The 63,317-nt window shown below is 46.7% G+C and overlaps 3 protein-coding genes across 5 annotated transcripts; all 3 read left to right on the top strand.

Annotated features, from left to right (window-relative positions):
• The first annotated feature begins 1,207 nt into the window (after positions 1–1,207).
• On the top strand, positions 1,208–15,928 carry LOC119163407 (uncharacterized). 3 transcript variants are annotated; one of them, XM_075873044.1, is made up of 4 exons: positions 1,208–1,439; positions 14,350–14,465; positions 14,949–15,011; positions 15,620–15,928. In XM_075873044.1, the coding sequence occupies exons 3-4, from the start codon at positions 14,963–14,965 to the stop codon at positions 15,874–15,876; spliced, it is 306 nt and encodes a 101-aa protein (XP_075729159.1). In that variant the 5' UTR covers positions 1,208–1,439; positions 14,350–14,465; positions 14,949–14,962; the 3' UTR covers positions 15,877–15,928. The 3 variants fall into 3 exon arrangements, with proteins under 3 accessions (XP_075729159.1, XP_037271293.2, XP_075729158.1); XM_037415396.2 differs by lacking the exons at positions 1,208–1,439; positions 14,350–14,465; positions 14,949–15,011 and adding exons at positions 8,099–8,214; positions 8,714–8,772; XM_075873043.1 differs by lacking the exons at positions 1,208–1,439; positions 14,350–14,465; positions 14,949–15,011; positions 15,620–15,928 and adding exons at positions 8,099–8,214; positions 8,714–8,772; positions 9,320–9,631.
• Positions 15,929–26,731: 10,803 nt separating this feature from the next.
• On the top strand, positions 26,732–28,332 carry LOC142761688 (uncharacterized). Its single transcript, XM_075873039.1, has 3 exons — positions 26,732–26,867; positions 27,352–27,414; positions 28,021–28,332. The coding sequence occupies exons 2-3, from the start codon at positions 27,366–27,368 to the stop codon at positions 28,278–28,280; spliced, it is 309 nt and encodes a 102-aa protein (XP_075729154.1). The 5' UTR covers positions 26,732–26,867; positions 27,352–27,365; the 3' UTR covers positions 28,281–28,332.
• A 10,104-nt stretch (positions 28,333–38,436) lies between these two features.
• LOC119163406 (uncharacterized) lies at positions 38,437–40,023 on the top strand. Its single transcript, XM_037415394.2, has 3 exons — positions 38,437–38,552; positions 39,043–39,105; positions 39,714–40,023. The coding sequence occupies exons 2-3, from the start codon at positions 39,057–39,059 to the stop codon at positions 39,968–39,970; spliced, it is 306 nt and encodes a 101-aa protein (XP_037271291.2). The 5' UTR covers positions 38,437–38,552; positions 39,043–39,056; the 3' UTR covers positions 39,971–40,023.
• The last annotated feature ends 23,294 nt before the right edge of the window (positions 40,024–63,317 follow it).

Genomic DNA, 63,317 nt, shown 5'->3' on the forward strand with positions numbered 1-63,317 from the left:
GCGGATTGCGTATGGCAGACGCCGATGAGCGCTTCTTGCGCGTGCTCGATATGCCACTCGATATGAGTTCCGCGTTTCTGAACAGGCAAAGCTTCTATGCAGGTCCACTCGGACTGATGATATAATTAGCGCATGTGGCTGCCGTTGGTGCCGCATTGTCGTTGTAAAGCGACCATTTCACGACCCTTTTAGGATTACCCGTAGCTGTCCATCGATCAGATTCAAGCGATAACAACAGTGGCTAAAGTCTGAATAAGGAGAGATAAGACATTTTTTGTGTTATGTGCCAAAGTGAACTAGAAATTTATTTCACGATTTTTCTGACACTTGGCTAAAAAACGCCAGGCCTTCGCGGAACGTGCAGCACTGTCACAGCGAAAGCTTGAAAAGCGGCCTTTCAGAACCTTTTCTTAACACTCTTTGAGTAACTGCTACAAGCATGCACACTTGCTGGGTACCCAGTATGCCATTAGTAAACATGATTTTTGTGTAGCATGTCTGTAGCGTTGTATCTGCTACACACTTGCTAATATTTTTATGCTGTGCCTGACGACGATGAAGAGTTATACCTGAAGTGGGCATGCGCCCCAGCTAATAGGTGAACAAGAACAAGCTTTTGTAAAGGGTTCGACGATCGCACGACCCGCTCTTTACGCAATTCGCATTGCGTGACGCCTAGTTGCTCCTTAGATGTTCTAAAACGCTTATTACTCATATTAGCGCGATTGCTTTCCCGACGCCAAACCTTCCTAAGGCCAGTTATAAAACTAGGTGCAAGCACCGGAGTGGCTGTGTGGTACAATACTGGGCTAGCGCGAAGCGGACCCCGGCTTGAGTACCACTTTGCCTATGGTGTTTTTTTTGTTAACTGTTTTTTTCTCATTTCTTTCTTATTTATTGCGGTACTGGTTACGGGTGGCGGCGCACAACTACTGCGCCGCACGTGACCCGTGTTCTGATCTCATGACAGCTTTCGCTGATTGATTGATATGTGGGGTTTAACGTCCCAAACCCCCCATATGATTATGAGAGACGCCGTAGTGGAGGGCTCCGGAAATTTCGACCACCTGGGGACAGCTTTCGCTGTAATATTTGATTGCCTCGTTTTTTTTTATTCTGATTCTCACCGCTGTACATGGGGGGCGTAGGCAGTCTGCTAGTGTTTAGTTCGCCGCATTGTCGGGTCAACGAGGCATCGCTCACTTTCACGCAATGGATTCATGCTTATATGTCGCTCACTGGCGCGACGCTTCAAAGCTTAGCTAGCCCAGAGAACGTATATACTGTGACCGCAGGTTTTGGCTGTCCCAGGGCCGGCCTGCCCTTGCCTTTCGTGATGGCGAACGCGGCTCGCTAAGCGAGGACACGCTGTGCTCAAAGGCTGCCCAAGTGACATTGTCAAGCCTGCTGCCTCGCTACCGTGGGTACGATTGGGCAACGTGAGTTACGCTCGAAGTTACGCTCCCAGTTTATATGTGCTGTACCTTGGCGCTTCCACAGAAATGTTGCTTAGCCGATTGCCCTTTTGTCTATTGCCACGCTTGTCTACTTCACTTCTGCTGTATTTGGTTTTCGCCTACAAAGACTGCAAGTATAATGCCGAGCACAAATAGCCCCCGGCAGTGTTTTAGAAGCTTCGGGGCTGTTTAGTATATCACTTTGTTAAGATTGCGCGCATTACGCGAACGCTCGATCGAGCTTATTCCAGAACTTTCGCATTGATCAAATGCTGGAAAGTTCGACGCGTGATGATATGAAAAAGGGCGCGCTCTAACGATGATCAGTTGATTGACGGCCGACTCTCTGTTGGCCGCTATCAGTGCCACTTTGTATCGCTCTAATCTGAATTCCCGCTTATCGCCCACAAGTTCAACCAAATCAAGTTTCATCTTGGACATCGTCTGCTGCCTTCGGGAAGATCACGACCGCGTGACAGCATGAGAGTCTCGAGCAACGCAGTATAGTTGACAGAGCACCAAAGTGAAACATTATTCCGTTTAAGGTGATAAACCATGCATTATATTTGTGTAAGTTTAACGTCCCACAATCACGACTTGATTGAGAGATGCTGTAGTGGTGGGCTCGGGAAATTTAGACCGCCTTAGTCTCTTGAACATGCAGCTTAATCTAAGCACACGGGCCTCAAACATTTTCGCCTTTCTCGAAATTGCAACCACCGCAGCCGGGATTTGATCTTGCAACTTTCAGGATAGCAGTCGAGTGCCATAACTACCAGACCACCGCGGCAAAACTAGCATCGAAATATGCTACACGCTCTTTACTCTGCCAGCGAGCGACTTATGTTTCTAATCAGTGCACCGGTAGCAACCGGTAAATCTTCCACGCGCCTTTACTTCTGACCCAGCACAATGTTCCCCGATAAGCATGTCATCCGTGATCAATGGCCTGTGACTTGTTGCGAAAGACTGTTTGCATTCCACACATACACTTACGATAAATCAGCGAGCGGCGTACGATAAGACATCTAGGCCAACTCTATCAATTTACGTGCTTGCTTAGAAATATTGCAATTCGTATGAACAAACTAACGGGAAATTTAGGCACGGGCGAGTTTCTGCATGTACTGAATGCTTCTAATGAATTATATAAAATGCGCCGTAATTCTTCCAAGATTTACCGTAAATTTTTCTCGAAATGACAGGAAAATGCATGCTTATTCACAGCGTGTGCTAAGAAAAGATGTATTCCGGCGTTATGCAGGCGCCTAAAGTATCTGACAACGCTTTGTACCTTGCGTCATTGTTCTGCACGTTGGTTCAGGGGTTACGATGCACTGCTGTAGAACCAACGTCGCGGGATCTCTTTCGGCGGCGAAGGTCTTATTTCGGTAGAGACGAAATGCTTGAGACCCGTATACTGTGGGATGACGACGCACATTCAAGAGGATGGTTGAAATTTCTGAAGCCTACGGCGTCCCTTATAATCATATCGTGGTTTTGGGACGCAAAGTCTGAGACATCATCGTTATTATTATTAACAAAAACACTAACATAAATGACAATAATAAGTAGAAAAAGAAGATGAATAAGTAATATATCTTTGGATGTCATAATCACGTTACGATCATGAAAAACGCCGGGGTGGGGGACTGCGGAATACTTTCGACCACCTGGGGTTTTCTCATGACGTGCCACTGTGTTTCACAGATCGCAAATTCTCGTATTACGTACAGACTGTAAACAGATGTATTGTGGTTGCTGTATTTATTCCGTCTAATTCGTCATTGCAATATAATAAACGTCATACATAATTCTGGCCTTCGACAACTCAGCAAGCAATAAACGAAAGGAATGCAATTTTAAGGGCTCGCTTTTCTTTGTGAGACACGACATTTATTAGAACTAAGGGTTGTGTTAGTTTTCACGAACATCCAGCAAGCTCTGGGACTGCGCTAGAAATCCGCAAGGTGCTAAATCCGGAACCCTTCCGCCGCGGTTGGCCGCTGCCCTGTGCAGCCCCAGCCTCGGTGAATAACTCTGGGCCGTCCAGCAGGCCCGCGAGGCGGCGGTCAGGCAAGGTCTTGACGTCCCCGCCACGCGGGAGACCTAAGGTCCGGTCGGCGAAAGCTCTGCCGGACTTCCAATAAAGTTCTTACCAACCGATCCAGCAAGCAGTAGTCGCGCCTTTTTCGTCTCTGCAGGAACGCTCCAACGAACGCTGCTGATATGCGCAGAGCGCATTGCATGTTGTTATAGGACCGGGGCTCGAAGGCATCCCACCACTCCCACTAGTTGTTATGACCGGGGGCCCGACAGCATACCATCTCTGCTGCCAGTCGTTGCGGCTCGGGTCCGGTGGGTCTCGTCGTGGGTAGTTGGCCGCCGCCACCGGACCCGTCTAGCCCATCTTGCAGGTAGGAAGGCGCCTTCTAGGGGGAGAGGTATTTACAGATGTTTATTTACATCATTTACAAGCGAGCGTTTCTCGCCACAAGACAAACATCAGGACGAAGATGTCCTACATCGAGACGATCTCGTCGAAAGCTCTACATCGAGAAGACATCAGCATGAAAAGCACTGTCTCGAACTGCACTGCAGCGAAAAGGCACACGAAGCAGCCCGCGATGGCCGATTTTAAACAGTCCTGTTTCCCCAGATTCTCGGAAGAGGGAAAGGGCACCAAATTACACTGTCCAATCGCAAGACATTCACCACATTCGACGGGGCCACCCGCACTCGCCCATGTCAGTGTCCTTGGCTTGGGGAGGAGTCGGCACACTCATACTGTGGCTTGGAAGTGTGGCAGCTTGGGCTAGTTGGTATGGCATGACGATAGTTCTAGCGCGAGAACTCTGTGTCGTCGTTTTGTTCTCGCGCTATAACTATCGTCATACTGTGGAACCACGGTGTCCCCTTGCTGGCGTGGCAAGGTCGCTGGGGTGATCGGTCCAGCGCTCAAAACAGCATACATCAAAAAGGCCGCCGCAAACAACATCAAATAGGGTCCGAACTGCTCGCTCGATCAATTAGCGGGGCGATTCGCGACCGCCGTGGCTGTCTCTTCGAAGGCAGCTGCTGCACTCGTCGTCGCCTCCCGACGGCACGGCGCCTCGCTTGGACAACACACGGCGGACGTTGTCTGCCAGCAGTTCGGCTACTTGTTTGAGGACCAAAAGAACGCCGTTCCTCCGTAAGCTCAGGCGCCGTACTTAACAATGTGCACTTAGTTTCGATAAATCTGATCTTTGCGCTGTAGCGTGAGCACTAGAAAGCCTGACCTTTCTAGGTAATTTGAAATGTCAGTGTAATAGATACGCCTTGTGTGAGCTGACAACACTAGCGCCGCCAGTTTTTTTTTTTTTTTCTGGGAGGGATTTCGAGTACTTCGTACTCGAAATCGTTAAACATTTTTTCTAAACACATGCCATATTTTGGATGCTACAATAATCAGCCCTCAAGGATTAATTTACAGTGCTACTGCACGTTGTGGGTGGGGCCCGGGACGGCTTTTTGCTCTCCCATAGTAGAGTACCAGGTACTCTAAATCGTTAACAACTTTTACCAAACGCACATGTCATATTTTGTGTATGTTCGTGCTTGTACGGGTGCGTCTACATGTGTGTGAGAAAAATTGTCGAAAAATTCGTGGGTGTTTTTTTTTATCTACGTATATTAGAATATGGCTACAGTCGCCACACTTTAAACCGTTACCTAACAATGAGAGTCACACCTAATGACCCTTATTTCGTTTAAAGTATTATTCAACTAAATAAATTATTGTGTGCAAGCGAATGAATGTGAAGCACGACATACAATTCACTCAACGTGTTTGAAATGTAACAGTAAAGAGATAATTAATAAACAGTGGGTTTCAAAAAGTATTCAGCTCTCCGTGGATTGCATGTGTATGCTTAAGTACTGTCTGGGTCAAAGACATTAATCTACTCCAAAGCGATATCTCTTAATGTAAGCACTATCTTACTTTGTATCAATGTACCTGTCCCTGTTATAAGAAACACCATTTTTACTAATATACCACGTTGAATAGGATCAGAAACGTTCGACTTGATCCCTAGTATAAACATCCGGCATATTTACCGAACATCATAAAGCTGCCTTTGAGGTTCCCGGAGACAGAACCAAGACCACCGTCTTAATCGCCGACTAGATTGACACAGGTGATACTAGTCATTCCCATTTTCAGTATTTTGCAATGGCTGAGTAGCACGAAACGCTTTTGTGGACATCATGCCTAGGAAAATCGCTTTGTGTATGCAGAAAAAAAAATTGCTCTGTAGGTAGTGTACATATAACATCAATGTTATGTAACTCGTTTGTGTAATTTTATTTATTTATTTATTTATTTATTTATTTATTTATTTATTTATTTATTTCAACATACTGCTGCCTTGAAGGGCTATCGCAGAAGTAGAGGCAGAAATCGGGGGACCCTTAAGCTTCGCCCTTCACAGGTGAACGTGATGGCGATATCCTGTCCATATATAGTGCCTTCTGTGTGTGGGCAACATGCATGCTTTAAACCATGAGCAATTATTTGCGTGAAATTTATGCGAACTTTCTATCCGCCCACTACGTGGCGTCAAAGAAATGGGCGCAGTAACGTGTAAGCGTTTGTCGGTGGCCGACTTTAACCATGAAATCAATATGATAATCACATGTTCTGACGCCAGATGGCAATGTACGCTTCTGCTACGCATTATTACATCGATAATACACGAAGCGTGTGGTTGTAAATCACGAAAGTTACTCTCACTGTATTTCCAAGCAGAGCTGTGTGGCAGAACCGCGCTACGACCCGCGGTCGATGCTCACTCGCTCCCGCAAATTTTATTATTTATTTTATTTGCATCTTTCTCGATTGTTCGGTGACGCACAAGATGATTTTTCGCTTACAAGGAACGGCACCGACGCCTACGCCGGAATTTCAGCGAAACGCGCTCTTTAACGGTATCGTGATAAAGTACAAAAATGATAACACAAATTGTAAACAAAACAACACTGAGTCCAATGGATGTACAAAATCAATTGATCAAGTGGTAAAGATTTAACATAACCGGGTCAAGTATTCCGTATGCCAATAGTGCGGACAAAATAACTTTATTTATAGGCATATATACGGGGAAAGGAGACATGTTCAGGTCACGATAAGTTGTGGCGGGCGTTCGTGTAGAAAAGTGATGTTGCTGAGTGAAAAACAAATCGTGATCAGTGATCGGAAGCGTAACGAAAGATCAAATATTCAACGTGACAACGAGAAGGGAGTAAGCTGAAGGCTATGAAGATAAGAACTAGGTGAAAAATACTTGTCGTTGCTACGATAAATAAAGCATACTACTTTCTTCTTGACCGATTCTATTCTTTAAGTGTCGGATATTCTTTATGTCTTGCATCACAGAGGTGCTAGCCTTGCTTGCAGCGAGAATGTAAAATTTAAAAGCTACGAAAAGCTACCTACCTATTAGTTTCGTAAACGGAAAAAAATCTTTCCAGACCTCTGTATCGGATTCTACAAAAACGTTGGCTGGCTGAGTTTATACATCAAGTGGCCGCATTGGTTGCGTAACTTCAGAGATTTATTTTTGCTCGAGTTTCTACAGGGCATAATACCAAATTCTTCCCCACAGATTATTCGATACGTAGGCCTACGTCATCGTGGCTCTCCTACCTACCTACCTACCTACCTACCTACCTACCTACCTACCTACCTACCTACCTACCTACCTACCTACCTACCTACCTACCTACCTACCTACCTACCTACCTACCTACCTACCTACCTACCTACCTACCTACATACATACATACATACATACATACATACATACATACATACATACATACATACATACATACATACATACATACATACATACATACCTATCTACCTACGTACCTACGTACCTACCTACCTACTTCCCTCAAGGCGGCAACTGCCCATGGCGCACTGGACTGAGGTCAGCCAGCACTGCTAATTGGACTCGTGGAACAAGCTGGCTCCGCAACACAAACACCCTTTTGTGTATAAATATTTTTTTCCTACAAAATCTGAACGCCTACGTAAAAAGGCAGCATTGCGTCAAGAGAAACAAAAAGAAAGAGGGAAGAAACAAAATAAATATTGAAAGGAAGAAAGAAAAGGGGATATAGAACGTAATAAAAACGACATAAAGAAATAAAGATGGAAGCAAATAAAAAGGAAGCAAAAACAGGTAGCTTGAAAAAAAAAGAGCGATATGAAGAAATAAAGAGAGAAAGAAAGAAAGAAGGAAAGAAAGAAAGAAAGAAAGAAAGAAAGAAAGAAAGAAAGAAAGAAAGAAAGAAAGAAAGAAAGAAAGAAAGAAAGAAAGAAAGAAAGAAAGAAAGAAAGAAAGAAAGAAAGAAAGGAAACTAAGCAGTATGTCCGGCCAGCGCCTCCTCTGCTGGTCCGGCACGTCCACGTCATGCCTCACCGCCTCACTTAACCCAATTTAGCCCAATATATAGGTCGGGAGGGCGCGTTATTTTGCGTATCAATGAACTTCTTATGCTTCAGAAGAATGCATATTCACCGGCTATTGTTTAACGGTATCTTTTGCTGAATCCCATAAAAGGGTCAAAAACCGTCCATTCGCTCGCAGCTATAAAAATCCCGACCATTTCCTGTACTTCATTAAATCAGCCGCCGAGTTCTCAAGGTGAAGACAAAACCAACCCGATCGTTTTCGTCGTCATTTACCTTGTGACATACCCTTAGGTGAGCAAAATCTTTTCTGTCTATATTGTTACCTTGAGAGTAAGTAACATTGAAATGCCAGTGTAGGCAACAAGCCGGGAAAATCGCTTCATGCACTGACGAAAAAAAAAAAAAAATCAGCTGTTAAGCTCATTACAGTTGCTGTGTTATTGGCGCACACGTTCTAAACACTGTCATTCAAACCAATATTCGAATGTCATGTCGTTCTTGTCTTACGGAGTTGCTGCATTGCTTACATTAAGACCATCGAATGTAAAGCAAGGCTAGAAAAAGTGCAAAACATTTATGAATTAGAGATTTTGGTGTGGTTCATCGCGAAAAAACAGTTTTTACTAATCTAGAAAATAAACAATTAAAGAAACGGTGACCGATAAGTCTTTTTAGATGAATCACCAGACTAATTGAGTATGAACTACTGATTCCAAGAAAAAAAAACATCGGATAGTGTGACACACATCCTTTTCTTTTCACATGATTGACATGACATTCTTCATCACAGATAATTCGCCATGAAGTCCTGCGCCATCTTGGCTCTCCTCATTCTGGGGCATTTGTGTGGTAAGTAAAAACATTGATCTTGGCTCATATTCGTCTTCATTAGACTTATTAACGTCTTTGTTGCCCTTCATTTGATTGGCTGTTCTATATCCGCTGCAGGTTTCGACTTTTGCCTTTGTTTCCGCATAGCTTATTAAATGCATGCGCTAGTGTTAGATAAGCCCAAGTAGTAAGATAATATTTGGCGTCAAACTGAGTGGCTTATAATTCGATGCTTATAAAATTGTCGTATAAGTCCGGATAACTTTTTACTGCCACCTATTTCATCTCAGAAGTACCATTTTGTTGGTTATCTGCACTGATAATTAATCAGACTACCTAGCTCGAGCAAAGTACAGTGCGCTATTTTACGCCAGAATTTTCTGTAGCCGTGCATTAATTTTATTGATACAACGTCGTTATTCAGGCATAAAACGCGTGTCTGTAACAATAGCAGTTCAGACATGCTATTTATTTATGCAATACTACTTGACCACCTTCCACGCATTGATTTGAATGCAAGCCTAATTCATGCATTTTTCATTCTTTCTTTCACTTCGCGGAACAGAAATTCAAGCAGCCACGCTGAGCAAGCCAGCAATGAGCACGGACGATGCCAAGAAACTCCTCATCGAGAAACTTTCGCATTCCATCATGGAACACCGTGAAGAACTTATTCAGGCTCTTCAGGGAATCAACAGCACAGGCGACGGAACCGACGAGCAGATCCTTCCAGTCCTACTTGTGCCCTTAATTACGGCCATTGCCGGAGGCGTTGTATCCGGAGCTGTTGGAGCCGGTGTGGCCGTAGCAGTTCAGAAAGGCTGAATCTATCTTCTATGGCATTATTTTCAGAACAATAAATTATTATACAACTACAGTCTATAGAAGTGACCTACATAAATTACTACGAACCAAACTGTCACTTGCATACATAAAACGTTTTGCCACAGTCAATCATTTGTGATTTACAATGGGAAGCAAGGTTGACACCCAAAAGGATGCTCTCACTTTATCAACCAGACAAACAAGTACAAAAAAATGTTTCCCTGTTTGAAATTTAGAGTACGCGGATTTCACTGGACAGTGGTAGCATATGCTGCGAAGCATTTTATCGCACCGCACGGTGGCACATTCATTAGGGCTGCTGACACGAATGTTGCGGGGTCCAATCCGGCCACAGTGGTCTTATTTTGAAGGGGGCTATATAGGGGCCCTTGTACTTAAACTTAGGTGCACGTGAAAGAACCCCAGGCGGACAAAATTTTCCACAGTCCTCCTCTACGATGCGCCTCGTAATCAACATGTGGTTTTTGGCCAGTAAAACCCCAGCGATTATTATCATTAACGCTCTACGCCAGACCTATAGCCGGCAGCAGTTTTTTTTTATGAACTCCCAATATAAGTGCCGCAGTATTTTATATGATGTTTAGCAAATGGTGGCTCTTTTATACATCGCCAGGTACACATTGTAACAAATAATATTAGAAAAAGTGGCATTCATGGTAAAATATTTCGTAAAGTTGCATGTAGATACAGTTTGAATAATTCCACGTAGCGACACTGAAGGCGACACAAAATGATTTCCAGGCGCACAACAATGGAGTTCAAACAAATTTCAGTCAAATGGACACCGATTTTTCAACAAATGAGCCTACATGTAAAAACCGTCACACAACAAAAATAAAAATTGGCATGACCTTCCGATACGGGGACACAGAATAAATTTACACATGTACAAAGGTACGCTTAATGCAATATGGTCAAATTACATACACATTCAAGAGCGGTCGCTATATTAAATGGTTTACTCAATAATTTACGACAATATTGATCGCTTTGAGAAACTTGTTAAATGCAATTATATGTGTGTTTGATAATGTATTATTTGTGTACGCGGTACCTAGCCGGTGGTAATGTTACCATTGCGGTTTGAAAATCCGGTGACTCACTGAACTTTGCTGCACCAGCGTCACCTCCTCTCCCTTTGGGCCCTGAGTGATGCCCTGTGGGGGCAGTGCTTAATTTCCAATGTTCTGCCTTTCAAATCCAACTTCTCTCGCTCGGTTGGAAATGACGTCATGAATGAATGAATGAATGAATGAATGAATGTAAACAACTTGTAATAGGTCCAGCAGGACGCAACCAATTCGTGTTCCCGACTTAGCCGCCTAGTAGGGGCAAATAGGCTCAGCTTATCCGCAACATTTCAGTCGCAAGCGTGCGATTGATTATTTATCGTTGTTTTTGTTCGTAGTATAGAAGGCACACCAATAAAATAGGTCGTGGCCAAATCTACGTGGCCACAAACGCACTTTGGACTCTCCTTAGGAGAAACGTTGTGCAAAAAGTTGGCCCCGTATCTACATGTAGTCTGCAAATGTCGTCGAAAGACGATAGTCTTGCGTGTGGAGAGATCGAGTGAACAAAACATTTGTTTGATGTTCTTGGCAAGAAAATCGGCGAATGGTATTCCGGAGGCGCCCCCGCTAGAGTGCCTCGAACGTGCAGCGGAGGCGAACGAGTGCATCAAGTCACGTCACACGTGATACGTGAGCGCCATCTGGCAGTCTCTTTTGGAAAACAAAGCACGTGGCCGTGCGCGCCCGTCTCAGATGTGATAAGGTGTAGAACGCGAGGCGACGGGTAGGTGCCACCACCATCTCGTTTTAGCAAAGCGTTGGAAACACTCCCCGTTCCGTGCAAGCGTTGCATGGTAAGCGCAGCGTGATAAGCGCTAAGGTCCTTAAAATTACTTATGTATGCGTTTTCTAGTAACAGATGCATATTCAGAATACATACGTGTTGTTATTGTGCCGCAGACATGCGCAATATTTGTTTTTCATTGACAATTGCACAAGCATGAACGCTCGAACTTGAGCAACATAGGTGGTCGCTGCAGATGGGGTCGGCCGTTCCAAGTACCCGATGCCAGTAAGAGTGGACAAACAGACATATGTACAGACAGAGAGACGGACAGACCAAAATTTTTGCGTCGAAGGTCCCCAAGAAAGACTATCGTCTTTAAAAGTTATTTGTGTACGCGGTACCAGCCGGTGGCAATGTTACCATTATGATTTCAAAATCCGGCGACTCCCCCCGCCCTGGTGGTCTAGTGGCTAAGGTACTCGGCTGCTGACCCGCAGGTCACGAGATCGAACCCCTGCTGTGGCGGCTGCATTTCCGATGGAGGCGGAAATGTTGTAGGCCCGTGTGCTCAGATTTGGGTGCAAGTTAAAGAACCCCAGGTGGTGGAAATTTTCGGAGCCCTCTACTACGGCGTCTCTCAATCATATGGTAGTTTTGGGACGTTAAAACACACAAATCAATCAAATCCGGCGACTCACTGAACTTTTCTGCACCAGAGTCACCTCCTCTCCCTTTGGGCCCTGAGTGATGCCCTGTATAGGGGCAGTGCTAACTTTTCAATGCTCTGCCTTTCAAAGCCAACTGCTCTCACTTGGTTGGAAATGACGTCATGAATGTGAATGAATTCATGAATGAAAACAACTTGTCCATCAGGACGCAACAAATTCGTGTTCCCATCTTAGCCGCCTAGTCGGGGCAAATAGGCTCAGCTTATCCGCAACCGCATGGGCCCGCCGGCTGACCTGAGGTAGTTGTGGACCGCTTTCCCTGTCTACTTTTTCTGTGGCCTTCAAGTTCCTCATTGTGGGCTCGTAAAAGTCGACATCGAAGCCTCCTTCAAAGTCACAGCCCAACTACCACTCTCATCGTGCTGAGGTTGTCGAAAGCGCAAACACTGCTTTGAGCCCGCCTACACTCTTCAAGCCTATCTTGTGGAAGCACCGCATCTTTGGAATGAATGTTGCCGGCTACGCATAGGCACCTAACTGAGCCACTAAATGACGCCGGTTTCCAAGCGGAGTATTTTGTCTATCTACCTCTCTGACCAAGTAAATAATTCTACTATATGCACCTCACATCCGGAGTGAATGATGTGTGATGGTGCGAAAGACACTTGTAACTGGTAATGTCCATCGGTTTACATCAGCATTAGATAACGTATTTGGGTCAATCTTATCAGTTTTTCTGTTCGCTTCAATGCAAGCATTCTTCAAAATCAGCAACCATCTTGCGGCGCTCGTGTTCGTTTTGTGGTTCCCACGTGCATCCCACCAAATGGTACCATTGTGAAACTCCACGCGCAATAACAGATTACAAAGACGCGTCGGCGCAATCGCTGCCTTCTGTTAGGAATTCGGGTTTGTTGCGATGGTAGCGGTGGCGAAGAGCGGCGAGCAGTCGAACGGACTTCGCTGAAGCCTTCGCCCGGAGGCGAAATATGGAGGGAATCGGTTTGGAAAACAGCAACAAGAAGGAGCAGGTTGTCGTTTGTAAAGCAGAACGAATGACCCTCGCCTTACTTTTTTTTTCTCTTTTCCAATCTTTCCCTCCCTATATCTTTTATTCCCCATACCCCATTCCTGTGCTGACCTGTTAAGGTGTCCTTGTAAGGAGAGACAGTTACGGGTCGGCACTTTTCTTTTCTTTTCTTCTGTTATAACCACTTATATATACAGAGCCGGCCAGCACGACGATGTCGGCTGGGCCGAATCCCTCTAAACATGGGACCGGCACGGCCTTAATTAACGTTTTGAACTCTTCAGCGAGACCAGTTCCCCGGTGTCTGGCGGAGAAGGTGGAGCTTTCCCGGAACGGCACGGTGGCTCGGCGCCGTCTGCGTAGAAGGTGGCGCTGGGAGGGGGGGGGGGGGGAGACAGTTTGCCGGAACAGCGCTTGATCTCGTGAGAAGAAACGCTCCCGAACGAAGACCATGTCTGTGGCACAACACTTCAGAGAGCATCGATAACGAGCTCGAGCTGCCGGGTTGGCAAGTCCCGCACGTATGAGCGTGCGACTGATGATAAAAACTATGACCGAATGGTAAAAATGTAGATGGTTCCCAAGAGGCCGTATATCTATGCAGCAGTATATCCATAAAATGCACCAAACAGAAGGTCCCGCACAGTGGCCATGGTGCTTTGAGAAACTCACACTGATCCACACTAACATAAACCTTCCGTGTTATACCCCCCCTCCCTTTTCTTTGACTAAGACAGCGTGGAACAGCGCCAGAAGTTTCCTCCATCGTTAGCCTTGATCATACGATGTTCTTGACGACCGGGCACGCAGGGCGGCGATCGCCTATGGCGCCTTGAACGGAAGGCAGCCAGCACTGCTAGATGGGACTTGCGGGTGAAGCTGGTCCCGCACCACAAACATCTTTCTGTAAAAAAATCATTTTCTTTCCTGTAAAATCTGAACACCTGCGTCCAGATGGGAAATCTTGTTATGAGAAGGAAAAAAAAGAGGGGAAGAAAGGAAAGAGGGGAAGAAAGGAAAGAGGGAAGTAAATAAATAAAGGAGTGATTGAAAGAAGGAAAGAAAAGCAGCATGTCCTGCACGTCCACGCTATCTCCTGCTTGCCCCCATTTACCCGGTAGGTCGGGAGGGCACCTGAGATTTCGTATCATTGAACTTCTCACAATTAGAATGCATGCTCACCGGCTATTGTTTAAAGTTATCTTTTGCTGAATTGCAAAAAACAGCAAAAAAACTTCCATTTGCTCGCAGCTATAAAAATCCAGCCCATTCCCTGTACTTCATCAAAGCAGCTGTCGAGTTCTCAGGGTGAAGATCAAATCAAGCCGACGATTTTCGTCACCGATTTCCTTACGGCATACCTTTAGGTAAGCAAAGTTTTTTCTGTCTATATTGTTACCTTGCAACTAAGTCACACTTAAATGCTAATATAGAGACCTAGTCGGAATAATTGCTTTACGCTCTGACCAAAAAAAAAGTTTAGTGGTTAATATCAATGCTGTCGCTGTGTTGGTGGCATGCACGTTGTAAACACTGCCATTCAAATCAATAGTCGAATGTCATGTCGTTCTTGTTTTATGAAATTGCTCCATTGCTTACAATAGGACCATCGAATGTATAGCAAGGCTAGAGCGAAAAGCTTTTATGAATGAGAGATTTTGGTGCGGTACATCGCGAAACACAATGTATATTCTAATCTAGAAAAATACCTAAAGAAGGTGGGACCGATAAGTCTTTCTACGTGAATCACCAGACTGATTGAGCATGATTTACTGATTGCAAGAAAAAAAAACGTTGAAACGTGTGGCACATTTTTTTTCACCTGATTGCCATGACGTCCTTCATCACAGATCGTTAATTCGCCATGAAGTCCTACGTCATCTTGGCTCTCCTCATCCTGGGGCATTTGTGCCGTAAGTACAATAATTGATTTTGGCTCATCTTCGTTAGACATACCAACGTTTTTAGATACTGCCAATATCTAAAAACGTTGGACATATTAACGTCTTTGCTGCCTTTCACTTGATTTTCTGTTCTAAATCCGCGGCAGGTTTCGTAATTTGCCTTTGTTTCTGTATAGCTTATTAAAGCCATGCGGCAGTGTGAGGTAAGCCCAAGTGGTAAGACAATAATTGGCGTCAAATTGAGTGGCTTATAATTCGATGCTCATAAAATTGTAATATAGGTCCGGATAACGTTTGTACAGCCGTCTATTTCATTTCAGAAGTTTCGTTTTGTAGAAGCGCATCGTTTTCTTTGTTGGTCCTCTGCACTGATAATTAATCAGACTATCTAGCTCGAGCAAAGTACAGTGCGCTATTTTACGCCAGAATTTTGTATAGCCATGCATTAATTTTCTTGATACAACGTCGTTATTGAGGCATAAAACGCGTGTCTGTAACAATAGCCGTTCTGACATGCAATTTATTTATGAAATACTATTTGACCACCTTCCACGCATTGATTTGAATGCAAGCCTAATTCATGCGTTTTTCATTCTTTCTCTCACTTCGCGGAACAGAAATTCAAGCAGCCACGTTGAGCAAGCCAGCAATGAGCACGGACGATGCCAAGAAACTCCTCATCGAGAAACTTTCCCATTCCAATATGGAACACCGTGAAGAACTTATTCAGGCTCTTCAGGGAATCAACAGCACAGGCGACGGAACCGACGAGCAGATCCCTGGTGTCCTGCTGCCCTTACTTGTGGCCATTGCCGGAGGCGTTGTATCCGGAGCTGTTGAAGCTGGTGTAGCGGTAGCAGTTTCGAAAGGCTGAATCTATCTTCCATGGCATTATTTTCAGAACAATAAATTATTATACAACTACAGTCTATAGAAGTGACCTGCATAAATTACTATGAACCAAACTGTCACTTGCATACACAAAACGTTTTGCCACAGTCAATCATTTGTGATTTACAATGGGAAGCGAGGTTGACACCCAAAAGGATGCTTTCACTTTATCAACCAGACAAACAAGTACAAAAAAGTGTTTCCCTGTTTGAAATTTCGAGTATGCGGATTTCACTGGACAGTGGTAGCATATGCTGTGAAGCATTTTATCGCACCGCATGGTGGCACATTCATTAGGGCTGCTGACACGAATGTTGCGGGGTCCAAACCGGCCACAGTGGTCTTATTTTGAAGGGGGCTAAATAGGGGCCCTTGTACTTAAACTTAGGTGCACGTGAAAGAACCCCAGGCAGACAAAATTGTCCGCAGTCCTCCTCTACGATGCGCTTTGTAATCAAAATGTGTTTCTTGGCCAGTGAAACCCCAGCGATTATTATCATTAAAGAGCAAACCTCATAAGTGCGAAAATGCGCGCGACAGCGACGAGCGATGCGACGAAACAGGGCATTCGCACGACGTTTCGCGTGCTCGTTTTCGCGCGATCGCTTGGTTCTCCAGATTTGGAAACCGTCACTCATCGCCCGGAAGTGCTGGACTCAAGCAGCCACTAGAGAAATACCGGAAAAGACAAAGACTACGTAGGTGCACGTGACCCTGCCTGAGTCACGTATGTGCAACAAGAAATAACGCAAAGTGTACGGATGTGCATATAAAAAAAGTGCTGCAAGGAATTCATAAACACTTTCCGTTCCATTACACAATAATATATTTTATTTTTATATTGCATACCGTTCACTACGCGGTTTTCTTGGTGCGAGTAGACGGCCTCATGCCAGCAACAGTGGAGTTCGCTCGCCGAAGCCGTCGCGTGAATGAGGTTTGCCTGCGCTAGCGACTGATCGCGCGAAGACGATCTACGTCGCATCGCTCGTCGCTGTCGCGTGAATTTTCGCGCTTATGAAGTTTGGCCCTAACGCTCTACGCAAGTCCTATAGCCGGCAGTAGTTTTTTTTTTACGAACTCCCAATAAAAGTGTCGCAGTATTTTATATGATGTTTAGCAAATGGTGGCTCTCTTATGTATCGCCAGGTACACCTTGTAACAAATAATATTAGAAAAAGTGGCATTCGTGGTGAAATATTTCGTAAAGTTGCATGTAGATACAGTTTGAATAATTCAGTGAAGCCAAAACACAGAAAGAAAGATAATGAATTCAATTCACATAGCGACACTGAAGATGACAAAAAAAATTGCCCGCAGCTTCCCTCGGGGGAACACTGAGGAGGATGCGGACCATATAATTGGTTAACGGGGTGTTAAAGTGCGACTTACTTGGGTCGATGGCTAAATTGGTTAACGTGGTTGTGAAATGGGGTGTTAAATTGCGACTTACTTGGGTCGATGGCTAAATTGGTTAACGTGGTTGTAGGAGGGGGTGTTAAATGAGTGAACACGTACACACGTATGCGAAAGGGCGGCGCTGGTCGAAGGGACGTCGATCATTGTGTTTGTGGATTCGTTGGAATTCATTTCACCGCGACCTTGGACGTCGACGCGCCGTACAAACCAACCGACGAGCGGCAACTGAGCGAGCGAGCGCCGACCTTGAGTATATATACAGCACGACGGCGCATGCACTGTCAGCTGTTGAATGTTCTCGAAGCGCGACGCCACATGCGCGTCCACTGGAGAATCAGGAGAATTGTAGATGTCGAACGCGGTGTGTAGAGGAGGAAGGGTGCACAGATGGTGGAGGAGTGAAGCGCGCGCGGTGTGTAGAGGAGGAAGGGATGCACAGATGGTGGAAGAGTGGGCGACGGCGCGACGGCGCATGCGCGCGCGTAAGCTGTCGAATGTTCGAGAAGCGGCGCGGACGGCGCGGACGGCGCACTACAAGGCGCGAGTATAAGATGCTCCGCATCTAAAAAATGATTTCCAGGCAGGAGGACGCTGGGTGGCGCCGACAAGAAGTGCCGTGTGCGCAAGTGCTCCGTGAATTTTCCGGCTACATTGTAGAAATTTATGTGGGCGGCCAATTTCGACTATTGCCATGGCTTCCTGAAGTTGTTCCGCATCGACTGACACCAACCACAGCTGTAAGTTACCGGAACTTTTTATTTTAGAAGCCCAAACGCACCTGCCTATCGTGCGAACTCGCCAACGCCATCGGCGCCATGTAGGCGGCTGCAGGAACGCTAGCGTGCGCGTTGCGCGCGTACACGATGGCTCTCGCGAATGAACCCTCAGACGCTATTGCGCGTCCCGGACCCTCGCGGATGACGGACACCCGACGCCAAGAGCTTGATATAATGCATTTTCAAGACTCTACAGCTAAGAGCCTCTCAACGCCAAATAAAACCAACGATGAGAACGCCGAGACCGACAGCCAAAACCAAGCGGATGGAGCCTGGCAAACGGTGCTCACTCTGCGGCGGAAGAAGGCCAAGTCCATGGATTTTTCGACGACCTCGTACCACCAACAATTATCCACTGCTGAAGCAAACAGAAAATCTAAATACAGGCCTGCCCACAGGCGGCTACACCCTGTTAAGGTTGAAAGGAGGAAGTTGCTGATGGCATCCCACCGCTCCCATCAGTTGTTGCGAATGGGAGTCTACCCGGTCTCCTGTGGTAGCGTGGTGTAACCGCGGGTGGAGGAACTGAACGCTGACAAGAAGAGGATACGAAAACAAACAGGTTTATGGCATTATTTACACGTATTTACAGCAAAGAAGGGTTAGTGGTTCCACAAACCACGAGCGTGGTTGTTGAACCGTTACATGGTTCAGAGCGACGTCCAGCACTCTGCGGCGTCGTTTTAATCCCTGTCGGGCTCCTCCTCTTTGAGTGGAACACCAATCACACACACACACATCAGGTGAGGGGGACAAGCATGCACGGTCCACGTGAACGTCTAATATTGAGTCGTGATCACTGCACTGCGAGGTGGCGCCTGCGGGGCTCTTCCTCGTCGTGTGATTGCCGCTAGTCGAGAGGCACCAAGCTCCTGACAGCATACATCAAAGGGTCCGCTGCACAGCTCGCCTAATTAGCGGGGTGATTTGCGGTGGCCGCCGCGGTCTCTTCCAAGGAAGATACTGTCTTTGTTGTCCTATCTCGAACGGTTAACGGCGTCGTGGCGCACGACGTCTCACCCCCGGGCTAGCAGGGACAATGCCTGGCGAGCATAGGCAGCCCGCTGGTCGGCTACGTGATTGAGGATAAAAAGAGCACCGCTCCCCCGTCAGCTCTGGCGCAGGTCACAACAGCTTCCCCATCGCCAGATGAGTCGCCGAGGGCATCAGTCACCGCTTCTGCTCGAAGAGACGACGAAAGGGTCCGCATTTGAAAGTCGGGAGCTCGCCTTTGCTTGCCACATTGTCTGGGTAATTGCTCAAATCTTCGACAGCGTCTGGCAGACTGGACGCCGAAGGGATTGAGAACCTCCCCAGTAGATCGGCTTACGCACAATGGCGTCTGCCCAGACGAATTTCCGGGCCAAACTTAACGCCCCCTTGCTTAAAGACGACTTCAAGATAGTGGTGTGACTACACCAAGGGCTACCGGTCAAGACCCTGACTAGTCCACTACTGGCAGACGCTGTGATAGAAGCTTGCAGCGGACAAATATCTGGTGAGCAATTTGGGCTCAGAATCAAGCGAGGTTCCAACATCTTCATTGTTTCGACGCCGCACCACACAGTGGCGGACCACGTGGGGCATATTACCACCCTAAAGATCAACGGCCGGCCACACTCAGTCAATGCCTACGTAGCGACAACCGAAGGGACAACTAAGGGTGTCATTCACGGCTTAGACCCCCACACGACGCCTGAAGCGCTAAAAGCCAATCTCCGCATACGCACCCAAGGGGTCGAAATTCTGCAAGCACGGATGTTTAAAAACACCAAGAAAGGCGTTATAACAATTTTTGGAGGGATTACACCTCGTTACGTCTATTACAATGGCGGAGAACTTTCTTGCCACCCCTACAAGGTTACCACCCAGGTGTGCAAAGTGTGTCATCAGGTCGGTCACCGTTCGGACGTTTGCCCCCAGCCGGATACTCAAGTGTGTCGCGTTTGTGGACAACGGGTCCCTGCAACCGGACATGAGTGCTCTCCGAAGTGTGCAGCTTGTGGCGACGGTCATTTGACAGGTGACCGAAGTTGCAGAAAACGACTCAAATCTCCGAAGAAAAGAACCTCAAAGGCTAGGGTGCACCAGCCTACTTTGAATGACACCTCCCCAAAGCCACGTCAACGCCCCCGCTGGTTCAGTTCTGATGATGAACAATCTGCCCTGGACCACTGTCCGGAGTCGCCAGAGACTCGCCCAAGGTCCCGCTCTAGAAACACATCTAGATCGAGATCCCAGACCCGGAAGGACTCTACTCACAAAAACCCACCCCATTTTCACTCACACGTCACCTAAATCCGGGGCTCCAGGCTCAGCGATCAAGCAAGCGCCCGAACATGGCGAGGTTAGCTATGCACAAGTTGCTTCTCGCGCTGCTCCTATAACGGCTAATCTAGAATATAAAAAATATTTAGCGAGAACAAACTCCTCCGTGAGAACTTGGCAGAAATAAAACGAGAGTGCCTTCCTCTAAGCCAACCGCGGTATGGAATCGAGCCAAAAAACACTTTCTAAAGCAACCGGCACCTTTGGCCAGGTTACGATCGCGTCTAATTCTATGGAAGGTACATTAAAACAAGTAATGCAGCAACTGCAAAGCATGCAAAGCTTTCAGCAGCAAATGTTTGCCGAATTCCAGAACCTAAAAAGTTATGTCGATGAATCTATTGCCAACATAAGGGCTGCTGTTGCCTAAAAGCAGCCCTAAAAGCAGCCCGGGTGCTTCGTCTATCTGTCGTCCGAAGCAACTCCCAACCTCGGACAGCGATAGCACTATCCATGGCGAGTAAAACACGTGCTCACACCGAATATCTCGAAATTTGGCAATGGAATTGCCGCTCTACAACAATTTCTTAATACGGCGCCAGTCAAACCTGATGTCATTTGTCTACAAGAGGTTGACAATAAGCCAGTCAAATTGAGTGGCTACTACACGATATCAAATCCAGACTACCCTAAAGTCGCGACATTGGTTCTTAAGGAAATAGCGACTAGTATAGATTATCTGGTAACTAGCAGCATTAACCACTAAATATTTAGTATACTACCGCACGAACGTAGCAAAGCCAAAACCACAATTACGAACGTATATAGCTCCCCTAGGGAAAAGAGGGCCAATTTTGACGCACTCAGTCGGTATGCCAAGAGTAATTCCAGCATCCAGGATCGACTACTGCTTCTCGGGGACTTTAATGCCCCTCACACTACCTGGGGCTACCGAAAAGATACCCCGAAAGGCCGGGAACTTGAGCGAGTTGTTGATGCGCATGGGCTCCAACTTCTTGTACTCTCGCAACACCCGACAAGATTGGGTAACAGCGTCAGCGCAGACACATTTCCTGATCTTACATTCATAAATAATATTGACGAGGTGTTCTGGAGCAACCTAGAAGAGAATCTCGGCAGTGACCATTATATTTTGAGCGTGTCGATTGCCTCCCCCAAAATTCGGCAGTCTCATGGCCATGTTGTACTGATTGGGTAACTTATCGTAAAGTCTCACTGCCCAAAATTTGACCACATAGCGCTGAAGATTAGGCAACGCACATACGAGAGGCTCACAAAGTAACTTCTAAGCGGGTTGCGCGCACAGCGGAAACCCCGGTAGTTGATAGTCATCTGATACTTATGTGGAAATCCAGGAGAGGGTTGACCAAGCGATGGAAACAACAGCGACTCAATAGAAAATTGCGCCATAGAATTGCTGAGATATCTGAGTGGGCAAACGCTTACGCGCAGCAGTTGGAGACGCCGAGCTGGGCGAATTTTTGCGACTCACTCCGGGAAACCTTACACACCTCCAAGACGTGGGCAATACTGCGCAGCATAATGGAACCTGGTAAAGCCAAAACGGCAGCAAACAGAACTCTTAAGAAGCTCGCTGGGGAATTCCTAGGAACAGATGACGCCATCCTCGCTAAGCTCCGAGACAAGTACATAGGCGCGTTCACAACTCCCCCGTGCACTTTAGCATACTAAGGCCAGGAAAACGCAGTGCTCGACGCACCGATCACCAAGGCAGAACTATTCGCGGCCGGGCAAGCAGCAAAGCGCAATACTGCCGCCGGACGTGACCAGCTAACAAACGCGATGATTCGGAATCTGAGCGATGAACGCCTGGAACAACTTACTCGGTATTTTAATGAACTGGCAGGTATGGGAGAAGGGCGTGGTTCCTCAACATTGGAAGGAAGCCGAAATTATTCTTATTCCCAAGCCAGGAAAAACACCCGACCTACAAAATCTAAGACCAATATCATTAGCATCTTGTCTTAGCAAACTATTCGAAAAGGTGGTTCACACACGTCTCACGACTTAGATTGAAGATTGGCACCTTTTTCCAACAAGCATGTTTGGATTTCGCCAACATTTGTCAACGCAGGACGTCTTCCTTCTACTTCGGGAAGAGGTACTCTGCAATACCACGGTTGGTGCAGAACATCTCGTCGTAGCTCTTGATTCGAAAAGCGCATTTGACACTATGTCCCATGAGCTCATCTTATCTGAGCTAAATGACATCGGTTGTGGGCAAAAGATATATGACTACGTTCCCTCTGTTCTAACCTCTCGCACTGCTACAATAGGCCTAGGCAATACACGCTCAGATCCGTTTCCTATGCCCAATAGAGGCACACCACAAGGGGCGATACTATCTCCTCTTCTCTTCAACATCGGCATGAGACGCTTAGCAAGAAGACTAGACAGCGTTTCAGGGCTAGGGTACGCGTTTAATGCGGATGATGTTACCCTATGGGCCCACAGTGGCTCTTTGGGACAAAAAGAGCAAATTCTACAAGACGCAGTGACCGCTGTTGACGACTTCGCTTATCAGAGCGAAATGAGCTGTGCTCTCGATAAATGTGAATTTATTAGAATCCGAGGCAGAGGTCACCGCATTCACGAGCCGGTCAACCTCTTTCTAGGAGACCACAAGATGAAATATGTACAGAAAATGTGAGTCCTCGGACTGTGGCTACAAAGCAACAAGCGAGTGGACCACACAATAAAAACCCTCAGAACAACGGTGAAGCAGATCTCCCGTATGATTTATAGGGTCACCTATCACCGAAAAGGTTTCAAGGAACCTGAGACGCTCCGGCTGGTTCAGGCTTTTGTCCTCAGTCGGCTAACATATAGTCTTCCTTTCCAGGAGATCAATAAAACCGATTTAAAGGCCCTAGATGCGTTGATACGAACATCGTACAAGGCGGCTCACGGCCTACCACTTGGAACGTGCACAGAACGTCTCGAAGCCCTTAGTATACACAATAATTATGAGGAGTTACGCGTAGCGGTGCTCATTTCTCAACGGGAGAGGCTTAACTTAACCACTACTGGGAGAAATTTGCTACGCCGTGTAGGTTACCCAGCTCGTCCTCAATATGCGGGAGAGGAACTGGAGTCCATGGCTAAACAGCTACATGAAAAGATTCTAGTATCCCCTATCCCGAAAAAGATGAGCCCCCGATATCACAAAGGTCGTATATAGGAGTGCACGAGCTCGCAAGTTACAGCGGCAATTCGGGAACAATCAGGACACGGTGTACACAGATGTCGCCCTATGCGGCACGAACAAGTACGCGCTCGCAGTCGTAGGAGCGGCCCCTAGTCAAGGCCTTTTGGCTTGCGCCACGGCACGAGCCCGTCCACGAATAACGCTGAGGCTTTAGCTATTGCGCTTGCTATTAAACCTAAGGATAATCTGGGACGATCGTCCCTTGTTCTCACCGATTCCCTGGTCGCATGTAGACTCTTTCTCACGGGCAGACTACCACACAACACCATTCGCCTATTAGGACCGGACCTAACGCAGGACCATGCTATCATCTGGTGCCCGGGTCACGCAGGACTCGATGGCAATGAGAGAGCGGACGGTGCAGCTCGTGCTTTGACCAACCGAGTGGCCTACCACTCCGACGACAGCCCTTTTTTACCGCGAGATACCCTTGAATACCAACGGCTTGAGCGACGAAGGTACAGTGTACCACACACAGCTTTACCCGGCCGGAATTCTTATGACTGGCGCCGTATACAAACTAACATATATCCAAATCTTTCGTTGAAGCATGCCATTCACCCTGCGATGTACAGCGATAGTTGTCCGTGGTGCGGAGGCAGGCCCACTCTCGCCCACATAACGTGGAATTGTCGGAAAAGGCCAACCGAAATTAACTCGCCGCAAATAGCTGGCGAAATTTCCGCAAGGGAGCAGTGGGACACTTTGCTCGCCAGCGAGGATCTGGGGGTGCAACGGGCGCTCCTCGACCAGGCGCAGCGGGCCGCTAAAGCCAGTGGAGCCCTGGAATAGTGCCCCACCCACAAGCTCCCCGTATATTTTTTTCTCTTTTTTCTCTTTTTTATCTTTTTTTTCAAATAAACGTTTTGATATATATATTTCTAGGCGCACAACACTGAAGTTCAAACGAAATTCAGTCAAATGGACACCAATTATTTAACAAATGAGCCTACGTGTAAAAACCGTCGAGCAACAGAAATAAAAAGTGGCATGACCTTCAGATACGGGGACAGAATAACTTTACACAAGTACGAAGGTACGCTTAATGCAAGATGGTCACATTACATACACATTCAAGAGCGGTCGCTATAGTAAATGCTTTACTCAATAATTTACGACAATATTGATCGCTTTGAGAAACTTGTTAAATGCCAATATATGCGTGTTTTTAATGTATATGTAAACTATCTCTAAGATATTCATGTGAATTGCAGTTCGAGCAATCGAGTATTGATCGTTGTTTTTTTTTTCGTAGTATAGAAGGCATACTAATAAAAGCGGTCGCGGCCTAATCTATATACGTGGCCACAAACGCACCGAGGACTCTCCATCAGAGTAACGTTGTGTAAAAAGTTATTTGTGTACGGGGTACCTAGCCGGTGGTTATGTTACCATTGTGATTTGAAAATCCGGCGACTCACTGAACTTTTCTGCACCAGAGTAACCTCCTCTCCCTTTGGGCCCTGAGTGACAGTGCTAAATTTTCAATGCTCTGCCTTTCAAAGCCAACTGCTCTCGCTCGGTTGGAAATGACGTCATGAACGAATAAATGGATGAACGAACGAATGAATGAATGAATGAATGAATGAATGAATGAATGAATGAAAACAACTTGTAATAGGTCCAGCAGGACGCCACGAATTCGTGTTCCCGTCTTAGCCGCCTAGTCGGGGCAAATAGGCCCAGCTTATCTGCAACCGCGTGGGCCCACCGGCTGACCTGAGGAAGTTGTGGACCGCTTTCCCTGTCTCCTTTTTCTGTGGCTTTCAAGTTCCTCATTATGGGCTCGTAAAAGTCGACATCGAAGCCTCCTTCAAAGTCACAGCCCAACTACCACTCCCATCGTGCTGAGGTTGTCGAAAGCGCAAACACTGCTTTGAGCCCGCCTACACTCTTCAAGCCTATCCTGTGGAAGCGCCGCATCTTTGGAATGAATGTTGCCGGCTACATATAGGCACCTAACTGAGCCAGTAAATGACGCCGGTTTCCAAGCAGGGTATTTTGTCTATCTACATCTATGATCAAGTAAATAATTTGACTATATGCACCTCACATCCGGAATGAATGATGTGTGATGGTGCGAAAGACACTTGCAACTGGCAATGTCCATCGACTTACATCAGTATAGATAACGTATTTGGGTCAACCTTATCAGTTTTTCTGTTCGCTTCAATGCAAGCATTCTTCAAAATCAGCAACCATCTTGCGGCGCTCGTGTGCGTTTTGTGGTTCCCATGTGCATCCCACCAAATGGTACCATTGTGAAACTCCACGCGCAATAACAGATTACAAAAAAAGACGCGTCGGCACAATCGCTGCCTTCAGAGAGCATCGATAACGAGCTCAAGCTGCCGGGTTGGCAGGTGCCGCACGTATAAGCGTGCGACTGATAATAAGAACCGTGACCCCCAAGTGTTGCAGTGTGCTGTCTTCCGCCAATAGAAAAAATCAAAGTAAGGGTAAAAATGTAGATGGTTCCCAAGAGGCCGCATATCTATGCAACAGTATATCCATAAAATGCACCAAAAAGAAGGTCCCGCACAGTGGCCATGGTGCTTTGAGAAACTCACACTGATCCACACTTCCGTAACACTCCGTGTTATACCCGGTCCCCCCCCCCCCCTTTTCTTTGACTAAGACAACGTGGAACAGCGCCAGAAGTTTCTTCCATCGTTAGCCTTGATCATACGATGTTCTCGACGACCGGGCACGCAATGCGGCGATCGCCTATGGCGCCTTGAACGGAAGGCAGCCAGCACTGCTAGATGGGACTTGCGGGCGAAGCTGCATGGTCCCGCACCACAAACATCTTTCTGTAAAAAATCATTTTCTTTCCTGTAAAATCTGAACACCTGCGACCAGATGGGGCATTTTGTTATGAGAAGAAAGAAAAGAGGGGAAGAAAGGAAAGAGGGAAGTAAATAAATAAAGGAGTGATTGAAAGAAGGAAAGAAAAGCAGTATGTCCAGCACGTCCACGCTATCTCCTGCTTGCCCCCATTTACCCGGTAGGTCGGGAGGGCACCTGAGATTTCGTATCATTGAACTTCTCACAATTAGAGAGAATGCATGCTCACCGGCTATTGTTTAAAGTTATCTTTTGCTGAATTGCAAAAAACAGCAAAAAAACTTCCATTTGCTCGCAGCTATAAAAATCCAGCCCATTCCCTGTACTTCATTAAAGCAGCTGTCGAGTTCTCAGGGTGAAGATCAAATCAAGCCGACGATTTTCGTCACCGACTTCCTTACGACATACTCTTAGGTAAGCAAAGTCTTTTCTGTCTATATTGTTACCTTGCAACTAAGTCACACTTAAATGCTAATATAGAGACCTAGTCGGAATAATTGCTTTACGCTCTGACCGAACAAAAAAGTTTAGTGGTTAATATCAGTGCTGTCGCTGTTTTGGTGGCATGCACGTTGTAAACACTGCCATTCAAACCAATAGTCGAATGTCATGTCGTTCTTGTTTTATGAAATTGCTCCATTGCTTACAATAGGACCATCGAATGTATAGCAAGGCTAGAGCGAAAAGCTTTTATGAATGAGAGATTTTGGTGCGGTACATCGCGAAACACAATGTATATTCTAATCTAGAAAAATACCTAAAGAAGGTGGGACCGATAAGTCTTTCTGCGTGAATCACCAGACTGATTGAGCATGATTTACTGATTGCAAGAAAAAAAACGTTGAAACGTGTGGCACATTTTTTTTTCACCTGATTGTCATGACGTTCTTCATCACAGATCGTTAATTCGCCATGAAGTCCTACGTCATCTTGGCTCTCCTCATCCTGGGGCATTTGTGCCGTAAGTACAATAATTGATTTTGGCTCATCTTCGTTAGACATACCAACGTTTTTAGATACTGCCAATATCTAAAAACGTTGGACATATTAACGTCTTTGCTGCCTTTCACTTGATTTTCTGTTCTAGATCCGCTGCAGGTTTCGTAATTTGCCTTTGTTTCTGTAGAGCTTATTTAAGCCATGCGCTAGTGTGAGATAAGCCCAAGTAGTAAGACAATAATTGGCGTCAAATTGAGTGGCTTATAATTCGATGCTCATAAAATTGTAATACAAGTCCGGATAACGTTTGTACGGCCGTTCATTTCATTTCAGAAGTTCCGTTTTGTAGAAGCGCATCGTTTTCTTTGTTGGCCCTCTGCACTGATAATTACTCAAACTACCTAGCTCGAGCAAAGTACAGTGTGCTATTTTACGCCAGAATTTTGTATAGCCGTGCATTAATTTTCTTGATGCAACGTCGTTATTGAGGCCTAAAACGCGTCTGTAACAATAGCCGTTCTGACATGCAATTTATTTATGCAATATTATTTGACCACCTTCCACGCATTGATTTGAATGCAAGCCTAATTCATGCGTTTTTCGTTCTTTCTCTCGCTTCGCGGAACAGAAATTCAAGCAGCCACGCTGAGCAAGCCAGCAATGAGCACGGACGATGCCAAGAAACTCCTCATCGAGAAACTTTCCCATTCCATTATGGAACACCGTGAAGAACTGCTGGAGGCTCTTCAGGGAATCAACAGCACAGGCGACGGAACGGACGAGCAGATCCCTGCAGCCCTACTTGTGCCCTTAATTACGGCCATTGCCGGAGGCGTTGTATCCGGAGCTGTTGAAGCTGGTGTAGCGGTAGCAGTTTCGAAAGGCTGAATATATCTTCCATGGCATTATTTTCAGAACAATAAATTATTATACAACTACAGTCTATAGAAGTGACCTGCATAAATTACTACGAACCAAACTGTCACTTGCGTACATAAAACATTTTGCCACAGTCAATCATTTGTGATTTACAATGGGAAGCAAGGTTGACACCCAAAAGGATGCTCTCACTTTATCAACCAGACAAACAAGTACAAAAAAGTGTTTCCCTGTTTGAAATTTCGAGTATGCGGATTTCACTGGACAGTGGTAGCACGTGCTGTGAACCATTTTATCGCACCGCACGGTGGCACATTTATTAGGGCTGCTGACACGAATGTTGCGGGGTCCAAACCGGCCACAGTGGTCTTATTTTGAAGGGGGCTAAATAGGGGCCCTTGTACTTAAACTTAGGTGCACGTGAAAGAACCCCAGGCAGACAAAATTGTCCGCAGTCCTCCTCTACGATGCGCTTTGTAATCAAAATGTGTTTTTTGGCCAGTGAAACCCCAGCGATTATTATCATTAAAGAGCAAACCTCATAAGCGCGAAAATGCACGCGACAGCGACGAGCGATGCGGCGAAACAGGGCATTCGCACGACGTTTCGCGTGCTCGTTTTCGCGCGATCGCTCGGTTCTCCAGATTTGGAAACCGTCGCTCATCGCCCGGAAGTGCTGTGCTCAAGTGTTGCAAAAGGTTGCAGAAGTGCTGCAATGCATTCATAAACACTTTCCGTTCCATCACACAACAATATATTTTATTTTTATATTGCATACCGTTCACTACGCGGTTTTCTTGGTGCGAGTAGACGGCCTCATGCCAGCAACAGTGGAGTTCGCTCGCCGAAGCTGTCGCGTGAATGAGGTTTGCCTGCGCTAGCGACTAGTCGCGCGAAGACGATCTACGTCGCATCGCTCGTCGCTGTCGCGTGCATTTTCGCGCTTATGAGGTTTGGCCCTAACGCTCTACGCCAGACCTATAGCCGGCAGTAGTTTTTTTTTACGAACTCCCAATAAAAGTGTCGCAGTATTTTATATCATGTTTAGCAAATGGTGGCTCTTTGATGTATCGCCAGGTACACCTTGTAACAAATAATATTAGAAAAATGCATCCATGGTGAAACATTTCGTAAAGTTGCATGTAGATACAGTTTGAATAATTCAGTGAAGCCAAAACACAGAAAGAAAGATAATGAATTCAATTCACGTAGCGACACTGAAGATGACAAAAAAATGATTTCCAGGCAGGAGGACGCTAGGTGGCGCCGACAAGAAGTGCCGTGTCCGCAAGTGCTCCGTGAATTTTCCGGCTCCATTGTAGAAATTTATGTGGGCGGCCAATTTCGACTATTGCCATGGCTTCCTGAAGTTTTTCCGCATCGACTGACACCAACCATAGTTGTAAATGACCGGAACTTTTTATTTTAGAAGCCCAAACGCACCTGCCTATCGTGCGAGCTCGCCAACGCCATCGCCGCCATGTAGCAACACCACCTAGACTATGTCAATAGTCTAGGTGGTGTTGCATGTAGGCGGCTGCAGGAACGCTACCGTGCGCGTTGCGCGCGTACACGATGGTTCTTGCGAATGAACCCTCAGACGCTATTGGGCGTCCCGGACCCTCGCGGATGACGGACACGCGACGCCAAGAGCTTGATATAATGGATTTTCAAGACTCTACAGCTAAGAGCCTCTCAACGCCAAATGAAACCAACGATGAGAATGCCGAGACCGACAGCCAAAACCAAGCGGATGGAGCCTGGCAAACGGTGCTCACTCTGCGGCAGATGAAGGCTCTTGCGAAAGAAAAGAAGGCCAAGTCCACGGAGTTTTCGACGACCTCGTACGACCAACAATTATCCACTGCTGAAGCAAACAGAAAATCTAAATACAGGCCTGCCCACAGGCGGCTACCCTCTGTTAAGGTTGAAAGGAGCAAGTTGCTGATGGCATCCCACCGCTGCCACCAGTTGTTGCGAATGGGGGTTTACCCGGTCTCCTGTGGTAGCGTGGTGTAACCGCGGGTGGAGGAACTGAACGCTGACAAGAAGAGGATACGAAAACAAACAGGTTTATGGCATTATTTACACGTATTTACAGCAAAGAAGGGTTAGTGGTTCCACAAACCACGAGCGTGGTGGTTCAACCGTTACATGGTTCAAAGCGACGTCCAGCACTCTGCGGCGTCGTTTTAAGCCCTGTCGGGCTCCTCCTCTTTGAGTGGAACACCAATCACACTCACACACACACACATCAGGTGAGGGGGACAAGCATGCACGGTCCACGTGAACGTGTAATATTGAGTCGTGATCACTGCACTGCAAGGTGGCGCCAGCGGGGCTCTTCCTCGTCGTGTGATTGCCACTAGTCGAGAGGTACCACGCTCCTGACAGCATACATCAAAGGGTCCGCCGCACGGCTCGCCTAATTAGCGGGGTGATTTGCGGTGGCCGCCGCGGTCTCTTCCAAGGAAGATACTGTCTTTGTTGTCCTCTCTCGAACGGTTAACGGCGTCGTGGCGACACGACGTCTCACCCTCGGGCTAGCAGGGACAATGCCTGGCGAGCATAGGCAGCCTGCCGGTCGGCTACGTGATTGAGAATAAAAAGAGCGCCGCTCCCCCGTCAGCTCTGGCGCCGGTCACAACAGCCTCCCCATCGTCAGATGAGTCGCCGAGGGCATCAGTCACCGCTTCTGCTCGAAGAGACGACGAAAGGGTCCGCATTTGAAAGTCGAGAACTCGCCTTTGCTTGCCACATTGTCTGGGTAATTGCTCAAATCTTCGACAGCGTCTGGCAGACTAGGCGCCGAAGGGATTGAGAGCCTCCCCAGTAGACCGGCTTACGCACAATGGCGTCGGCCCAGACAAATTTCCGGGCCAAACTTAACACCCCCTTACCCAAAGACGACTTCAAGATAGTGGTGCGACCACACCAAGGGCTACCGGTCAAGTCCCTGACTAGTCCACTACTGGCAGACGCCGTGATAGAAGCTTGCAGCGGACAAATATCTAGTGAGCAATTTTCGCTCAGAATCAAGCGAGGTTCCAACATCTTCATTGTTTCGACGCCGCACCAGACAGTGGTGGACCACGTGGGGCATATTTCCACCCTAAAGATCAACGGCCGGCCACACTCAGTCAACGTAGCGACAACCGAAGGGACAACTAAGGGTGTCATTCACGGCTTAGACCCCCAAAAGACGCCTGAAGCGCTAAAAGCCAATCTCCGCATACGCACCCAAGGGGTCGAAATTCTGCAAGCACGGATGTTTAAAAACACCAAGACGGCAGTTATAACATTTTTTGGAGGGATTACACCTCGTTATGTCTATTACTATGGCGGAGAACTTGCTTGCCGCCCCTACAAGGTTACCACCCAGGTGTCAAAGTGTGCCATCAGGTTGGTCACCGTTCGGACGTTTGCCCCCAGCCGGATACTCAAGTGTGTCGCGTTTGCGGACAACGGGACCCTGCAACCGGACATGAGTGCTCTCCGAAGTGTGCAGCTTGTGGCGAGGGTCATTTGACAGGTGACCGAAGCTGCAGAAAACGACTCGAATCTCCGAAAGAAAGAACCTCAAGGGCTAGGGTGCACCAGCCTACTCTGAATGACACCTCCCCAAAGTCACCTCAACGCTCCCGCTGGTTAAGTTCTGATGATGAAAAAACCTGCCCTGGACCACTGTCCGGAGTCGCCAGAGACTCGCCCAAGGTTCCGCTCTAGAAACAGATCTAGATCGAGATCCCAGACCCGGAAGGACTCTACTCACAAGACCCCACCCCATTTTCACTCACACGTCACCTAAATACGGGGCTCCAGGCTCTGCGATCAAGCAAGCGCCCGAACATGGCGAGGTGAGCTATGCACAAGTTGCTTCTCGCGCTGCTCTTATAACGGCTAATCAAGAATATAAAAAAAATATTAGCGAGAACAAACTCCTCCGTGAGAGCTTGGCAGAAATAAAACGAGAGTTGGCCTCCCTCAAAGCTAACCGCGGTATGGAATCGAGCCAAAAAACACTTTCTAAAGCAACCGGCACCTCTGGCCAGGTTACGATCGAGTCTAATTTTATGGAAGGTACATTAAAACAAGTAATGCAGCAACTGCAAAGCATGCAAAGCTTTCAGCAGCAAATGTTTGCCGAATTCCAGAACCTAAAAAGTTATGTCGATGAATCTATTGCCAACCTAAGGGCTGCTGTTGCCTAAAAGCAGCCCGGGTGCTTCGTCTATCGGTTGTCCGAAGCAACTCCCAACCTCGGACAGCGATAGCACCATCCATAACGAGTAAAACACGAGCTCACACCGAATATCTCGAAATTTGGCAATGGAATTGCCGCTCTACAACAATTTCTTAATACGGCGCCAGTCAAACCTGATGTCATTTGTCTACAAGAGGTTGGCAATAAGCCAGTCAAATTGAGTGGCTACTACACGATATCAAATCCAGACTACCCTAATGTCGCGACATTGGTTCTTAAGGAAATAGCGATTAGTATAGATTATCTGGTAACTAGCAGCATTAACCACCAAATATTAAGTATACTACCGCACGAACGTAGCAAAGCCAAAACCACAATTACGAACGTATATAGCTCCCCTAAGGAAAAGAGGGCCGATTTTGACGCACTCATTCGGTATGCCGAGAGTAATTCTAGCATCCAGGATCGACTACTGCTTCTCGGGGACTTTAATGCCCCTCACACTACCTGGGGGTACCGAAAAGATACCCTGAAAGGCCGGGAACTCGAGCGAGTTGTTGATGCGCATGGGCTCCAACTTCTTGTACGCCCGCAACACCCGACAAGATTGGGTAACAGCGTCAGCGCAGACACATTTCCTGATCTTACATTCATAAATAATGTTTACGAGGTGTTCTGGAGCAACCTGGAAGAGAATCTCGGCAGTGACCATTATATTTTGAGCGTGTCGATTGCCTCCCCCAAAATTTGGCAGTCTCATGGCTATGTTGTATTAACAGATTGGGTAACTTATCGTAAAGTCCCACTGCCCAAAGTTTTACCGGATAGCGCTGAAGATTGGGCAACGCACATACGAGAGGCTCACAAAGCAACTTCTAAGCGGGTTGCGCTCACAGCGGAAACCCCGGTAGTTGATAGCCATCTGATACATATGTGGGAATCCAGGAGAGGGTTGACCAAGCGATGGAAACAACAGCGACTCAATAGAAAATTGCGCCATAGAATTGCTGAGATATCTGAGTGGGCAAACGCTTACGCGCAGCAGTTGGAGACGCCGAGCTGGGCGAATTTTTGCGACTCACTCCGGGGAGCCTTACACACCTCCAAGACGTGGGCAATACTGCGCAGCATAATGGAACCTGGTAAAGCCAAAACGGCAGCAAACAGAACTCTTAAGAAGCTCGCTGGGGAATTTCTAGGAACAGATGACGCCCTCCTCGCTAAGCTCCGAGACAAGTACATAGGCGCGTTCACAACTCCCCCGTGCACTTTAGCATACCAAGGCCAGGAAAACGCAGTGCTTGACGCACCGATCACCAAGGCAGAACTATTCGCGGCCGCGCAAGCAGCAGAGCGCAATACTGCCGCCGGACCTGACCAGCTAACAAACGCGATGATTCGGAATCTGAGCGATGAAATCCTGGAACAACTTACTCGGTATTTTAATGAACAGGTATGGGAGAAGGGCCTGGTTCCTCAACATTGGAAGGAAGCTGAAATTATTCTTTTTCCCAAGCCAGGAAAAACACCCGACCTACAAAATCTAAGACCAATATCATTAGCATCTTGTCTTAGCAAACTATTCGAAAAGGTGATTCACACACGTCTCACGACTTAGATTGAAGATCGGAACCTTTTTCCAACAAGCATGTTTGGATTTCGCCAACATTTGTCAACGCAGGACGTCTTCCTTCTACTTCGGGAAGAGGTACTCTGCAATACCACGGTTGGTGCAGAACATCTCGTCGTAGCTCTTGATTCGAAAAGCGCATTTGACACTATGTCCCATGAGCTCATCTTATCCGAGCTAAATGACATCGGTTGTGGGCAAAAGATATATGACTACGTTCCCTCTGTTCTAACCTCTCGCACTGCTACAATAGGCCTAGGCAATACACGCTCAGATCCGTTTCCTATGCCCAATAGAGGCACACCACAAGGGGCGATACTATCTCCTCTTCTCTTCAACATCGGCATGAGACGCTTAGCAAGAAGACTAGACAGTGTTTCAGGGCTAGAGTACGCGTTTTATGCGGATGATGTTACCCTATGGGCCAACAGTGGCTCTTTGGGACAAAAAGAGCAAATCCTACAAGACGCAGTGACCGCTGTTGACGACTTCGCTTATCAGAGCGGAATGAGCTGTGCTCCCGATAAATGTGAATTTATTAGAATCCGAGGCAGAGGCCACCGCATTCACGAGCCGGTCAACCTCTTTCTAGGAGACCACAAAATAAAAGAGGTACAGAAAATGCGATTCCTCGGACTGTGGCTACAGAGCAACAAGTGAGTGGACCACACAATAAAAACCCTCAGAACAACGGTGAATCAGATCTCCCGTATGATTTATAGAGTCACCTATCACCGAAAAGGTTTCAAGGAACCTGAGACGCTCCGGCTGGTTCAGACTTTTGTCCTCAGTCGGCTAACATATAACTTTTCCAGGAGATCAATAAAACCGATTTAAAGGCCCTAGATGCGTTGATACGAACATCGTACAAGGCGGCTCTCGGCCTACCACTTGGAACGTCCACAGAACGTCTCGAAGCCCTTGATATACACAATAAATATGAGCAGCGGTGCTCATTTCTTAACGGGAGAGGCTTAACTTAACCACTACAGGGAGAACTTTGCTACGCGGTGTAGGTTACCCAGCTCGTCCTCAATATGCGGGAGAGGAACTGGAGTCCATGGCTAAACAGCTACATGAAAAGATTCTAGTATCCCCTATCCCGAAAAACATGAGCCCCGATATCACAAAGGTCGTATATAGGAGTGCACGAGCTCGCAAGTTACAGCAGCAATTCGGGAACAATCCGGACACGGTGTACATAGATGGCGCCCTATGCGGCACGAACAAGTACGCGCTCGCAGTCGTAGGAGCGGCCCCGGGTCAATGCATTTTGGCTTGCGCCACGGCACGAGCCCGTGCACGAATAACGCTGAGGCTTTAGCTATCGCGCTTGCTATTAAAGCTAAGGATATTCTGGGACGATCGTCCCTTGTTCTCACCGATTCCATGGTCGCATGTAGACTCTTTTTCACGAGCAGACTACCACACAACACCATTCGCCTATTAGGACCGGACCTAACGCAGGACCATGCTATCATCTGGTGCCCGGGTCACACAGGACTCGATGGCAATGAAAGAGGGGATGGCGCAGCTCGTGCTTTGACCAACCGAGTGGCCTACCACTCCGACGACAGCCCTTTTATACCGCGAGATATCCTTGAATACCAACGGCTTGAGCGACGAAGGTACAGTGTACCACACACAGCTTTACCCGGCCGGAATTCTTATGACTGGCGCCGTATACAAACTAACACATATCCAAATCTTTCGTGGAAGCATGCCATTCACCCTGCGATGTACAGCGATAGTTGTCCGTGGTGCGGAGGCAGGCCCATTCTCGCCCACATAACGTGGGATTGTCGGAAAAGGCCAACCGAAATTAACTCGCCGCAAATAGCCGGCGAAATTTTCCGCAAGGGAGCAGTGGGAGACTTTGCTCGCCAGCGAGGATCTGGGGGTGCAACCGGCGCTCCTCGACCAGGCGCAGCGGGCCGCTAAAGCCAGTGGAGCCCTGGAATAGGGCCCCACCCACAAGCTCCCCGTATCTTTTTTTTCTCTTTTTTTCAAATAAACGTTTTGATATATATATTTCCAGGCACACAACACTGAAGTTCAAACGAAATTCAGTCAAATGGACACCAATATTTTAACAAATGAGCCTACGTGTAAAAACCGTCACGCAACAGAAATAAAAAGTGGCATGATCTCCCGACACGGGGACAGAATATCTTTACACAAGTACGAAGGTACGCTTAATGCAAGATGGTCACATAACATACACATTCAAGAGCGGTCGCTATAGTAAATGCTTTACTCAATAATTTACGACAATATTGATCGCTTTGAGAAACTTGTTAAATGCCAATATATGCGTGTTTTTAATGTATATGTAAGCTATCTATAAGATATTCATGTGAATTGCAGTTCGAGCAATCGAGTATTGATCGCTGTTTGTTTTTTTCGTAGTATAGAAGGCATACTAATAAAAGCGGTCGCGGCCTAATCTATATACGTGGCCACAAACGCACCGAGGACTCCCCATCAGAGTAACGTTGTGTAAAAAGTTATTTGTGTACGGGGTACCTAGCCGGTGGTAATGTTACCATTGTGATTTGAAAATCCGGCAACTCACTGAGCTTTGCTGCACCAGCGTCACCTCCTCTCCCTTTGGGCCCTGAGTGATGCCCTGTATAGGGTCAGTGCTAACTTTTCAATGCTCTGCCTTTCAAAGCCAACTGCTCTCGCTCGGTTGGAAATGACGTCATGAATGAACAAATGGATGAATGAACGAACGAATGAATGAATGAATGAATGAATGAATGAATGAATGAATGAATGAATGAATGAAAACAACTTGTAATAGGTCCAGCAGGACGCAACAAATTCGTGTTCCCATCTTAGCCGCCTAGTCGGGGCAAATAGGCTCAGCTTATCCGCAACCGCATGGGCCCGCCGGCTGACCTGAGGTAGTTGTGGGCCGCTTTCCCTGTCTACTTTTTCTGTGGCCTTCAAGTTCCTCATTGTGGGCTCGTAAAAGTCGACATCGAAGCCTCCTTCAAAGTCACAGCCCAACTACCACTCCCATCGTACTGAGGTTGTCGAAAGCGCAAACACTGCTTTGAGCCCGCCTACACTCTTCAAGCCTATCTTGTGGAAGCACCGCATCTTTGGAATGAATGTTGCCGGCTACATATATTCACCTAACTGAGCCAGTAAATGATGCCGGCTTCCAAGCAGGGTACTTTGTCTATCTACATCTCTGACCAAGTAAATAATTATACTATATGCACCTCACATCCGGAGTGAATGATGTGTGATGGTGCGAAAGACACTTGCAACTGGTTATGTCCATCGACTTACATCAGCATTAGATAACGTATTTGGGTCAACCTTATCAGTTTTTCTGTTCGCTTCAATGCAAGCATTCTTCAAAATCAGCAAGCATCTTGCGGCGCTCGTGTGCGTTTTGTGGTTCCCATGTGCATCCCACCAAATGGTACCATTGTGAAACTCCACGCGCAATAACAGATTACAATAAAGACACGTCGGCGCAATCGCTGCCTTCAGAGAGCATCGATAACGAGCTCGAGCTGCCGGCTTGGCAGGTCAGGTCCCGCACGTATAAGCGTGCGACTGATGATAAGAACCGTGACCCCCAAGTGTTGCAGTGTGCTGTCTTCCGCCAACAGAACAAATCAAAGTAAGGGTAAAAATGTAGATGGTTCCCAAGAGGCCGCATATCTATGCAGCAGTATATCCATAAAATGCACCGAACAGAAGGTCCCGCACAGTGGCCATGGTGCTTTGAGAAACACACTGATCCACACTAACATAAACCTTCCGTGTTATACCCGGTCCCCCCACCCCTTTCCTTGACTAAGACAGCGTGGAACAGCGCCAGAAGTTTCTTCCATCGTTAGCCTTGATCATGCGATGTTCTTGACGACCGGGCACGCAGGGCGGCGATCGCCTATGGCGCCTTGAACGGAAGGCAGCCAGCACTGCTAGATGGGACTTGCGGGCGAAGCTGGTCCCGCAACACAAACATCTTTCTGTAAAAAAATCATTTTCTTTCCTGTAAACTCTGAACACCTGCGACCAGATGGGAAATATTGTTATGAGAAGGAAAAAAAGAGGGGAAGAAAGGAAAGAGGGAAGTAAATATATAAAGGAGTGATTGAAAGAAGGAAAGAAAAGCAGTATGACCAGCCAACGATCCACGCAATCCCCTACTTGCCCCCATTTACCCGGTAGGTCGGGAGGGCACCTGAGATTTCGTATCATTGAACTTCTCACAATTAGAGAGAATGCATGCTCACCGGCTATTGTTTAAAGTTATCTTTTGCTGAATTGCATAAAACAGCAAAAAAACTTCCATTTGCTCGCAGCTATAAAAATCCAGCCCATTCCCTGTGCTTCATTAAAGCAGCTGTCGAGTTCTCAGGGTGAAGATCAAATCAAGCCGACGATTTTCGTCACCAATTTCCTTACGACATACCTTTAGGTAAGCGAAGTCTTTTCTGTCTATATTGTTACCTTGCAACTAAGTCACACCTAAATGCTAATATAGAGACCTAGTCGGAATAATTGCTTTACGCTCTGACCGAAAAAAAAAAGTTTAGTGGTTAATATCAGTGCTGTCGCTGTGTTGGTGGCATGCACGTTGTAAACACTGCCATTCAAACCAATACTCGATTGTCATGTCGTTCTTGTTTTATGAAATTGCTTCATTGCTTACAATAGGACCATCGAATGTATAGCAAGGCTGGAGCGAAAAGCTTTTATGAATGAGAGATTTTGGTGTGGTACATCGCGAAACACAATGTGTTTTCTAATCTAGAAAATAAACATCTAAAGAAGGGAAGACCGATAATTCTTTCTTCGTGAATCACCAGACTGAATGAGCATGATTTACTGATTGCAAAAAAAAAAAAAACGTTGAAACGTGTGGCACATTTTTTTTCACCTGATTGCCATGACGTTCTTCATCACAGATCGTTAATTCGCCATGAAGTGCTACGTCATCTTGGCTCTCCTCATCCTGGGGCATTTGTGCCGTAAGTACAATAATTGATCTTGGCTCATCTTGGTTAGACATACGAACGTTTTTAGATACTGCCAATATCTAAAAACGTTGGACGTATTAACGTCTTTGCTGCCTTTCACTTGATTTTCTGTTCTAAATCCGCGGCAGGTTTCGTAATTTGCCTTTGTTTCTGTATAGCTTAATAAAGCCATGCGGCAGTGTGAGGTAAGCCCAAGTGGTAAGACAATAATTGGCGTCAAATTGAGTGGCTTATAATTCGATGCTCACAAAATTGTAATATAAGTCCGGATAACGTTTGTACGGCCGTCTATTTCATTTCAGAAGTTCCGTTTTGTAGAAGTGCATCGTTTTCTTTGTTGGTCCTCTGCACTGTTATATAATCAGACTATCTAGCTCGAGAAAAGTACAGTGCGCTATTTTACGCCAGAATTTTGTATAGCCGTGCATTAATTTTATTGATACAACGTCGTTATTGAGGCATAAAACGCGTGTCTGTTACAATAGCCGTTCTGACATGCTATTTATTTATGCAATATTATTTGACCGCCTTCCACGCATTGATTTGAATGCAAGCCTAATTCATGCGTTTTTCATTCTTTGTCTCACTTCGCGGAACAGAAATTCAAGCAGCCACGTTGAGCAAGCCAGCAATGAGCACGGACGATGCCAAGAAACTCCTCATCGAGAAACTTTTCCATTCCATCATGGAACACCGTGAAGAACTTATTCAGGCTCTTCAGGGAATCAACAGCACGGGTGACGGAACCGACGAGCAGTTCCTTCCAGTCCTGCTGCCTTTAATTGCGGCCATTGCCGGCGGCGTTGTATCCGGAGCTGTTGGAGCCGGTGTGGCCGTAGCAGTTCAGAAAGGCTGAATCTATCTTCCATGGCATTATTTTCAGTACAATAAATTATTCTACATTTACAATCTATGCCTGTATGCATACCTACGAACCAAGCTCTCGCATGTGTACATGAAAACCAGACGACATATTGAGCGCTAACATAGAAACAACACAATGCGCTAACTCCAATAATTTTATTTTTAGTAAACGTCAACTTATATATCAGTGCACGGTGGCGCCACCAGTCTATTCATTGTAACTTGACTCATAGAGTTTTATAAAACTAACTAGAAGGGACACTGGCGCTGCGATCGCTCAGCAACCATGGGAATGATGGGTAAGACATGGATTTGCTTAATCTCTGTACTTGCGGGTAGCGAATGGCACTTGTGGCTCCGTTTGTTGCTGTGTTTTGGTTTTGTCTTTAAATAAAGAACTAACCCTTTTGAACCTAAGCCTAAAATATTATGGTAGTGAAGCGCAACCGCTGAACATTGGCCGACTTTTGTTTCGTGAGAAAACAGCTCCAATTCGCACGAACACACATGGAGCCAGAAGTACGAAGATTAAACAAATCCGTGTACTACCTATCATTCCCATGATCGCTGACCCGCACCGCAGGCCAGCTGTCAGGTGCTTCAAGCATCACCACAAAGTTTTTTTGTGGATTGTGTAAAGGGGTGGTTTATGGCCTTCCGCTGACCTGTGGTAATAAATGTATAGGTCAGACGGGTAAGATGCCTTAACGATCGTTTTCGCGAACACAAGTTCAATGTTAAAAACAAGAATAATTATGGCCATTCGTCGGTAGATTGCTTGGAATGTGGTTGCGCACCTATTATTGAATTTCGCATTGTACTGGCGAAACGTAAAGATTATTGCGAGAGATAGCTTGGGCTTCAGTTATCTCTCGGACGCATTTGTGACTCGTGTGTGAGTGCACGATCAGTTGTCCTTTTAGATCGGGAGAGGGCTTTCCTGCTTGCCTAGTGGATAGACTGATGGCACCAATGTGCTCGAATATATGAAGTGAAACTTTACGGATATACAGGCTGGCATTTGCTGGAATTAAAGTTGTTGAAGCAACGCCTCCTCTATTTTATCAATGCCAGCCGAATGCGCCCGATTCAGCCGTTCACCACCCTCTCCTTTAGCCCCTTCCCTGCTCTCGCCCATCGCTTAGCCTTCGCTGGTGTTTTGCTGTCATGGGGGAGGGAGCCCCTCATACGGCGCCTCACTACGGAAATCATACGAAGTAATCTTTTTTTTCAGTTGTGCACAGATATTTGGGACGGCGTATTGCATTCCTCGTGTTCACTGTGTTGGCTGTCACGCTGGCTCTGTAAAAGATATGATGTTTTGAGATAGCGTGTCGCCAGTCGTGGTGTTATGCGAGCAACCAATGGGGAAGCGTCACTGCGACGCTATACTGCATACGCTGATGCAGTGGCGGCGTTGCTTCGCGCCACAAGAAAGGAGCACGAAGGAACAAATCTGACAGATCTATACGATATTGTTGTGGGAAACATGTTTAGCGCATCTCCGGGGGAAAGCGCTCGAAAGCACGTACTTAGAGGATTTGAAGCTATATATATCACTTCTCTCCGTACTCTGCCTCGTCACCAGCTCTCTCCTCAGGCCCTCGACTTTGAAGAGACAGCGGACAAACCACTCACCCGCATTTCCGAGTCAACTATTTTCATTCGCTTAAAAGGGAAGTTTTTGACGTTGTTGCAGACTCTTTCTCGTTGCAAATGAGAAACTTTGCAACACTTGTGTCCATGTCACGGTTTCGAGTTGTCGATGAATTCGCCCTCGGGTGGTCAGCTGCTAGCTTCCTGGTTAGCTCATTTGATAGAGTGACCACTTCGGAAAGGCGTTGCCTCAAAGTTCGAAGCCCAGACCAGGACGAATTTTTCGGCAACTAAAAACCTTCTCTTTCTAAGAAATTCGTACGGATTTCCTCGTGGCTTGGTGCTACAGACGGGCGGTCGTCTTCTTTCTCTTTTTTCGTTGTTGGTATCCTGCAGGCTCCTCAAAGCGGCTTCGTCAGAGACGTTGTTGAATATGACGGCTAGACCAGCACTCAGGTGGCACTGAGGTTGTCGACAACGCAGTGTTTGGCTTGGTTTTACTTACGACAACTTTGAGGAAATCAGAACGCGATGACGTAATCTTGCGCATCGTCTTCTCAATGGCTAGCCTGGCTTCTGTTCCCGGTGCATGCCTACGCGTTAAGGAAGCGCATGACTGTGCGCGCCACATTGGCCGCTTCAAGTTATCCTATAGAAGGCTTACATTTGCGATTTGCATACCTTGCAGTGTTTGCTTTTACGAATCAGTCAAGGCGTCCCTAAGGCTACACGCAAACGTATATACACGTCTGCCTACTTATTGCAGCTGATGATAAATAAATATGTCTGAGCGTTTTGTAATGCATGGACCTGTAAAACTACCTCTCGCTGTGCCATACACTTTTTGTGACGCATGGCGCAATTCTACGCTCCTGCACGCAATATCACACGCGTTAAGGAGACTCTTTCAACAGCATGACAGTTATAGAGTGTTTTGTTTTTCTGAAGCAGTTTCAAAAAATAGCATGGCTCTGTGGTAGAACACCAGTTTGGCGCGCAGTGGCCGGGGTTAGATTGTCAGTCGAACCATTTGTTTTATTTGCTTCTTTCTTTATTTTTCGGTTAAGGGGGAAATAAATGTTCGCTCATAACCTCCGACGTTGACATCGACACTGAACTTACTGTGGAACGAGCTCTTTTTAACTCTGTCGAGGTAATATCCAAGCCTATCTAGTAGAACTATGACGCATCTTCCTCGGAAAGAAAGAAATGTAGCAAGCAGAGAACAGCCTAAATACACCTTACGGCTCCCATGAGCGACATCGATTTCTAAACATGCAGGACATTACGGGTCTGCCATTCTGACCCAATAAATAGGTCGACGATATGCGTCGCGACTTCCGAAATAAATTATGTCGATGTCGTGCCGAAGAAAAGTAGGCAGTAAGCATTTCCATCCCCCAATTTATTAGCGGGCAACGTGTGATAACTTATTTGGGTCAACTTTATCATTTTTCATGCTCATTGCTCACTTAGCATTGTGAGCCGTTTTGAAGATCGGCAGCCATAGCTTTCGTGTGCATTTCCATCATGTTCCAGGCTAAGCGCGGTCCGCATGTGCAGCCCACAAAACGCTACCAGTTGTGAAACTCCACATACAAAAGGACAGATAAGACGTTTCGTCCGCCACGGTGAATCTGTGGCTAAGGTGCTCGGCTGCTGACTCGAAGATCGCGGCTTCAATCCCGGCAGTCGCGTCTCGGTTGAGGCAAAATGGTAGAAGCCCGTCTACTGTGCGGTGTAAGGGCACGTTAAAGAACACCAGGTGAGATTTCCGGAACCCTCCACTATACGGTGTCTCTCATAACGTAGAAGGACCGAAAGCTGGACCAGTTGGTGACAATACTTCAACATATTGTTACGTTTAGTAATGTATTTATTACGCTGAGGCGTACTGGTAGACTTCAAGGGGTCATGCACCGGAGGCCTATCTCGCTAGCCAAAAGTCCTCTTCTCTAATCTGCCTGTTCCCCGCTACCCACCGGCTCATACCCAAATCACATATGCAGTAACATTTCCCTCCGTGCAGACGAAGCCCCACGGGCGAGTTAAAGAGTCTCTCTGGGAATATAGCGCTTCAAACGTGCTATGTGGACTAGTTCAGCCTTTGCAGATCGTCGGCCATTTGAATGAAGACGTGCTACGCAGTATGTTACATCGCTTAAGTGGTCTATAACAACATAAGGTCCCGCATAGTCTGCCAGCAATTTTTCACACAACCCACGTTTCCTATTTGGCGTCCACAGCAACATGTGGTCTCCGCGATTATACGTCACGTGTCGACGTTGACGGTCAAAACGTGTCTTCGAGCGATCTTGCGAAGCGAGGGTGCGCAGGTAAGCAAGGCGTCGGGCTTCTTCTGCACGGCAGACGATCTCGGATATACCGTAATCATGGTGGTCCATAAACGGAAAAACGGTATCTATAGGGTATGACGAGGTGGCCGAGCATACAGAAGAAAAAACGGACTATAGCTGGTAGTCTCATGCTGTGCGGTGTTAAATGCGTAAGTGATGAAAGGTAGCACGTCATCACAGTTCTTGTGATCTGCTGCGACATAAATAGAAAGCATGTTCGTGAGAGTCCTGTTAGTTCGTTCCATCAGGCCGTTTGTTTGGGGCGTATATAGCGTAGAATGCCGAAAGCTTGAAGCGCATAGACGAAGCATCTCTTCTACGACGTCTGCAGTGAATTGTCGCCCACGATCACTGATAACAATTTCAGGAGGTCCATGTTACAGAACCACAAAACGCAGCATGAATAAACACACGTCAGCTGCCGTTGCCGATGGTATAGCAGCTGTCTCGCAGTATACCGTGTTAAGTGATCGGTACATACGACTATCCAACGATTGCCATTAGAAGACCTCGGAAAGGGACCTAGAAGGTCAATCCCAACTTGCTCGAATGGATTTCTAGGGGGTGGAATAAGATGAAGTCGCCCTAGAGGAGCACTGGTAGGGCGCTTGCGGCGTCGGCACTCGTTGCAACTAGAGACGTACTGTTCCGTAGTCTGGCGCATTTTCGGCCAGTAAAATCTTTCTTGAGGCCGGCAAAGAGTTTTCGCTGTGCCTAGATGGCCGGACGTTGGGTCATCATGCATAACATGCAAGACGGAAACGCGAAGGCTTTTTGGAACCACGAGAAGATATCGTAAGCCGGTCGTAGCATAGTTCTTTTTGTACACAAGTCCGTCGCGCATGCAGAAGCGAGTCGCCGATGGTCTTGACTCGGTAGGAGGAAGCTCCTGTATGGTGTGGTCCCTTTGCTGCTCATTCCTAAAGGCATTGGTATGAGGAAATGGCAGGTCCAATGGCGCGATGTAGGTATCGAAGTTGCCCGCGTCGCAGTCCGTCGATAGAAGTGGTAGTCGCGAAAGACAATCTGCATCAGCGTGACGACGGCCGCTTTTATAGGATACTGTAAAGTCGTATTCCTGCAGACGGAGTGCCCAGCGTGCTAGTCGACCAGATGGGTCACGCAGATTGACAAGCCAGCAGAGCGAATGATGATCTGTCATGATGGTAAAGGGGCGTCCGTACAGGTCGGACCGGAAGCGCTGCACCGCGAAAACTACGGTGAGGCATTTTTGCTCCCTGTGACGGTATAGTTACGCTCGGACTTACTTAGAGAGCGACTTGCATACGCAACGACATGTTCTGTGGTATCCAAGCGTTGAACCAACATGGCGCCTACACCGACACCGCTAGCGTCTGTGTGAAGTTCTGTGGGAGCCAGAGGATCGAAGTGTCGAAGAATCGGATGGGATGTTAAAAGGAACTTCAACTCAGAAAAAGCAGACGTACATTCTGGAGTCTAGTCAAATGGCACGCCTTTCTGAAGCAGGCACGTGTGTGGGTGCGCGATATTGGCAAATCCAGGGATGAATCGAAGGAAGTACGAGCTGAGGCCCAAAAAGCTGCGTAGTTCTTTCGCTGAGTGAGGTTGTTTGAACGCCTCCACTGCAGCCGTTTTCGTGGGATCCGGCCGTATGCCTTCTTTGTTCACCAAGTGTCCAAGGACGAGTGTTTGGCGCTCTCCGAAACGACATTTCTTTGAGCTGAGCACCAAGCGTGCGTTGCTTAGGCAGTTCAGCACGAGGTCGAGGTGTGTGTTGTGCTCACAGAAAGTGCGCCCAAAAATCACAACATCGTCTAGACAACACATGCATACTTCCCACTTTAAACCACGCAGAATGTTGTCCATGAAGCGCTCGAAAGTTGCAGGTGCATTGCATAGTCCAAATGGCATCACATTGAATTCAAAAAGTCCATCTGGTGTAACAAATGCCGTTTTCTCTTTATCTTCCTCGTGCATTGGAATCTGCCAATACCCTGACCTCAAATCAACAAACGAAAAGTAGGAGGCTGATGAAAGACAGTCTATAGCATCGTCAATACGTGGTAGTAAGTACACGTCCTTTTTTGTGATGGCGTTGAGACGGCAGTAGTCAACGCAAAATCGCCATGTTCCATCTTTCTTCTTGACCAATATTATGGGAGCGGCCCACGGACTGCATGATTTCTGAATCACATTCTTCTTTAGCATCTCGCCAACCTGTTCATTTATCACTGCGCGTTCCGAAGGCGATACCCGGTATGGCTTTTGTTGAAGAGGTCTATGGTATGCCGTATCTATGCGGAGCTTTACACGAGACGCAGGGAATGACAGCGGAGCCTGTAGCTGTGTGAAATCGAAAAGACCAGCATGTTTGCGCAAAATACTCGCCAGGTCATTACGCTCGTTGGTGCTAAGAGACTTGTCAATCATTGCCATTATGGAGGTGTCCCTGGCGTGCAAATGATTGGAATTGGGCTTATCTGGAAAATCACTGCTCTCTGCAAGGATGGCAAGGGAGAACACTTGATGTTGACGGATCTTAGCAAGTTGTAGACCCTCTGGTAGTACCGAAGGTTCATTGGAGCCGTTGATCACCCACAAACCAGTATGCCCTTGCACAACCGACAACGTACAATAGGGTATTAGAACATTTTTTATGCAGCTGAGGTGAATGGGCTCTACGGTGGCATCAAATGTCGTCTCGGTTGCAGGGGAACTGACGACAGGAACACACTTGGCAGACAAGGGTGGTACAGTTGTGTCCATGGACACAACTGTCTCGGTTGCAGGGGAACTGACGACAGGAACACACTTGGCAGACAAGGGTGGTACAGTTGTGTCCATGGACACGCAAAGGGTGCTTTCCATACAGGGCGGGCTTTCCATGAACGCTACCGGAACATTTGAATCTACTGTAATCTCTCCTGCACGGCAATCAACGGTGGTACCACAAAGATTCAGGCAATCAAGTCCTAAAATTACATCATGCGTTGAATGAAAGAGAACAGCAAAATCAGCGATAAAATTTTGGCCACCCAAACTAACCGTCACTGAGCAGACACCAACAGGTTGTAAGACATCTCCGCTCACTCCACGAAATGTATCAGCACAGTCCCAACAGAACATAACCTTTCGTCCAAGAAGGCGTTTGAATGCTAGACTCATCACTGATATGGTTGCACCTGTGTTCACTAAGGCCATTGTTGAGACACCGTCGATTAGCATATGAACCTTATTTCGAAACATGCGAATGAAAGGAGGCATTTCTGTGGAAATCGAAAATTGTCCAGCGACCTCACCTCCAACGGTCGCCTCGACTAGTTTTCCGGCGGCGGCGAAGGGTAGCGGCGCTTAGGAGACGGCGACCGATTGGAGCGAGGGGCTGGCGGGGGTGTCAGACTGTGGTCAGAGGCCGGAGAACGGTGTCGCAGCGGCCTTGGTATCTCGTGAGACGCGCTTCCAGGGGACGTTGGTGTTCGTGCAAAGCCGGACAGGTGGGATCTCGGTGAGCGGTCGTACCTTGGCGGCTGCCGGTAGTTGCAGTACCTGGCAATGTGGCCTTCGACGCCACAGTTGTAGCAGACGGGTAGGGGTCGTTCGCCGAACCACTGCTGAGAGCGCTCCGCTGTGTAAGGTCGCCTACCCGAACGGAGTGGAGCAGCTTGCTAAACGGGAACTGCCCGCCTTTGTGGAGTGGGGCCGGTACGAAGGCGTCGGTCATACCGCATACCGCTGGTCAGGCGCGAATGAGTCTCGGCGTGGCCAGGAATTTCCAGCTTCGCTAAAGTCCGTCGCACATATCGACGGTGGCAGAGGAGCGAACGGCGCCGGGTAGTAGGATCAACAGGTAGGCGGATGATGGATGGTGTCGTCGGCCAGTGTGTCTTGTCGCTGTAGCTCTTCGCGCACTATTGCCCTGATAGTAGCGGCAAGGTCGGCAGGCGGGCTTGCGTCGACGCTGGCGACCGTTGTGACATTTGCCAGCCTACCGAATTTCGGGTCAATACGACGGGTCTTCAGCTTCTCGAAAGTACGGCAGTGACGTTGGACGGCGGATACGGAAGTGAGGTCTTCCCTGCCTATCAAAAAATTCTAGACGTCCTCTGCTATACCCTTCAGAAGGTGTCCGACCATGTCCTTTTCAGACATATACGGGTCTATGATCTTGCAGAGCATCAGAATCTCTTATATGTAGGTGGTACACGTTTCTCCAGGAGTCTGGGTTCTTTGAGCCAACGTGAGTTCCGCGCTTTTCTTTTTCGAATCAGAGTCACCGAAGCATTTCTTGACTTATTCGGCGAAACGATCCCACATTGTTAAGGAATTTTCGTGGTTTTCGTACCACATCAAGGCGGTTTCCGTGAGAAGCAGCGCGACATTTCCCAGTTGGTCGGTGGGATTCCAGCCGTTGTACCGGCTCACCCTTTTGTAATGTGTCAGCCACGCATCCACATCTTCCCCTGCTCTTCCCGCGAACGGGCGGGGTTCCATATAGCGATACCGAGGTGCAGCCGGCACTAACCTTTGCGTGGTTGAGGAGCCATGACCTTCACTCTCGGTCATGATGGTTGTTGTCGGTCGCAGACCAGCAAGACGACGGCTCAGGCGAAGTTCAAACAGCTGTGGCTCCGTGGTTCGTCGATGTGCTGTACCCAGCACCTCCACCACTCTGGTACGTTTAGTAATTAATGTATTTATTACGCTGAGGCGTACTGGTAGACTTCAAGGGGTCATGCACCGGAGGCCTATCTCGCTAGCCAAACGTCCTCTTCTCTAATCTGCCTGTTCCCCGCTACCCACCGGCTCATACCCAAATCACATATGCAGTAACAATATTTTAACTCAGCGCACGACGACGCGGACACAACAGAAAAAAAATGGCAGCATACCCACGAAGTGAATGATGGATAGTGGGTTGAAGCATCCGTCCGTCCATTCGTTCTTGCTTCCGTCCATCCATGCGTGCGTCTGTGTGGCCGCCCATGCGTCCATCCGCCCGTCCGTGCGTGCGTCTGTTCGTGCGTCCGCACGTTCATCTGTGCGTCCGTCCCTGCTTGTGTCCATGCATCCGCTCCTGCGTCCGTCCATGCGTCCATCCGTCCGTGCAGCCATCCGTGCGTCCATCCACGCATCTGTCTGTGTGTTCGTTCGTCCACCTATTCAACACTCCAAGTACCACCATCTCGCGTCTTTTCATCATATATTCCGCATCTAGAAGCACCGCCATCCAGCGGACATTCCAAGGACTGAACGAGAGGAGGCACACGCACACTTTATTAAGACTTGCGCTTCGTGTCTACTTCCCACCTTTAACCACCTCGAGTTCTTGGTATATACTAGTTCACTGTATTCATGGCACGGTGGCCCAACGCTCGTTAAACCTTTCTAAGTGGTTCTGAGAGAAAAAGGAAGAGAAAAGTGAGCCCCGTAACTGTCTGCTTCAGGGAGCGACACCTCAACAGTAGCTCACAAGAGATGGAAGTGAGGAGGGATTAAAATGATAGAAATAAGGGTGTAAAGAGAGAGAGAAACAATATGCCAGAGAGCGACCGCGACGACATATCCAGGGGATAGGAGAGATAGGAAAGATGGAAACGCGGTCACAGGAGTCCGAGGACGGGGCACCACTTGCGAGAGCTCTTGTCGGCGTCAGTATGGCGTAGAGCAAGTCCAGTCGGTCCGAACTACACTGTCGTCGGAGATCGTCGGCGTCAGGAGATGAAGTAGGGCGAGCCCAGTCGGCCAGAGCTACGCTTTCTAAAACCTAGGTGGTTACGCCCAGCGAGGATAACGTAGCAACTCTTTCTTGTCTTTTGTGCGTTGTTTAACAATAAAAAATTAGCAGCGTGCGCGTTAACTAAAAGCCGAATTCTCCTGTCTCTCATTTCCCCTTAGCAGCCATTGGCATGTACATTGAGCACGATCTTTTATTGTTCAACAACGCACACAAGAAATCTCTCACCGGCACCACCTTGGAGGTCAAAATGTTATACTTGTTACACACTACTACTATGGCTACGAGGAACAAACGGGTGCCGCTACAAGGGGCTTCGCCCCAAGAAGGGACAAACCGCTTATTGTTCAAGATGTCAGCTGACCTGCCGTTCACATGGGGGGGGGGGGGGGGGGTCGAAGTGTCTTTTTTCTCGTTCATGTCTTTCAATAAATATTCAATTGTGGTTCAGCGTTGCGGTTAGTCCCTTCTTCTCTTATGTCCGCGTCGTCGTGCGCTGAATTAAAACATGGTGAAATCTCTCATGATCATATCGCAGTTTAGGGACGTGACTTAGGAATCATAAGACGTTTCGGCTCATTCGATCCCTTCGGGGAGAACTGATGACGCACTCGAGATGCTCGGTTAACGAGTTACGCGCGTATAAGCAGTGCGACGCATGATAAGAAACGCTTCGCTCACGTGCTGCACTGTTCCGCCTCGCTCCGCGATAGAGCGAATCGGGATAACGACAAGCACATATAAATGAAGGTTTGCAGAAAACATCATCTCCGAGCAATATTTCCTTGCCGCCGTCGAGAACAGGCAGTCATTACGTGTTGTACCATCATCACTTACAGGTATACAATGAGTACACGCCTACGCAATGGTAAAAAAAAGTGAGAGCATATCCACGGAGTGAAGGATGATGAGAGGAGCGAAGCGTCCGTCAGTCCGTCCGTGCTTCCGTCCGTCCTTTTGTTCTTGTTTCCGTCCGTCCATCTGTCCATGCGTCAGTCCGTGAGTACGTCGATGCGTCTGTCCGTTCATTCGTGCGTCCATTCGTCCGCGCGTCCGTCCGGCCGTCTGCTAGTCTGTCCGTCCGTCCGTCCGTCCGTCCGTACGTGCGTCCATCTAGTGCGCACTCCAACAAGTACCGCCATCTCGCATCCCCTGCGGCATATACTCGCTGTAGAGCGAGTATGTGCCAGCGGTGGATACTACTACTACATACATCGGAGGATCTACAGACCCACGCCTTAAGGAGCTTCGCCCCTAAAATATCTAGAGTTTAACGTTTCAACACCACGACGTGATTATCAGGGACGCCGTAGTGGAGGGCTCCGGAAATTTCGACCATCTGGTTGTTCCTTAACGCGCAGACATCGCACAGCCCACCGCCCTCTACTATTTCGGCACCACTAAAATTCGACCGCCGCTGCCGCAATCAAACTCACGATCTTCCGGTCATGGTGGCCAATGCAAACAGAACACAAAATAATAGAAAGTACACACGACACAGGCTCTGTCTATCAACTGAAATTTTCGTGCAAAAACGTATAAATAGGCCGTGGGTGATAAGGTTTTGTCATTACTTTCCTTACTGTTTATATGTGCCATGTTTTTTTTTCTCGTTAAACATCCAGTTAGAAATCCCTGGTGTGGTGGATTTTCTTTCTTGTGTTTCGTGTACTGTTTGCGCTGACCATCGTGAGTATGGTTCAACCGGCCCAGTCTGCTACATCACCTCAGCAGCCGAGTACCACAGCCATGTTTCGCCATGGCGGACTGCACGCCTATGCATTTTATGACTTACTATGTGATGATACTATCTAAAATAGGAATACGTTTTATAACCACCTTTTTAGTTTTAGAAAAAAAAGCTTAATTAAACCTCTTTCTGTTCGCATATGTGATACAGTCTGGATACATCCGCTTTGGCGCTGATGAGCTTTGATTAACCAATTCACGGTCTTTTTATCTCCGAGCTTCAACCGATTGTGAGGGACTGTCATCTATAAAGCCTATTGTGTGATGTTATCTCCTGCTCTACTGCTCCAAGCGTCAGAAACATTCCACTTGCTTGCGACTATAAAAGCCCAAAACATTTCGCGAATATCACAAAGCTGCCTCGAGGTCCTAGGAACGCAAGCAAGACCAAGCCAGCCATCTTCGTCATCGCCAATTAGTTTGACGCAGGTAAGATCAATCTTTCCTGTTTACGTGGTTACGTTGCGGCCAATCCGCACAAAATGCTGTTGTTGAGACAGAGTCAAGAATTGCTTCGTGTCTTCGGAAACAAAGTAGCTATATATATATAGCAGTTTTTAATGGTACTCCCGTGAACTTTACCCTGATTTATCACCCAGTGATACAATGTTTATCTGTTAAACACATGCTACGTCGACTTCTAATAGTTACTGTGCTTGTGGCGTGCATTTTCAAAACAATATTATTGATAGCATTTATGTACTGTTATATCTTGCATGTTTTACAGAGGTGCTGCATTTTTTGCAATTCCACGAAATATATGGGCTACGAAGAGCGGCCAATTTATATTAATAAGGGATTTAAGGGATGTTCACAAGGGAATAGAATACGTTTTCTAGGCACAAAAATAAATTGTACAGAAGATGAGGCCGACTTTTTTTTACATTTAATCACCACGCTAATTCTGTAAAACTACAGATTCCAGAAAAAACTCTCGCATTTGCACTGCGTTTTGTTTTTCCTTCGCTCGATTCGCTGTCCGGCATAAGACGACGTTCTTCAACCGCAGGTCACTCGTCATGCGCCCTTACGTCATTTTGGGTCTCCTCATTCTGGGCCATTTGTGCCGTAAGTACCAACACAGTTCATTGTATCCGTCTCCTCTTCTCCGATGGAGACGTTAACTTTTTTTCTTGCCTTTCCTTCACATGGTAGTAACTGTCAAGCAGGTTTCGAATTTTATCTGCTAAACCTCTTATAGTCGGACTCCGTCACTGAATCAGGTTTTCTGCTGTGATGAGCATAGGCGAGCGAAATGGGGGAAGGGCATGCCTATGCTCATCGCCTGTAGTCGTATCTACTGATCTGCAGCATTATTATCAGCCTTAACAGACTTCACGTTTATATTTACGTCTGTTCACACGTATTCCAAAGCAGTGTCGTTCATACACCATTTCAATATTTATTGATCAGAGGCGTGGATTACCTAGGAAAGTGCCTTGAGCCCCCCAACGCCACCAACTCTTCTAGTGAAGTTCCTGATGAATAAATCTTATGTTGTCATCTATTTGAAGACAAATAAACGCGTACTGGTTTGCGAGCCCTTGAAAGCCGTATTCGAATGTACTATATCAAAAGGCGTCAAAAATGTAGCGATTACCTGAGATATTGGTGTTACAGAGAATTGACATCATAAGTCGAAAAAGGTAATTTTATGCTAACGGGCTCATGAGTCGACTCACTCGGACTCAAATTGAGCCATGAGACCGAGTGAATGGGGTTCGAGAAAGTTTTCGTCAGTGTGAGTCCGAGCGAGTTCGGCTCAGGAAAATTTTGGTGAGTCAGAGTCCGATCCGAGTGAGTCCAAAGCGCGAGATATATTTCTTGAGTGATTATAAGTGAATTACATTTTTTTTTGCTGCCCTAAGTCGTCCACCCCCTCTTAGTCACCTAAGACGGGATGGGCGTAAAATGTGATCCATACTTCGACTTAGTAGGGGGGGGGGGGCACTGCGCCGAACCTTCGCCGCCCCCCCCCCTTCCTGCACACATATGGCGATGAGTGTACAGTACCTAATTTCAGGGCAGAATTTGGCGCTTGCGAACATTCCGTCAAAGCATAAAACGCACATTTTTCATGATCCTCTCATTGCACTATCTGGAAATTATTTTCTCATTAAATATTCTTTTACCCTTTGTTATGCATTCACTTGAATGTGAGGGCACTTCAAAAGTATGTTTTTTTTTCTTCGCGTAACAGATATCCAAGCGGCCACACTGAGCAAGCCAGCAACGAGCACGGACGATGCAAGGAAGCTGCTCGCCGAGAAACTTTCCCGTTCCATCATGGAACACCGTGAAGAGCTCGTCGAGGCTCTCAAAGGAGTCGACAGCACAGGCGACGGAACCGATGAGCAGGGCTTTCCACTCGTCATCGCGGCTATATTGGCGTCCATTTTAACGCCCGCTATGGCAGCAGGTGCTGGAGCCATAGGGTAGGAAATTAAGGAAGGTTGGGCCTATTTCCAATTGCACCTCTTTCAGTTCAATAAATTATGGCACATTTATAGTCAAAACGTGGTCTGTTTCTTCTCTGTGCGTACACTCTATACATGGTAACCGACAAATGTGATTCTGTGCACCACCGAAAAGAAGTATTACCAAATTTTGAATTGGAATGTATGCACTTAAAGCTAATCTAACCCTTACTTTTATCACATATCAATTTTAGTGTGCACATGAGACTTCTTGCGCTGCAGTAATGTGCTCGCGATCGCTCTCACGATCTCGTAGAGAGTAAAAAAAAATGCCGTTTTGCGAGTTATACGGACGGAGCGTGTAAGTCATGAATGCGCGTGAACGAGCGAGTTTATTGTCATGGATGACCTTCATATAATAAATGAGAATAATTTCTTAGCGAACCCAGAAACTTTGAACGCTTCTGTCTGTATCTCTGTCCGTCTCTCCGTCTGTGTGTCTGTCCGTCTAGCCGACTGCGCCTGTGTGCTCTTGTTACCGCAACTTTAACGTGGTGTAATAGAAATTGGTACAGGAGGGTAGGAGAATCTTACGAATTTGACTGTCTAGTTATGCTAGAAAAACACCCGACAATCTTGTTCCGTCGTCGAAACCTTTCCTTCGGAAACGTTTGGCTCACCGGTATACTACGGGCCATGGTGTGCGGGTATCCGCCACAAATATGACTGACATTTTATATCTACCAAGCAACGGTGACAACAGACGTTGTCAATTTTAATGTGGGGACGTCAAGCAAAACAGACATCGGCAGCGCTGGCTTGACGGATGAAAAGTATGAAAGCCAGGATCCCATCAGCAATCGAACCCAAGCGTTCTGCATGTGAATCAACTACTCTACCACAAAGACACATCAGGTCTCGAAAGTGGTTTGGAAATGTACCCTATATATGCTGGCGTAATTGTCTGTTGAATTTGAATTGTGCTTGCACTGTGGGCTATCGAGTTCTCTCACAAAAGCAATAAAGATTACATATGTACTCTTATGACACAGGCGTCAGGTCGAATTCACAGCAGTCTAATGAACATTACAATTCTGTTCCTTGATTCAGGAGGCTGTATTAAAATTCTAGAATACAGCAAACTGTATTCAAAGGAATACACTATCGAATGTTACGTATGATGTTCCCATCATGGCTTTCACGTCGTTGGTGAGTGCTTATGTCACGAGCATAAGTTACTTTTTAAGTGGTATTTAAGGGGGACTAAACCTCGCTGGATAAAGGTGGAGCGTAGTGACGTCAGCTCACAGGTGTCCCCCGCTCATACGGACCATAAGGTGATTGGAGGGGGAAACCAGTGTTACCAGACAACTTCAATGGCTTGTGTCGCCTGTTTCGCCAGCTGCTGACGGTGAAACCATTAGCGTGCTTCGAGAGCGCGGAAAGGCCGTTGTGGGAGCCAGTGCTATCCTACCGTGATGTAAACAGCCGCTTGCTTTGAGAACGTCTGTGTTTCTGCAAACTATTGTGTTTCGTGATCAGCTGCTCGCATGATGCAGCTATTTTCGCTTCCTTACACTCGGCATTGGAAATCGAATGACTTGCAGCCGCCAAAACTTATGCAGAAGGCGACCGCTCCACTCCATCAGCTTCAAGCGTACGGCGTCACGCACGCCATGCAGTCGTTGGAGGTGGGTGGGGTTTATAATACAGCCGGCTACTCTCACTTTGCAGTGAACCATTCTTTCACCGTCCGTTTTAAAGCGACAGCATTAAAAAGCTCGTTTCGCCGAAATTCCAGCGTTGCCGTCAGCGTTATCGGTGTTGGTTTTAGGCAAACAATCGTCACCATGCCCGTGACAGCAAACTCTCAAACAATGCTCTCTACCTTTCTTAAATAAATCTCTCTCTCTCTCTCTCTCTAAAACGATGCAAATAAAGTAAATGGCAAAAATTTGGGTGTCGAAGTGACAATCGACATCCGGCCGTTTGCGTGGCAAGCAGCTGTCCTGCTTTGGAAAACTGCTGAGAAACTGCTTTAAAAAACACAATTTGAATGATGTCATGTAGGGGAAGTAGTCTCCTCTACGCATAACATCACGTTCCTGAACCGTAGAATGGCGCCAGGAGTCAAAACGTGGGAATTGACTAATTGAGCAACGGGAGGGTGTTTTAAAGGTCCACCCACCCCAAAAGCGCTCAGGCATGTATAATGAGCAGCAGCGGAAGAAACATCAACAAAGTGAATAGGTTCGAACGCACGCGTAGTGGTGTAGCGGGCAACTATACGCTTGCATTCAACTGAAACGGCCAATGTTACGCGCACAGATGCCCCTTTCAAAACCATTGAGGCATGCACCGAGAACCGACGCGGGCCATCGTTCAGGAGGCGATGCGCGTGAGGCCCGATGACGCTATCGCGATCTGCTCTTGAAAGCGACGCTCAAGCGTCCTCCATTTTGGTTTTTCATGTATGTATACAGGCACAGTGGACCTTCGATCTGCTTCTATCTTTCGCTGAAAACTGCAATTCAGTCGGTGTCCGTGTCGGGGCCCCTCCAACACCGCAGATATATGTGTAGAGAAAGTTTCCTGCTACTGGCATTGGGAAGTGGATTACTTTCTTACAGCTATATCAAATGACAATGCATATTTTTGCGCGAGCGTTCATCTGTTTTATTCTCTTCAAAAACAACAAAAACGTCCGAAGAAGTTTACAGTTTATCCATCGCTCTGTTCCTTTTTCTTCTTTCTTTTAAGTGGACTCATATAGAGACTATCCGTTTCTTGGCAAATCTTCCGGCATGGGTGTGTGCCCCAGATTGAAGGATCCACTCTGCTCTGCTCTTTGGTCAGTAGATGCGGCACACCTTAGCTCTTCCCTATGATGGCACCGATGATGCCACTGACCGCCGCGATAATTGCGGGATGAATATGTTCGCTGTCGTCATCGCCGAAGGTCTTCAGGGTGGCCTTGAGCACCTTGACAGCCTCCACGACGTCTCTGTTGTCGCTCATCAGGGCCCGTGTAACTTTTTCGCCGACGAATTTCTCGATTGCGTCGACGCCGATTATCGGTTTCTCGATGGCCGCGGCTTGAACTTCTGCAACATTTAAAGATGGCAAGTGTTAGTAAATAATAAACACCTGCCTAAGTACATGCTCAAATGTGTTTCCCTTTGTGTGAGTTCCATATTTTTCAACTGTTTCTTCCCACAAAGTCCCGGTGGCTTTTCTATGCTGTGCATATAGGACAGCATAAGCCACTGCATGTATTTTGGGCACTTCTTTTTTTGTTAAGGGCCTTTTTTCATTCATTCATTGGCCCGAATCATTATACAAATAATAACGCAAAGCTAAACAGAAGTGTAGTCATCATAAACTACAACCGTGGATTCGAGGCTTACCTTGTAAATGTAAGCCTTGTATTTTGACATATGTTTTTAACTTGTCACCAGTGGTGTTGTTTATATTCCACTTAATATATACACAAAGAACTCCGTGTGTGTTCTACTTTTAGCGTTCACGAACCGTTGCACTGAACAAGGCCGGGTGTTGGCATGGTCTCACATGCACAATCTCGAAGGAGATGCATTACACAGAATACGAATAATTAACCACTTACAACAAGGGGCTCAAATGCGCCTCAGCTAGGAAGCCGCAGTCTAGAAATTTAGCCCTACAGCGGCGGGACAGTGATCATGGTGGAAGCAGGGGGGTGGGGGTGAAGTGGAGAGATTTTCAACAATATGTTATGTGAAGTTGCCGTTTGATAGAACGTCTTTATCATATTTCACGTATCTCGATAATTTCTGAAGGGTATTAGACGTCAGGATTCGAGAAACATATAAATGCAGATTTCCACAATCGCTAAAATCTAAACGCCGATTCGGCGATGCCCAGTTTTCGTTGCACGGTGTTGTTTCAGCCCATGGTGACCGCACGGGATGATTTACGAAGGAAACCACGCTTGAGACCAGTCCAGTCTCTGTGGCCTACCCGGAGTAATCGTTGTTGCTTACAATAGGCAAGAAAGTAATGCGAGTGCTATTTATTATGACGAATTGGCAGCGCATACAAACGGGAGAAAAATCGGGACTCAAAGTGCTCTTGTTTGTGCGCCGACCTTACTTTATTTATCTCGGAATCAACTCACCTATCAACTGTACTGAGTACTACATGGTAGTGAAGAAACTTTATTCCGAATGAAGCCACGGCTCATTATAGCGATAAGACCGCCGGCCGCGTGTTTGAGACCCCTGAATACGACGCAGGAGTCCAAGGACGAATAGCATCAAAGTCAGCCTGGATTTAAAATATTAATCCCCTTGTTAGTATTATAATTTGGCACAGTCATACACCCACAGACCACAAGATAATGTTTAAAAGTTGTTCACATCAACTAGTGACAATTTTTTATCGCGCTGAACTGAATGTGCTTGTTGTTGTTTTTTTAAAGAACGCTTCACAGAATGCGTGGTTGGCCAAGAGGTTTGTGCTTTTTCGCACCGACACCATTGGTCCCTAGCGGGTCTATACTTTTATGACGATCGTAGTCAAGAAAGTACCTTGAAAAGGGAAAGTTCACAGGCTCCCTTATGCATTTGCCCAAGGCGACTGGAAGACAACTAGTGCCTATTTTACTGTGCATTTTATATCGACGTCCGACGCACAATAATTAACTTTAATTAACTTTTACTGATTTACGAGAACTATTAGTTCGGTCCCTGTCAGTGGCAAGCTATCTTTCCGTCCATTTTTGTGTCTTCACATTCACGTTGCAATTACTTCTAATAACATCGCCTGTACTTTCCTTGCCGTCAGTGTCTGTTAGTTCTCGTTAATATTGCATCTAAGAAAGAAAACGAGCCCCTAAGTTTACACTTCTATTACTCATTAACTCTCGCTAATAAAGTCGCACTTGTCACACAATTAAGTCACATGAATTAGATTTTCATAATTACCTTAATAGATTAGCAGAACAAACTGTCGATTTAGTTGGCTATCCACGATCACAAGAAGAATGAGCACTAAACATCAACGAGCACACAAAAAAAGATAGGGTAGGCCAAAGACGGGTGCTATTATGGCGCCAGTTTTTGTTTGTTCTCTTCATCTGTGTGCTCATCGATGCTTAGCGCTTATTTTTTAGTAAATCAGCGCTCACTTGAACTGCTTTATATCACTATAATCAACTTTCACTAACATGCATTATTTAACTTCATTTGCTTTGATTGAGGCAGCGTGGCTTTCTCTCCCATAGACATCTAGTGGTTTTTTTTTTTTTCTCCAGTTCTCTAACGCTGGCTTTTCGTTCAAGACCACGTGCTCATAAGGCATATACGGTCTTAAAATAAATAACTACTTACGGCACAGGAGTCCAAGCACGAACAGGACCAAGACCAGGCTTGTTTTCATGGTGATTGTTCTGTCGTAACAAGGAGAACGTGTAAGGTCCAAGTTTAATGGTTTTGGAAATTTAGCTCCCAACTTTATTAATGTAGAAGACAATATGTGTTCCCTGTCGACTTAGTAAAGCCATTGGCTGCTATGTTTCGGAAGGAGCTACTGAAAATACGCGACGCTTTAAGCGCTGCAAAAGCAGTGCCCTCACGAATAGGTATTTAGATAACCACCACTTTATCGCACATAGCTACAAGGAAATATGTACAACTTTATAAAGAAAAAGACATCTTAATGGACGAGAAATTTGTCATGGTCTGGAGATCTACTATTGGGAGAGAGGGTAAAGGCAGCCTCGTTTAATGACATAATAGAAAAGAGGAGCGTTGCGATCAACCTTCGTCCACCCCTGAAGGTGAACCCCGCGGACGCCCACTATGACCATTAGTTTAAAGTTTTGGCCCAATCAGCATGTGTGCTGTTTTATACAGCTTAGCTGGACATTCACTTTCGCAGGGCGAAATGGCGGCCATTTTTTTTTAGCATTTAGAGTATGCGACAGATCACCAGCGGCAGTATAGTGTATGAAGTGAACTTTTTAAAAAATAAATGTGTTAAAATAAAGACTGGTGTCTGTGTGCTCTCTTCAAAGGTTTTTGCCTTCGTAAGCTTGTCAATAATCACAAAACTATACCAATTTACAGCTGCATGGGCATTCACATAACTTATCTTAGTACTGCCATAGCTCCCAGTTTGCGCGCAACAGGAGTCTGCCTCTGCATTTTTTACAATGTAGAGGAACATGTTCCACGTGTTATTCAACCTCTTCACCTGTGCACGCAGTGCTGTCAGTTTAACAGGGCGCTGCTCTTGGGCACCTGTTCCTATGTTGAGCGGCGTCGCTGTTGGCGTTGGCGGCGTGCCCGAGAAAGTCAACCAAGTCAACCAGGACGAACGAGAGCGAACACGAAGCCTATCGATATCGTGAGCCACTGGCCCCCAACCTCCCACTCAATCCATCCGTCACGTACGCTGGCATCTCGGGCGGATTTTGTGCGCATTCGTGCACTGCGGTTGGCTTCGTTTGTCGTAACGGGGCTATCGGCATTTCGCTTGGTTCGCGACGCCAGACTGGAGTGCGTAGCACCTGAACACTAGAATTTTCTGCAGCATTGTGTAACGAATAAAAAAAAGGCAAGAAGAAAGAGAGGAAGGCTTGCGATGAAAAAAAAAAATGATAGACCGTGATTGTGTCTGAAGCTTCGACTACTGGACCTGTCTTCTTCAAGGCTAGAACTAGTCTTGAAGAAGACTAGTTTTAGACTAGTTCTAGACTAGGATACCTTCGAGGCTAGAAGACAAGTCCACTTGTTGAAACACCGGCTCGTACACACGACCCCTGTCTACGGATTTGTTCAATATGTAACGAACATGGCTGTGTTCCAATTCTTAGACAGCACGTAAACACTGTACGTAGACTGTTTAGAAGACAGCATCGAGCCCATGCTCTCCGACAATTGGAACACGTCTGGACGGCTTCTAAGCGACGAGGTGCCACCTCGCGTCGAGAAGAGAAAGCCAAAATAAACAAACGTAACAGTTTTATTTTCTGGCTCATTTGGTCCTGAAATTTAAAAAAATAATAATAAACGCTACTCACATCAGCTTAAATTGAGGACGATGCAGCGAGCAATGGAAATAAAAATGGTAGGTGTAACCTCAAGAGACAAGAAGAGAGCAGAGTGGATTAGGGAACAAACGGGGGTTAAGGATATCATAGTTGAAATCAGAAAGAGGAAATGGACATGGGCCGGGCATGTAGCACGTAGACAGGATAACCGCTGGTCATTAAGGGTGACTAACTGGATTCCCAGAGAAGGCAAGCGGGTTAGGGAAAGACAGATCGTTAGGTGGGCAGATGAGATTAAGAAGTTTGCGGGTATAAATCGGCAGCAGCAAGCACAGGACCGGGTTAACTGGCGGAACATGGGAGAGGCCAGTCAGGCTGATTATGATGATGATGATGATGATTACTGACATTGAGCTACTAGAGAAGTGTCTGCTTGTGTCCAGACGACAATTCCGGCGAGATACGATCTATATGAGCGATTCGGTGAGCCGCCAGCTTGTTTAGACTGCAAAGTAGCCGACATCGTATTTGTCTACGATGCGGTCTTCTTGGAGCTGTCTATTTTGCCGGCTACGTGAGAATTGGAATGGGACTTAAGATGGCCGCCGTCCATTTACCTGTCTATTTAGCCATCTAAGGGGAGTATTGGAACACGCCCTATTAAAGTGCTACAGGTGTGGATAGCCAGATCTTTAAACACAGTAAGCGCGAAGCTGCACTTACATTTCGGATTAAACAGTATCGTAATTGTCGGGGTTTTTTTTATTCTAACCTTTTTCACACTATTGCTGTATTCTAAATTGAAAGAGTTGCCATTTGCTGCTTATGTAACGGTGTCTGACAAGCTCGCTAAGCTGCTTACAGCGCTTTCTTTGATCACTCCTCACCATGAATCTAATGACCAAGTAAAGAAATTGCAAACTCACCCGGGTAGACTCAGGACAGCAGACGAGCTTCTTGTGAACGATGGCGGCTTTGGTGATTTGCCGAGACTGAACGGCCTTTATATATTCCGCTTTGAACGAGGAACCTTTGCAAAAAAGTGATAATAAGTAACAATAGCAGATTTTTTTCCCGTTTCTTCATTACTTTGCGTACTTTTTTAGACAGGGTGTTACAAGGTTGAAACAATGGGCAATTGTGTGCTTTTAAACGGACACTGCCGAGCAACGTTTATCCAGTGCGCGTGTCTTGATATTCCAGCCGTTTCGATGTACGTTTTGACTGATATGTGCGTGCGTTCACCGAACGTTGGCTCATCATACAATAAGGGCTCGTACCACCCTTGAGAAATTACAGAAAAAAATGAGAAAGGATGGGGGGGGGGGGTTCATTCTATTATTGGGCTCATAATAAAGCCGTATAACAGCGATGTCGTGGAAAACAGGGTGAGCTATATTTGTAGATGTGTTGTAGTGTTGTAGCGATTAGGACATAAGTGGACGTGAGTTAAGGTTCACGAAAAAAAAACAATTTAGGGTTAATTTATGTTTTCAGAACGTAATAATAATTGATGGGGTTAACGTCAGGAAACCACAAACAGTTCATATTTGTACAGTCGCGATAAGAATACAGCAGTACAGCGACTACATCTACAGCAACTGCGGTGGCTAACAGAAGCGAATAAAGAAATTCTGTAACGAAAACGGGATGCCGAGGACCGCGCCAACCATCGGATGAAAACTACAATGCGCGTCAGCTGCCCCCGTCGAACCACGGCAGTGCAACTTTTCCGCTTCGTCATCGTAACCGATAAGAGTATCCACAGTAGAACTCACATGACACCGCGATCGCTAAAAAAATTTAGTGCTCAGAGATTTAGCCATTTCCAAAGATTTGTTTTTATGCTCTGCTTCTTTCTATTTTTTCGTATTTCCTCAAAGAGTGCGATCCTATCAAAATTTCTTAAAATTTTATGTATGTAATATTTCTTATTGGTGCCACTTTAACTATGTATTTGTGTCTGTTTAGTTGTTTCCAGGACTTTATGAATGCTGTCACTTTTTCTGCCTTGTATTGATGGGATGTGGGGCTAGTCAAGCTGCGTTTTTATCGCAGCCTTTTTTCCCGCATTCCACACCACACATTGTATGGTGTAACACTGTGGTGAAATAAACTTCAAACTTCAAACATAGTACACACAACGCGGAATTCAAACGTTACCCTTCAATTATATAGAAAAGGGCACTCTTGCAAAAATGGTGGCTCTTTTGGCCTTCGTTTTTGAGCCTACTATAGTGCCCCTAGCGGATTTTTTGGTCCACGAGGGTAGATTTGAACGGAGCTTCTATGGTTCTTCTTTGGATGGATGGATTGATATGGCTGTACCATTAGATCGGGCGGTGGCTAACGCTACCAAGCCGTAATATTTAGTGAACCGAAAAGTAGACTTATTTTTTTCCCTTTAAATGGGGAGTTTGAGGACGCGTACTTTGAAGTGAAGGGTTTAATTTTCACTCGTGCCTTGACTT

This window comes from Rhipicephalus microplus, chromosome 9 (assembly GCF_043290135.1).
Source record: "Rhipicephalus microplus isolate Deutch F79 chromosome 9, USDA_Rmic, whole genome shotgun sequence".
In the NCBI taxonomy this organism is placed as follows: Eukaryota; Metazoa; Arthropoda; class Arachnida; order Ixodida; family Ixodidae; genus Rhipicephalus; species Rhipicephalus microplus.

What these genes read in the sequence shown, in the direction of transcription:
- LOC119163407 (XM_075873043.1), top strand. Translation starts at nt 8,724, where the DNA reads ATGAAGTCCTGCGCCATCTTGGCTCTCCTCATTCTGGGGCATTTGTGT. An exon ending in CATTCTGGGGCATTTGTGTG is followed by an intron (nt 8,773 to 9,319) that starts GTAAGTAAAAAC and finishes TTCGCGGAACAG; the next exon opens with AAATTCAAGCAGCCACGCTG.
- LOC142761688 (XM_075873039.1), top strand. Translation starts at nt 27,366, where the DNA reads ATGAAGTCCTACGTCATCTTGGCTCTCCTCATCCTGGGGCATTTGTGC. An exon ending in CATCCTGGGGCATTTGTGCC is followed by an intron (nt 27,415 to 28,020) that starts GTAAGTACAATA and finishes TTCGCGGAACAG; the next exon opens with AAATTCAAGCAGCCACGCTG.
- LOC119163406 (XM_037415394.2), top strand. Translation starts at nt 39,057, where the DNA reads ATGAAGTGCTACGTCATCTTGGCTCTCCTCATCCTGGGGCATTTGTGC. An exon ending in CATCCTGGGGCATTTGTGCC is followed by an intron (nt 39,106 to 39,713) that starts GTAAGTACAATA and finishes TTCGCGGAACAG; the next exon opens with AAATTCAAGCAGCCACGTTG.